Consider the following 60,948-nt stretch of genomic DNA (forward strand, 5'->3'; position numbering starts at 1 on the left):
AGCTCTACAAGATTATTTCCTCTACTAGATGGTGAACTACTTGAGGGCAAGAACTGCACATGTATCAGGAGCAATTGCAAATATATCAGGGTCTCTGCCTTGTACCTAAAGTTTAAATTCAGTTTAGCCAAGTTTTAGACAGAGACCCTGACCTAGAGTTTCCAACACAAAATAGTTTAGAAAACATCATTGCTTTTGACAAAAGTACATAAATTATCATGAAAAGGCATGTAATTCAGGACGACAATAAAATATTCAACAGTCAGAAAAAATAAACAATAATTTGGAACTTCCTTTATTACCCACTTCGGTCTTCAAATGTGTGCATGTGCTTCTAACTGCGACGATCAATTTAAAAAACATTCTGCACCTACTGTATGCAAGATACTGCTATTCACACTGTGGGATATTAAAAAAAGTTTACAATACGGAAGAGATTAAAACAAGTATACAAATGATTTTAGTACAAGGTAGAATGCGATGGCCACTAAAGAAAAAATTAAGAACAGGTGAGAAGTGCTTTATTTTTATGCTTATAAATGTGGACTTTATTCTTAAGGATAAGAGATTCGGGACATGGTAACTGGATTGACACAACTGAATATGCTTTTCAAGTATATTATATCTAACTTTTCTTATTTTGGGCAACTTCTCTCCAAACTGACTAGCAATAAAATCTGACTGCTAGATTCTGTACAAATGGTTAATCCCAACCTGAATGAATGCCTCAAACCCTCCCCCACGTGTCACTGTAGATAACTGCCTCATAAAGGAGGAAAAAAAAAAAACAGCCTGTAAGACGGGTCACCTGTACAGTCCATTTGTTAAAGGAGTAGGCGTTTCCAGTTCTACTTTAAAACAAGGCCCTATTTCATTACGCGTCTGCCGTCTGTTCTACAGCTTACACTTTTGAAGAGCTCGAACGCTACACCCCTTCGTCAAGAACTGCGGCAGCAGCTGGTGGCTGCCAACGCGGGCCACAGGGTTTGGGCTCCCGAAACTTCAGGGAAGCTGGAGGCATGGGGGGTCGAGTTGAAATGAAGAGCACACAGAAACCAGGTGTCCCCAAGACACCAAAAAAGAGGGAACCAGTCCCAGAGCAAACAGGTTGGCTAGAACAGTATCCACGCCAGGGGGCCGGGCAGAGGGGAGTGGTCACGTCCAGACTGGAAAACTTTCTGCAAAGCAACGGGTTGGGTCCACCTCGCTGTCCAGGTGCGGAGCAGCGCAGACCCCAAACCCCACGACCTGGTCAGACCCCGTCTCCTTACCGTCCTGCAGAAGCTCCCGGACTGTCGCTGCAGCCGCTCCAGAGCCTCGAGCTCCGAGGCCAGCCACAGCGACGCCGCCGTCGCCACCTTCCATGTTGGCAGGTGCCGGATTGATGTCGTCAGCAGCCGAACGGCTCCGCCCAGGTGGTGACGCAGAATCCCGGCGCCGCCCGCCCAGCCAGCCCATGGCTCCAGGCCCGCCGGGCGAACTGACTGTTAGCCCGCGCCTGGGCTAAGCTTGGCTAGGAGCCGCGTAGTACTCGAGCAGTGGGCGCACAGGGGTCGAGTGCTCTGCGCCCAGCGCACCAAGGGAGCCAAGGCCGTCGGGCTGGCGCTTTCCGCTGTCTCTCGCAGCAGCTCAGGGCCGCGCCCCCTGGGCTGGCGTCGTGCCCTGGCCAAGGAGAAGGTGGGCACCGGAACGTGGCCGCAGCGCTTATCTGTGAAGCAAGTATTAAACCTCAGAACAGGGGCCGCGCCGCGTAAGGCAGGAGAGCAGAGCGGAGGTTTCAGGGAGCTTCGTTTGCCCTCCACGCTCATAAGAGTCACGCGTTAGTTGCTACACAGCTTTATCTGTTCCACGCCTTGATTGGCTCTCCTGGGGTAATAAAAGCCCGCAGGAAATGCTTGGGAAGAAAAGTTGCTGGGGATGAACAGTGAAGAGAATTAGGGAGAGTCGATGAAGAAGGAAGACTGAACCATAAAAGGACCAATAAAACTCACTGTCTCTACCTTCTTTTCTTCCCATGAGACCTTTGACCTTTTGCCTTTTCTACTTCTTCCTCAGTTTCAGTCACGTGCCAGACTTTTTCTCAATTACAAACTGATAGATGGTCCATATCTCAACTAACGGTATTGACGCTGTAAGAGCATCAGGTTGGTTCCCATTGTATCTTCTTTACGAATACGTTCGCATTTTTGACCTAGATTTCTTTCTTCTAAGATAAATACTGATAAATTAACCGGGTCAATCAACCACAAGTATGCAAGACAGTCTTATGCTTCTTCGCAAAAAGAAGCTGTAGGATGACTTTTTCATTTTGTACAGTAGGTATGTATCCAGGAAACCAATTTTGTCCAGTTCCAGAGCTACGTGGTTTTCTACATTCTGTTTCAAAAAGGTGCTATTACTTATCCTGTGCTTATCGCTGTTCTAAGCATTTTGTAAATCTAAATGCATTTCATACTCATAACACCTCAGGTAAGCAAGTCATGCCACACTGCATTATGCTCTCTTTGTCTCAGAGGATTTTCTCTAGTATGTAAGATCTTAGTCATGATGGGAATAGGAGTGATTCATTCATTACTTGCGAATTAGGAATTGTTTTTCCTTCCTTGGCTTTATTCCCCCCAGTGGAAGATTTTAAAAGAGTGAGTAATATTCATTCATATAGTGAAAGTTTTGACCCCCCTACTCTGCATGCTGTCATGAGTTTACAAACATAAGACTCAATCCATATCCTAAAAGGAGCCAATAGGTAAGGTAGGAACCCATTTAAACAAACAATTGTACCAGGTGCTTTGGAATCTTTGGATTTACTTATTCCAGTAATTCCAAGCTTAGCTGCACATTGAAATCACCTGAAGAGCTTTAATAAAAACACTGATGCCTGCATCCTGAGCCCAGGCATTTGGATTTAATTGGTCTAGGGTATGGCTTGGGCATCCTAATTCTTAAAAGCTCCTCAGGTCATTGTAGTGTACAACTAAGGTAGAAAGCTACTGATTGTTTTGTTTTGTTGAGTTGGGGTCTACCTCTGTCACCCAGGCTGGAGTGCAGTGGCAGGATCATGGCTCACTGGACCCTCAACCTCCTGGGCTCAGGGGATCCTCCTGCCCAAGCTTCTGGAGTAGCTGGGACCACAGTCGCTTGCTGCCACGCCCAGCTAATTTTTATAATTTTTTTAGAGATGGGGGTCTCACTATATTGCCTAAGCTGGTCTCGAACTCCTGGCCTTAAGCCTCCCACCTTGGCCTCCCAAAATGCTGAGTTTACAGGTGTGAGCCCAGCCCCCTGAAAGCTGCTGATTTATTCTTTCAGCAAATAAATATTGAGGCCTTCTGTATGCCATTTACTATGACTGCAGGAGTGGATAAAAATGAAATAATTATTGCTAAAATCACTAATGACCTTGTTGCCATTGCACACTTTATTTTTGCCTTACTTTTCTCTGATGTTTAATATACCTATCCCCTCCTTCCTTCATAATGGTCTCTCTCGGTTTCTGAGTATCACTCTTTAGGTTTATTCCTCCCAGCTCCAAAGTTCATCTTCAGTCTCTTTTGCTCTCCCCTTTTCCTCTGTTACTTAAATATTGGTGCTTCCAGCGGTTTCTTGCAAGATCCTGACATCCTTAAGTACCTTGGCTATTTTTAATTTCAACTCCATGCCTAAAGGTTAAAGACTCTAAAGTTTGAGCAATTAGACCATTCTAAAGTTGGCCCATATCTGATTCTTTTTTGTTGTTGCTTTTTTCTGCTTCATTTTTCCTTCATACATACCTGTTTCTAAGTTACTAAGGCCAAAGACTGGAGTATGAAAAGTAGCCAACACTGTGAAATGGTAGGATTTTAAGTATAGCAAATGTAAAACATTTACAAACTCCATAATTTCATCACTCGTACCTGTACCTCTTGGGGTATAAAAGTGATTTACAATGCAATTGTAGAATTATAATTGAAATTTTCACTAGATAATATCGCATTAAAATTTTTTAAAATAATTAACGTTTGTTTATCTTCTGATTCACAGACAGAACAGGATTCAAGAATTACAATAAAAGCAACAGGATATCTTTCAAAACACTGACTACTTAACAGTTGCTCTATTAATGCCATTTAACTTTCCTGAATAAAACAAGGTATTTCCAAATGCCAGTCGAGTATCATATATAAAATAATTCAAACCAAATTTGTTGGCTTACCAATCCCAACAAAGTAACATGTAAAAAATTTTTAAATAACATGAAAACTTACAACATGGTAAACTAGGGAAAAAAATCTCGTTTTCTACATCTTGTTTTTCCACAACTATCTTGGGTAGTTTTCCACATCTATTTATCTTACAAATAGAGGCAGCATTCTATAGTATCATATTGGATACCGTGAAAATAAGCTATTAATAAAAAAATTTCTGAACCTACAAGCCTGATAAAAAATATATGTTGTTAGCAGTTAAAACTGTTAGAATGGAATTAATATAGTGAAAGCATATTTTCTCTATACAAGCTTATTGTCTTTTTCAGATTTGAAACATATCTGTATTAATGAAGAGTGACTGCATGCAAACCACAATATGTCAGGAAAGAAAAAAAGATCCCATAGAAATGTTTCATTCTGGACAGCTGGTAAAAGTCTGTGCCCCAATGGTTCGATATTCAAAGTAAGTGTTGCTAAATGGTTAATGAACTAAGATGAAATTTCCCTTTTATGCTCTGACTTTTTAAAAGTACTGTAAGACTACCCACCATATGGGAACTTCAAACTCCTAGCTTTGGAATCATGATTTAGAATTGAGACATGATGCTACTACTTGCCTAGTATATATGTGATCTTGAGTAAACAATTAACTTCTCTGAGCTGCACTTTTTATATCTATAAAAATGGTGGTGGTTGTAACTCCTACCTATAAGTATATAATGGGTATTAAATAGATATAAGTATTGATGTATAGATTTTTATGTGAACTTAAGTCTTGGGACAAATAGGAGTGCAATTATGGATCCTGAGGTAGTTGTGTGTTCAGTTTTCAAAGAAATATTTCTTCATATCTTTTGCTCATCTTCTAATTGGGTTGTTTGCTCCTTTACTATTGAGTTTTTTTTAAAAAAAGTTTGTTATAAAATATACGTAAAATGAAATTTACCTCTCAATCATTTTTAAGAATACAGTTCAGTAGTCTTAACTACATTCACATTGTTGTGCATCTGATCTCTAAAACTCTTTTCATCTTAGAAGATGGAAATTCTATCACGTTAAACTATGACTCCCCATTCCACTGTTCCCCACAGCAGCCCCTGGCAACCATTATTCTACTTTCTCCCTCTATGAATTTCACTACTCTAGGTACCTCATATAAGTCTTATACGTATTTGTTCAGAACTGGATTTATTTTGCTAATATTTTATGCAGCATAACATCCTCAAGGTTCGTTCATGTTGTAGCATATATCAGACTGTTGTTCCTTTTTAAGGCTGAATAATATTCCATTTTATGTATATTTTGTTTATCCATTCATCTGTTGATATCCATTCATATATTGATAGAACACAAGATAACTTCCACCTTTTGGCTATTGCAAATAATACTATCATGAACTATGGGTGTACAAATACCCATATACAAATACCCATGGTACATAACAGGTCTCTGAGACCCTGCTTTCAATTCTTTTTGACTATGTACCCAGACATAGAATTGCCGGATCATATGGTGATTCTATGTTTAATTTTTTGAGCAACTACTATACTGCTTTCCATAGCAGCTGCACCATGTTACCTTACCACCACCAATGAACAAGAGTTTTAATTTCTCCACAACCTCATCAACACTTGTTATGTTCTGGGAGGTTTTTTTTTATTATTATAATCATCCTAATGGGTATGAAGTGATATCTCATTGCGGTTTTAATTTGCATTTCCCTAATGATTAATGATGCTGAACATCTTTTTGTGTGTTTATTGGCCATTTGTATGTTGTCTTTGTAGAAGTATCTATTCAAGTGCTTTTGTCCATTTGTTTGTTTTCTTGTTTTCTACTGAGTGCTGAGAGTTATTTATATATTCTAGATATATATTCTGCTTTGTCAGATATGTGATTTGCACATATTTTCTCCCTGTATATGGCTTGTCTTTGCATGCTCCTGACAGGATCTTTTGCAGAACAAAAGTTTCATTTTAATGAAGTCTAACATCAATTTTTCCTTTTGTAAATTGTGCTTTTGATGTCAAGTATAAGAAACCTTTATGTAGCTCCAGATCCTGAATATTTTCTCCTAAGTTTTTTTCCCTAAAAGTTTTATAGTTTTATGTTTTGCATTGAAGTCCATGATCAATTTTGCATTAACTTTTATGTAAGTGTGAGGCTTAGGTTAGGTTGCCTGTGGATGTCCAATTACTCCAGCACCATTTTTGAAAGGCTATTGGCCAGGCACGGTGGCTCACGCCATCAAATCCTAATCCCAGCACTTTGGGAGGCCGAGGTGGGCAGATCATTTGAGGTCAGGAGTTCGAGACCAGCCTGGCCAACATGGTGAAACCCCGTCTCTACTAAAAATACAAAAATTAGTCAGCGTGGTGGCTCATGCCAATAGTCGCAGCTGCTGGAAGGCTGAGGCAGGAAAATTGCTTGAACCTGGGAGGCGAAGGTTGCAGTGAGCCGAGATCGCGCCACTGCACTCCAGCCTGGGCAACAAGAGTAAAACTCCATCTCAAAAAAAAAATAAAAAAAGAAAGGCTATCTCTCCTCTAATTCTTTGCTTCTGTGTGAGAAATCAGCATTTTCTATTTTGTTCCATTGATCTTGTATCTTTTTCCCCACCAATACCACACGGTTTTACTATATAGCTCTATAATATGTCTTGAAATCAGGTAGACTGGTTCTTCCCAATTTATTTACTTTTTCAAAATTGTTTTAGCTATTCTAGTTCCCTTGCTTTACAAATAAATTTTAGAATGACCTTGTCTGTCTCTGCAAAAAACCTTGCTGGAATTTTCATAAGAACAGTGTGAAACCTATACCTCAACTTGGGAAGAACTGACTTGCTTACTAGGTTGAGTCTCCCAATCCATGAACACAGTATATCTTTCCATTGATTAAGATTTTCTTTGATTTCTATCATCAGTATTGTGTAGTTTTCAGCATACAAGTTCTGTACATGTTTTGTAAGACACCCAGGTTTGTTTTGAACATGTTTGTAAATAGAACTTTTAATTTTTGGTGTTCACATGTTTATTGCTAGCACATAGAAATAGATTTTTGTATGTTGATCTTATGTCCTGAAAACTTGCTAAACTCACTTGTTGGTTCTAGTTTTTTTGTAAATTCCTTTAGAGTCTATATAAACAACCATGTCATCTGCAAATAAGGACAGTTGGATTTCTTCCTTTTGATCATATACCTTTTGTTTCTTTATCATGCCTTATTGCCTGACTAGAAGTTTCAGCGCTGTGTTGAATAAGGGTGATAAGAGCAGACTTCCTTACCTTGTTCCTGCCTAAGGCAAAAGTGTGGATACACTTTATCAAACTGAGGAAGGTTCCCTCTACTTCTGGTTTTCTGAGAGTTAGCTTTTTTTTTTAACTATGAGTGTATTTTGTCAAATGCCTTTTCTGCATCTGTATGATCATGTGATTTTTATTATTTAGCCTGTTAATATGATGGATTACATTAATTGATTTTGACTATTGCACCTTCTGTTTTAACTGGCTTTTTCTGACAACACACCGGCAGGGAATGATGTAGGGGAGTGGTGCCACCTCATTGCTATCTGATAGAAGTCCAGGTTCTCCACTTGGCCTCCTTCGACATCTGGTGGGTGAGGAGCTCCTCATTACTGCTGGGCAGGGATGAGAGTTCCAGTTCCTCATGGTGAGGGTAGCCTCATATATGGTGAGGGTAGCCTCATATATGCTGGGCAATAATGAAACTCCTGGCTCTCCACTATGCCTCCTCTGATACCACACCAAGCAGGGAGGGAGAAGAGTGCTTCATTACTGCTGGCAGGCATGGAAATCCAGGCTCCCCTTGTGGCCTCCACTGATACCACTGGGCTGGGAGTGACCTCACTGGCCACCAGAGATGAAAGTTTCAGATCCTTACCTGGCCTTCTCGGACACCATATCAGTAGAATGTTGGAGCACCTTGTTACAGCCTTTGGAGGGTGGAAGTCTAGGATTCCCACTTGGCCTTTGCTAATGGAGATAAAGCCATAGCTTTTTCTACAGTATTTGCCTGGAGTAGAACTGTCTAAAAGTTTTCTGTCTTACTAGGTCAGACAGAACGTTTTCCTGGTCCTTTGGTTAGAGAAGGCTTTTGTTGGGGCTGGTTTTGTCTGCATCCATTGTTGTTTCCAGATGGCCAGCTTCTTCAAGTCTAGGATATTTGAGACAAAAATAAAACCCAGAGAACTCACCACCCTGTCATTCCTCAGGTCCTGAGGTCACTAGCCTGTCTGGACATCTTTTCTTCACCTTTCAAAATTTCCTTGTGTTTGTTTTATATATAATATCCAGGGTTTTTAGTAATACTTAGCAGGAATAATAGGGAAGAATAAATCTCCTCCATCTCCCCATAGGTAGAACTTTCTCTGATAAATATTTAACAATGCACTAAAATATGTTTGTGGTGTTTCTAAATGCATAATTAAGGTTTTATATGCCCACAGGTTGGCTTTTAGGACACTAGTAAGAAAATATAGTTGTGATCTGTGTTACACACCAATGATAATTGCCGCTGATTTTGTCAAATCTATAAAAGCCAGAGACAGCGAATTTACCACAAATCAAGGTATGTGAAACCGAGTGTACTGACTTTGTAAAACTTTGTAAATTTGTTTACAAACTCAACTATTGTCTAATCAGAAACAACACAATTTAGAGATTTTATGTGAAAAAGCTTTAGTTCTTTAGTGTTTTTAATAAGTATTTTTTACATGTTATTACTGAATGCCTTGTAAACTATCAGTGTATATACCAAAGTGTAAGATCACTTTGAAACCCTCTCCTCTCACTAGGGCTACTAGAGTAGATTCCTGTCACACTGCCTCTAGTCTTGTACCATTCCAAACTATCCTCCAAGGAGACCAAAGTGACCTATTGAACATGTAAATTTTTCTCTCATTGTTCTCAAAGTGTGATCCCCAGACCAGCAGCATCAGTATTATCTGGAAACTTGTTAGAAATGGAGATTTACAGGTGTACTAAATCAGAAATTCTGGATATGTGGTCTAGCAATCTGTGTTTTAAAAGCTCTCCAGGTAATTCTGAGCTTGTTAAAGGTTGAGAACTGGCTTAAAGACTAAAATTTCAGCACCTAAAGATAATACACAGTTTTTCATAATCTGACCTCTGAATACATCTTCTGCAGCCTTATCTTCCTTCAGTTTCTCCCCACAGCCCACTGACTTTATCCTTCAAAATTCCTAAGTTATTTTAAGTCCTTGAACATACCCTGTCTTCTCACACCAGACCCCTCTCTCTCTCTTACAAACTGTAGTTTATGTTTCTTCATTCAGCTCTCAATATTTGTAGCCATGAATCTTTTTTTTTTTTTTGATCATCCTCTACTCGTGTCCTCCCTGCTAAGCACAGGCTCTTATGTTGCACTTAATTCTACTGCATTATGATTTCCTCTTTGTATGCCTGTTTCTCCCATTAGGTTCGGCCTCCTTGAGGGCTGTAGCTTTAGAAATAGCTTGATTTGTATCCTCAGCATCTAGTACAGTGTTGGAAATATATTAGACCAATAAATGGTTGTTAAATTGAAATTCTGTAACTCTCTTGAGTTACAAAAGGGAAGGCACCTTACATCTCCATAAAGAATAAAGCAAATTCTCCTAAACCATCATAATCCTGTAAATCAGTGGATTGCCATAGGAATCTTGAATCAGTGCAACTAGGATGATGCCCAGAAATCTGCATTTTTATAAACACCCAGTGAATCTCATACAAGTATTCCTCAAAACAAATGTTGAAATACATCTAAACAGAGTTTATAACACTGACCCAAGGATAAGAAAAATATGTTCTTTAAAACCTAGGAAGCTTTAATACATTCGGCTATATTAAAATTTAAACCTTTGGGCCAGAGGCAGTGGCTCATGCCTGTAATCTTAGTGCTTTGGGAGGCCAAGGTGGGTGGATCGCCTGAGGTCAGGAGTTCGAGACCAGCCTGACCATCATGGTGAAACCATATCTCTACTAAAAATACAAAAATTGGCTGGCCATGATGGCAGTCACCTGTAATCCTAGCTACTTGGGAGACTGAGCCAGAGAATCACTTGCACCCGGGACACAGAGTTTGCAGTGAGCTGAGATTGTGCCACTGCACTCCAGCCTGGGTGACAGAGACTCTGTCTCAAAAAAAAAAAAAAAATTAAACCTTTATATGTAAGAGCACAAATATACTCAAAGACAAAAAACTGAGGAGAATATTTATAACACATGATAGATAGCAATACTAATTTCTTTGTTTTATAAAAAAATTACAAATAAAAGGAACAACTAATGGAAAAATTATATACGGAAAAATACAAAGAATATGAAGAGAGCTCACAAATTAGAATATTCAAATGTTGGATATACACTGTATGATAAGTTATGAGGAAACAAGAACTTTTATCCATATTGGTATATGTCTATATTGGTAAACTCTTGGAAGATAATTTTGTAATGTCTATCACAATGTTGTATGTTAAATGCCTATTAACAATTCTCCTAAGAATTTACCCTATGAATATACTCAGAGCATGTGAAACAGTCTAAAAATACACTATATGGTCCATCCATACAGCAGAATATCCCACTATAAAGAAGAAAATAGGTCTGAGTACATCTCCCAGATACATGAGGAAAGAAAGGAACGGTAGGCATAGTGGTATATATAGAATGTTCACACGTTTAAATTTTACAGGTATACAAAAAAATTGTTCTGGAATGCAATAAACTAATTCTCACCTTTGGGAAGAGGGTCTATTTTGTCAAAAGTATTAGAATTGTTTTCATTTATCAAATTTTGTACTGTTTGAATTTTTTACCGAGTGTAAATTGCTTTTAATTTTAAATATTTTAAATTTTTTAATGTTATATTATTTGGACAGATGCTTCTTAGGCTAAAAATCGTTATTGCTATTTTATCCTGTACAAACATTAAAGTTTGGTGTGTGTGTGCGTGGGGTTTTTTCCTGTGAATTTTAATGTTGAGCTATTCATTTTGTCAGGTGATTGCCCATTGATTGTTCAGTTTGCTGCTAACGATGCAAGACTTTTATCTGATGCTGCTCGTATAGTCTGTCCTTATGCGAATGGAATAGACATTAACTGTGGTTGCCCTCAGAGGTAAAGCTCAAAGAAGTTGGAAGAATTTTCCAAAAGAGTAGAAAAAAAACTATGTGAACATGGTAAAATATCTTTCTAGTTTTCCAAAAATTGAAAAGAAAATAGAGTTACAGTCCCAGGGCTCAAAACAAGAAGGAAGAAAATATAGGGAAATGTAATTTAGAAACATAAATTCAAAGGTCTTTTCTGATGACTGAAACGATGTGTAGACCTTTGACAGGTGTTTTGTCTCCCCTCACCAATAGAATTTTTATGTGGCTGTGCCTTGAATCTCATCCATAAGTAGTTATATGAGAATCTAATGTTTACAGCAATCCCTAAAATGTGTTTTTACTGTCATGTCAGATATACTTGCTCTGAAAACAGATTGTTTGACTTAGGAAATCACCACATATTTTCTCCTAATTAATTCTCCTTATAAAAATACCTTATTATAATCACCTTTTCTTTCTATACCACAGTTACTTGGTTGGGTTTAAGTAACTGGGTGTTGATAGGGTGTACTTAATTTGACAATAATACTGCTTTTTTTTTTTTTTTGAGACAGAGTTTCCCGGGTTGGGGTGCAGTGGTGCAGTCTCGGCTCACCACAACTACCGCCTCCCAGGTTCAAGTGATTCTCCTGCCTCAGCCTCCTGAGTAGCTGGGATTACAGGCATGCACCACTACGCCCGGCTAATTTTATATTTTTAGTAGAGACGGGGTGTCTCTATGTTGGTCAGGCTGGTTGCAAACTCCCAACCTCAGGTGATCTGCCTGCCTCGGCCTCCCAAAGTGCTGGGATTACAGGCCTGAGCCACTGCGCCCAGCCTGACGATAATAGTTCTACTTTACTGGCACTGTAGTAGGTTATCAGTAATTCAAAATGTGTCCAAAGAATAAAAGCAAAGTTGTTAAGTATAGTGTAATCCAAATCAGATTAGACATACTTGTATACTCATTAGGAGGGTTAAATAAGCTGTTTAGTGGTATTGGAATGCTGTAAGCCAAAAATATCTTTCCACTATTGAGACTAATAAAACCTCTTGTTATACACAATAAACGTCAAATTTGGAATTTTTAAAATCTGAAGTCATTGCAATTACTTCAAATATTTAAACCTGTTCTGGTTGAATGACTTTTAACTTAATATTCTCACTTGCCAATGAAAACCATTTCTCCTGAGTACTTTTTGATCTGGGAACATGTTTTCCTAATCTTATATTGATCCACTTAGAAATGTTGAATCTATGAATTTTTAAAATCTGCTTCTATTCCAGATCACTAGAGAAATGGATGCACTTACATTTCGGTGCTTTCAGAATTTTGTCTTCTCTTCCAGTTATTTATAATTCACTTGTTCATGTGTTTGCTTTACAAAGGTGGGCAATGGCAGAAGGTTATGGGGCTTGCTTAATAAACAAGCCAGAGCTTGTTCGAGACATGGTGAAACAAGTAAGAAATCAAGTGGAAACCCCTGGATTTTCAGTTTCTATTAAAATAAGGTAAAGACAATATTTCAATTTATTGATAGGATAATCCATTACTTAGGAAATGAAAGATTATTGCTTTTGTCTGATGCCGTTGGGAGTGTCTATCCTAAATAAGTTGGTAGCTGGTGTATGCCTCCCAGGTTCAAGAAATTCTCATGCCTCAGCCTCTCAAGTATTTGGGATTACAGGTGTATGTCACCACACCTTGCTAATTTTTGTATTTTTTAGTAGAAACGAGGTTTCGCCATGTTGGCCAGGCCAGTCTTGAGCTCCTGGCCTCAAGTGATCCGCCTGCCTCAGCCTCTCAAAGTTCTGGGATTACAGGAGTGAGCCACCATGCCCAGCCTGAAAACATATTTCAAGATAAAGTATTATGTTCTCCCACTTGGGGATGGGGGCATGCACAGCAAATATTAAGGTTTAAATTCATCTGTGACAGTACTTTCATGGCTGTTTCATTTATCAAAGCCAAAACATAGAAGCACTAGGTCTAAGATAAAAACTTGTTTTTTGTCCTTTGTTGTCAATAGTGAAATAGCTAAATTTGAGGTCTTGTGTAGGAACTGATCCCTGAAGAAAACCTTGCTGATAATGACATAGAGTAATAGTATGATATAGCAAAGCTAACTAATTTAGTAGATGAAATATCATTTTAGTCAGTTAATGTTAGCATTAAGATTTGTGGGCTGTGAACAGACAAATGTAATTTTGAAATTGTAGGATCCATGATGACCTTAAAAGAACTGTAGATCTTTGTCGAAAGGCTGAAGCAACAGGAGTTTCCTGGATTACAGTCCATGGAAGAACTGCTGAAGAAAGACATCAGCCAGTGCACTATGATTCCATTAAAATAATTAAGGAAAATATGTCTATACCTGTAATTGCTAATGGAGACATCAGAAGCTTAAAGGAAGCAGAAAATGTGTGGCGGATTACTGGGACAGATGGTAAGAAATAAGTACTTGGGTTCTTTTAATTGGGGGGGAAGAAATGAGAGTGGGGAAGTAATGTTAATTTGATTTTCATTTGTTTTGTTTAACATTAAGCCATATTTTCCCACTGTACTGTTTTAAGCTAAGCGATTTATTAAAATGATGTTAAGTTTTCTACCTAGAAAAACATGGATTATCTTAACTGGGATAAATTAATTCAGTTACTTTTCTGACACCATCATATCTAGTGACCAGTGAAGAATTTTCCAGATAGCCTACTAGTAAAATAAAGCACCTAGAAATAAGAGTAAGTGAACTCGAGAATGATAAGAGCTAAAGGAACCCCAGAACTGCTATGCAGTTTCATTATTCCCTTAAATTATTGGCATGCCAAGCCCTATGATTGCTAGATGGGAGAATATAGATAAACTGAACTTTAAGCAGCCCAATTCATGACAATCCAGATTTACCCTAAAGAAAAACTAAAGACTAATTGTTTAATGTAGAAATCTTTAAAAAATAAAGATTTCTATAAGTACATTTAAACTTTCCTGGTTTACAAAAGGTACCAAAATTAATTCTTTTGTAATCGAATTAAACATACTAATGTAATAAAGGCATTACAAAACCTTGTGATAATACTTTTTTAAAAAATATTCTGTTTGCTTCATTGAGCTTGAACTAATAACAGGGGTTTTTAATGTATGGACAAATATGGTGTGCTTTAATTTGTAGGTGTGATGGTTGCAAGAGGACTCTTAGCAAACCCGGCCATGTTTGCTGGATATGAGGAAACCCCACTGAAATGCATCTGGGACTGGGTTGACATTGCCCTTGAACTCGGGACTCCTTACATGTGTTTCCATCAACATTTAATGTACATGATGGAAAAGATAACTTCAAGGCAGGAAAAAAGGGTATTTAATGCTCTGTCAAGCACATCAGCAATCATAGATTACCTTACAGACCATTATGGCATTTGACTAGACTTCCCAAATAATTTTAATATATACTTTTAGACCCACAGTGAAACCACAGAAGGTCATATTTTGTACCTTAAACCAGTAGCTCTCAAATTTTAGTATAAAAACAATCCCTGGGAGCATTTTTTTAAAATCAGTGGTAGACACCACGCTCGGAGATTCTGATTCGGTAGATCTGGGGTAGACCCAGAAATATACAGTTTAAGAAAACTCCTGGTGGTTCAAACATCCTGATCATCCTAGGCAAACATTGACAAATACTGCTCTAAATCCTGTTATATAGATATTGGGGGGGATGGGTAGAGTGGGAATTTTTTCCTAATCATGTTTTTAACATTTTAAAATAAAATTTAATACTAAGAAAGTATGGCTCGTAGTATCTATAAGTTAACAAGAAGTATGCAGGTGCAAAAAAGTGGTGGAACAAATACCAACATCCATCCAAAATGAAAAAGAACAGGAAATTCTGAATAGAATTGCACTCAGAACTTACATTAAAAATTCCAATTGGTTAATGACATTAAATTTGGTACATTTCAAAACTTCTAGATCCTCCAAAGATTGCAAGCTTAATAAATATACCTGCTACCTAAAAAAATAAAATTAACTGCAATCTACCATATCTTAAGTATAGGAAATTTGGTGGCCAACCTGAGATGATTATATATTTGAAATATTTCCTAGAGAATAGTAACCAGGTTTTGTTTTTAATTTTAAAACCTAATTTTCATACTCTGTGTTTAATGATATTACGTTTATGCCTCTCAGCCGTTGATTGTAACTTTAAAGTCCCATGGTTTGGGAGTGTTATTAATAGATTTTGTTATTGGTGGGCATGCACTGCAAGAATTAAGTATCTCAGACTGAAATAAAACCGTTCATAATTAAAGTATTATTTTGTTTTGCCAACATGAAAACTGTTATAAGGAAACAATTATGTAAAACTGTTTAATTCACGTTTGGGAATATTGAATGAATCCATTTTAACATAAGCACTGTGGTGCCATCTTTCTTCTCAGTACATTCTGTTTTCACTTTTCAGTTAATGCATTTTTTTTTTAAAGATAACTGGCTTTTTCATTTTCTATGAATACTGTACAAAATAGGGAGGTATGGTCAGAACTCTGAATTGAATTACCCTAGTGTTGTGAGCACAGCATCATCACTAGAGTAATGTGCTCGGTGTTTGGAAGGAACCATTGTGGATGGGCAAGAAGTTCTAACACTTTTGATTAAAAGTAACTTCCTGGCTGGGCGCGGTGGCTCACGCCTGTGATCCCAGCACTTTGGCAGGCGAGGCGAGCAGATCACGAGGTCAGGAGATCGAGACCATCCTGGATAACACGGTGAAACCCCGTCTCTACTAAAAATACAAAAAATTAGCTGGGCGTGGTGGTGGGCGCCTATAGTCCCAGCTACTCGGGAGGCTGAGGCAGGAGAATGGTGTGAACCTGGGAGGTGGGGCTTACAGTGAGCTGTGACTGCGCCACTGCACTCCAGCCTGGGCGACAGAGCAAGACTCCCTCCCGTCTCAAAAAAAAAAAAAAAAGTAACTTCCTGGCTAGGCGCGGTGGCTAACACACCTGTAATCCCAACAGTTTGGGAGGCCAAGGCAGGCAGATCACTTGAGTCCAGGAGTTCGAGACCAGCCTGGCCAACATGGTGAAACCCTGTCTCTACTACAAATACAACAATTAGCTAGGTATGGTGGCAGGTGCCTGTAATCCCAGCCACTCTGGAGACTGGGGCCAGAGAATCGCTTGAACCTGGGAGGCAGAGGCTACAGTGAGCCGAGATCCCACCACCACAATCCAGCCTGGGCGACATTGGGAGACTCCATCTCAAAAAAAAAAAAAATCTTTATGGTTAATTTATGTTCAAAGTCTATTTTTCTGTTTTTTCTGTTACATGTGCTCCAGAATATTTGTGATAAATTAAGAAAAAGCACCAACTTAAATGTGTTTTTGAATGTTTTATAGTCTATAATTATCCATTTTCAACATTTGTTTACTATTCCCCGAATAATTGTCACCAGGATAGTACTTTTATTAAATTCCTGATACGTTGTCAATATTGAAAAAAACTCAACAACTTAAATGTACACGCACAGTTTGAAAAGCTGGAAAATAGTAATTGAAAGACTATCCCCATACCCACCTTTCGTACCAGTCCCCAAACATCACGGTAAATAAAGTTTACTGTCTCTTCCCAGCCCATGGACGGGAACGGGAACGCCTACGGAATATGTTGTGACATACAATTGATCCTAGCTTCTCCAGAACAAAATGCTGCACGACCACCTCATCCTGGCCCTTTATTAAATATAGCTTAATTCTGGACACAAACGGTTCCCACCAGGAAGAGAGAGGAGGTGACCGGAAAGGAGTGCGTCTTAAGCGCGTTCGCTGAATTTGCACCACCCAATCTAGCCCCGCCGCCCGGCGCCGCTCCTTAGACCTGGACCCGGGCACCCTCCCGCCGGGGTCGCACTTAGCAGTGGAAAGTCTACCCTCCTGAAGAAGTTGCGCTCCGACCCCCAAGCATCAGGTCAAAAGTCTAACTCATTCTCTGACCCGCCGCCAATTAGAAAACAATTGTTGCCAATAAACGTGGTCGCGCCGCCTGTGATCTCAGCTGGGAAGGACCCGCGGGCGGGGTGGGGCCCTGGCTCCCCTCCCCCGCCCGGCCGCGGCGTCTGACGTCCCGCGCGTCGGCGGCCGCAGAGCAGCGCGGGGAGCCAGGCGGGCTGTCGGCGGGTAAGGGCGGCCGCGACCCGGGGACCCGTGGGGCGCTGGGTCGCGGAGGGAGAGCGCCGCTGCCTGGTCTGGAGAACCCCGCGGAGCTGGCCTGGCCCGGCCCGGCCCGGCCCGGCCCGGTCCGCGGCGCGGTGGTCGAGGGCCCGCGACGCCTTCTGGGAGCGGGAGGGCCGGGAAGCCGGGCGTTGGTGGAGGGAGGTGTTGGGCTTCTGTCGCCGCGAAGCTGGCGGAAAAGGCAGTGGCCAGTAGGCCGCCTCGCCAGTTCCCACGACTCACAGGGAGGTGGCGACACCCGCTTCCCAAGGCACCCTTTCCCCCTTCCTGACCGGGGTCCGTGCCGGCCTCCCCAGGTGGGGGAAGGTGGGACACGGTCCATCCCCTGGACAAAAACGCTGCGCCTTGGGGCCTTGAACCCGGTTTTGTTTGAAAGGAAGCAAGATAAAATAAGTGTTTCTCCATTTAGGTGTGAGGAAAAAAAAATGACACTCCAATGGGCGGCAGTGGCAACCTTTCTTTATGCCGAAATAGGACTCATTTTAATCTTCTGCCTACCTTTTATTCCTCCTCAGAGGTAGGAAACCTTCAAATCGTTAACTGTGATAAATATTGGATCGCTCCTAATGTAAAATGGAAAAAGGTTTCTGAACATTAAAAAGTTTTGAAAGTCTTTGAAAATAAACTCACCTAACGAATTAGGTAGTATATAATGACAATATTAAAATAACATTTTATATAAAACTCTGTTACGTGTACAAGTGAAATAACTTTTTCTTGCCTTCTAAAAGAAAAGGCGCCTATACTTTTGATTCTATTGATTACAGATATAATAAAGCAACGATTATACTTTTAACACCTGTCCTGCCTCGTCTCAGGTTTTACCTTTGTTTTATTGCCCTGAATTGGAGCCGTGAACTAAATAAATGTAAGTGGATAAATCATGTTTACAGTACAGCATGAGTGCAAAAGTGTTTCATTGAGGCACTGGAACAGCAATTTAGAAACCAAAGCCAGTAAATTATTTTTAGTTTACGCCTTTGTAACCGTTAGTTTCATTAATGTTTAATGACAATTTTACTACTTTTGATTTCACATAAAATTAATGAATGTATATTAAAAGTGCTGAATGTGAAAAGTATCACAACCATGTATTAGCATTAGTTCTTTAGTGACGGAACTTCTAAGGTCTTGAAGAACCAATTACAGTGTTTCAAGCCAAGCAGTGGCTCATTTTACCCTTGCAGTATTCTACTTTTTAGTCGTTTAGTTTTAGATCCAGAAATTTGATAGTATGAATGGGGAAATACACATGTAATAAAAATGTTGCAAGACATTTGTTCATACTCCTGGCATAAAAGAAAATATTTCATAAATGAGATCCTAGAGATAACCCACTGAAGTGTAGTACAATCCCAGGACTGGGAGAAACTTCTTAAAGTTTTACCTTAGCTCAGGGTCCAGATAGTCTTTCACAACTCCTAACTTTCTCCTTACCTGCCTGGATTTCTACTCTCTTCTGTCCTTCTCTATCAGCTAAGCTAAGCTCAGTAAGTTGTTTCTTACTAAAGAAAAAAAAATTGAATCATACTGTAGGGTCTTTGATCTTATTTGATCCATTCCACCCATGTTCTATATATCACGTACTGAGACCCAGGAGAGCAAGTAGCCTAAGGTTACCTAGCTGGTAAGTGACAGATTCTAGAAAAAAATCTGGCTCTTAGTCCAGTGTTCTTTCTACTCCATCATGCTGCCTCTCATCCTGTAGGTTTTGTTTCAAACCCAGTAACACCCTGTTTTGCTTTTCGGTAACATTTGCAATGATAGAATCCTATATACTCAAGAGAAAGATCTTGTATATAAACATCTAATTTATAGATAAGGCTTAAGGGTTTGCAAAGAAGAAAAAATTGTCAGTTGATCTTTTCTCCATCAGAGTAATCTATAACTTACGGATCAATATTTTTCTTCCTGCCAAATAAAAATTTTACCCATCCTGATCAAGTAGCTGTTAGATAGATGTGTGTATATTTGCATATGATATATAAATGTATTCTCATATACAAATATAAAGAAAATACGGTATGTATGCACGCAGATCATTTACAATATGTCCTATGTGTGTATCCACATCTTTTTATCTTTTATATTTGTATCACCATAATCTTTAAAGAAAATATTTCATCGTTTAGTCGCTATTATTTTCTTACATAACCCAATGGTTAAAGGCACATGCTCAGAAATCAGGTCACCTGTAACTGCATGTTACTAACCTTGGGCATGCTCTTGATCCCCTCTGATCTGTTTCCCCATCTGTAAAATGGAGATAGTACTAGTGTCTACCTCTTAATGGTAGTTGTTGTAATTAAATGAGATAAAACATGTAAAAGTACTTAGAACCATAATATAGTGAGAACATAATATGTATTAGCTATGATAAGGTGCTCAACTGCTAGTTGTTCCCTGTGAGAGGTCTCTTACGTTCCCTTTTACACCACACCAAACCTTGAAGAAATAAGTAAATTTACATTTGGCCCTAGATCAAGGTATTACCACTTATGTTCTCTTAAAAATATAAAATTTTATATTGCATGATTTAAATATTGGCTATATAAAATGCTTGGACTTGGAAGCAGAGACAAAAGGAACCGATTCATCTGTGTGAATCTCCATCACCCCACCAATTTCAAGTAGTTACTTAAAGTTGTCCTAATCTTAAATCTTAAATGTGTCCTAATCTTAAAGTGAAACTGTTTTTTTCAAGTTGTAAGTGCTTGAAGCTATTTAAGTGCTTACTACATTTTTCTGCCTCCTTTCGACTAAAGTGTTACTCATTTAAATTGCCCTTGTACAAAGTTTGTTACCTTTCCTATTGCGTGATGGATTATTTTGTCACTGCCATTTATAACCCATGCTTTCTTACCACTGTCTTTGTTTACCGCTGTTCAATCCATCTAGACTATTTCCCCATCTCATTTCCTCTATGTTCACATCTTTATCTGTAGTAATTACATGGTTTTATATATATATAATATGTGTGTGAAAATTATCAAACTACATATTTAAGATTTTTTCAATTTATGTATATAATACCTGGGTAGTTTTTATAATTCCCTCATGGTTAAAGTAGAGAAACTTTTCCTTGGAGTATATGTTAAAAGTGTACTATATAAAAATCAGTGTGCAGAGTTAGACCCCACTCCTGAAATGTTGCCAATTGTTAGAACAATATATCTTTATTTCTAAGTCATTGCTCTGACCATGAAAAAGATACAGAGTAGTAGCTTCTATCAACAATATAATATTTTACTACTGCAAGAATTCCTTTTTAAGGTTTTGCTCATGTGTGGTTTACTTTTAGAATATTTAAGCCACCAGACAGAGGATAATCAAATATCAGGTTATTATTAAATTTGAAAGAGTTGTTTTTTAATTCATGAGATATTCTGTCATGTCAGATTAATAAATTTTAAAATTAAATTTCTGTAATTTTCACTTGCTACACAATTACTAAAATGTTACTTCAGTATTTAAAAATACTTCAAAACTTTTTTTAGTTTTTTTATACCTAATATAATTGTATTGCTTTACAGATGGCAGAAGATTTTTTCATTTAATGTCTGGGGTAAAATTGCAACTTTTTGGAACAAGGCTTTCCTTACCATTATCATCCTATTGATTGTTCTATTTCTAGGTAAGTACTAGATCCCTTCTTTGAATAAATATAACTATATTGTTTTTTAAATGAATTTCTTACTTTTTAATTAATAGAGTTGATGTTACAATTGGTGTACAGTTGACTTTATATAGTATATTGATAGTACATAGAGTGGATACTGATATATTGATACACAGTTGATAGATACTACCATTCTATATGTTCAAGCTTAACTTTCAACAGGGCACAATGATTCTTAACCCCTTCTGGGTTATTTTAAGATTTAAATGCTGTATATTAATGCATACCTTGCTGTTCAGTTACCAGACTTTATTTTTCATGGTGTTGTCTCTCCTTTGTTACTGTGATGTCCTAGGCACCCAGGAGCTTAGCTGTTAGAAAGGCAAATAAAACAATAGAATCATTAGGCTCTCCAAAGGAGTCTTAGATGCAGGGTGTGGATTTGGACTGATTAAAAAATAAACATGGCCGGGTGCAGTGGCTCATGCCTGTAATCCTAGCACTTTGGGAGGCCAAGGCGAGAGGATTGCCTGAGTCCAGGGGTTTGAGACTAGCCTGGGCAACATAGCAAAACCTTATCTTTACAAAAAAATGTAAAAGTTAGCCAGGTGTGGTGATGTGCACCCGTAGTCCCAGCTACTCGGGAGGCTGAGAGACTGGAGGATTGCCTGAGCCCAGAAGTTCAAGGTTGCAGTGAGCTATTGCACTCCAGCCTGAGCAAGAGAGTAAGACCCTTCCTTAAAAAAAAAAAAAAAGAATAAAAAGAAAAACCTGCAACATAGATTTGGGGACTACTGCAAAAATTTGAATATGGAGTGATTGTATAATATTAGGGAATTTTTGTTAACTTTAGCTGTGATAACAGCATTGTTACATAGCAGGGTCAGCAACCTATATAGCCTGTGGGCCAAATGCCTATTTTTGTAAATAAAGTTTTATTGGGAAATGACCATGCCCACTTGTTTACATAATGTCTGTACTAATTTTTCAGCATGTTTTTAAATTTTCACGGTAACAATATTTTAAAAATTAAAAGTAGACCTTTAGGTTCTCGTCAAACCAGAAGTTCCATGAGTCTTAATAATCACCATGTTTTTCCAGTTGTTACTGAGCTCAGAGAAATTGTCTAAGATTACCCAGCTACTTCTTGAAATGCCCCTTCTTGCACAGAGTATGTTTTCCCTCAGAATTCCCTCAGAGTTGTTGTGTTGTTGGTTAAATAGGATTTAGAGAGGTGAACTTGGGACCCTAACCGCTATCTTTGACACTGTTCTGTGAGAAAATGTCTTCCATGTTCCAAACCACCAATCTCTCAATAGAATCCTCTTTTTAAAACTAAGAACATCTGGTATGAGAAGGGATGGTATTGTCAAAAACAGAAAGGTATGAATGATTTGTGCCTCTTTTCAAAATGTAAATATTTGTCTCATGGTACATTATTAATGTTATGGGTTGAATCTAGCCATATAACTAGTTACGAGAAATCAGTAAAGAACAATAAGGAAAACTGGTTCCAGTTCTGCCACCAGCTAACTAAATGACCTTTGAAATGGCTTTTATTTCTCTGGGTTTGATTTATTCATCTTGTGAAATGAAGGGAGAGATGGAGATAATCTCTGCAGCTCCTAATTTTATGATTTTCTAACTCTAAAATTATCACAAAAATTTCTACTGAAAACTGTCACTTATCATATAAGGGAGGGGAGTTGTAGTATAAGTTCTTTTGGTTACATTAGAAGCAAACTTGGCCAGGCACAGTGGCTCACCTCTGTAATCCCAGCACATCGGAAGACCAAGGCAGGTGGATCAACCTAAGGTCAGGAATTCCAGACCAGCTTGGCCAACGTGGTGAAACCCTGTCTCTACCAAAAATACAAAAATTAGCTGGGCATGGGGGCACGTGGCTGTAATCCTAGCTACTCAGGAAACTGAGGCAGGAGAATTGTTTGAACCTGAGAGGCAGAGGTTGCAGTGAGCCGAGATCGCGCCATTGCACTCCAGCCTGTGTGACGAGTGAAACTCCGTCTCAAAAAAAAAGAAACCAGCTTGAACTCACTTGACCAAAAAAGGAAAAATTTGTAATAAAATATGGGGTTGTTGCAGAGTAGCCCAAGAAAGGAAGGAAGCCACATTCCAGGGAGGGATCAGTACTTGGAACTGAAATGTCCTTTTCTTGGCCATACATTTTCCCTATATATACTTCATTCTTTTTTATTATGGACTCTGATATTCTGTCTATCTCCAAGGAAGTAAATGGGTACCACACAGCTGCCAGGTGTTACCATTCCAGACATATGCAAGGATTAATTCATCATCTCTGAATCCCAATTCCATATTAAAGGAAAAAAAATTGGACCAGCTAGCACCAGGTATCTACTCCTCATCTCCTATAACCAGGAAGGTCACAAGGGAGAATCATGACTGCTGGTGGAAGCCTGCATCTTTGGGTAAACAGGGTAATTAATTCCCAGAGAACAAGGACAGCATGGATAGTTAATGCAACCAGATAGGTGCTTATCTTCTAGGTCTCCATCCAAAATGGAGTAATGACACCTACTTTCGTGTTTTAAGATTTAAACGCAGTAACATGTAAAGTGCAGAGTCTGATGTTCCAGTCCACAACGATGTAAATAATGCAAAACCAGTGGATTACTCATGCTTAATTTATATTTTACTTTGAAATTTATTTCCTTTTTCTTGGTTATCTCTCTAAATAAGGTAACTTTTTTATACATTTTCTTTTTATATGTATTTATTCTTTTTTTTTTTTTCGTGATGAGGTCTCACTCTGTCACCAAGGCTGAAATGCAGTGGCGCGATCTCGGCTCACTGCAACCTCCACTTTCTGGGCTCAAGTAATTCTCCAGCTGCAACCTCCCAAGTAGCTGGGACTACAGGCGAGAGCCACCAACCCCTGGCTAATTTTTTTTTTTTTTTTTTTTTTTATAGAGACAGGGTTTTGTCATGTTGCCCAGGCTGGTCCCAAACTCCTGAGCTCAAAGCGATCTGCCCACCTCGGCCTCCCAGAGTGCTGGGATTATAGGCATGAGCCACTGCACCCAGCCAAAATAAGGTAGCTATTAAGAAGTATTTATATTCTTAGAGCCATCACTATCTGAATGTGTGCATACAAGTGTGTGTGCATGTGTGTGTATTTTAGGTGCTGGTAAGAGACAGAATGGAAGTGGGAATTTCAAGAGTATGTTTAGTGTTAGCAGAAATGCATCCCAGGAATTTGAAAGTTTCCGTAACTGATCTAAAACTGGATCATCTTCAGCTGGTTTATAGAAAATTGACTATATGTCACATCCTTCCCTTATTGTTGACTCCATTCCATTTTTCAGACATAGTTGCCTTTTTAGTATACAGATGATGTATTCTACAGGTAGGTTTACATGACCATTTACATTAATAAGCCTTTTTAATATTATTGGTTAATCTTCAGCTTTTCTGCATAATGGATTCAGGGTATTATTCCCATTTAATTACCAAGGAAGATGAATCACAAAGAAGCATAACGATCCTTCATAGTACTCACTATTTGCCTATTCAAAATAAGTCATAAATATATATTATCTTTGTTGGTTTTTTGGTAGTGGTTGGCATGGTCTTACTATATTATTGAGGCAATCTGAGAAATGACAAAGGGGAAATAGCCATTAAGATACAGGAAATTTTCTAAAGATCATTTAAGAGACTACTTTATATAACTATGCAAATAAATTGGAAAACCTAGATAAAATGTATAATTTTGTAGAAAAATATAATTTGCCAAATGAACACCAATAGATATAGAAAATTTAAGCAGACTAATTTATATAGAAAAGTTATAGAAAGTTATCAAAAAGGACCCCATTTCAAAAAAAAAGCAAAAAAACAGATAGTTTTATAAGAAACCCTACTGCTTTCAGAAAACAGATATTACTACTGCTTTTTAAACTATTCTAGAATTTAAAGAAAGAAAACTTCAAATTGTACAGAGCTAGAAAAAAGCAAGCTCTAGAATTGAAAATAAGTCCAAACAAATGGACTGAATAGTACATCAGATTGCAATATACAACACAGAGAAAAATAATTACTCTTGAACATAGTACTCTTAACTTTTTACCTCCCTGGTAGGGTACATTTTAAGAACCAAGAGGATTACAATGAAATCTGAAACTTTATAATAGTTTTATTGTTGGTAATTTAAAAGCTGTTTTATGTATAGTGCAGCATCAAGCAAATGAGTATGTTCATGGTATTAGAAACTAAGACTTTCAGGAATAGATATGGCATACAAATATAAAGTCAAAAATTAAGAATTTTTTAAGTTTTAGAGTGATTTATTTGGGTTTTATTTTGGAGTATGGAAATGTGGAACTAGATAGAGGTGGTAGTTGCACAGCATTGTGAATATACTAAGCACGACTGAATTGTTCAGTTTAAAATGTTTACTTTTATTGTTATATGAATTTCGCCTCAATAAATTAAAACAATTTTGTTAAAGACATAGGAGTCTGGCTTTGGTCATAGCAAAACGGGTTGTATTAGACTTATTTCTCCTGTGTTAAAAATTATGAACCCTCGATAAAATACGAAAAAAGGTATTTGAAGGCCTTGTAGAGCAACCAAAAGCAGGCAGAAACTAGAGGGACGTCAACCCTTAAAAGAAGGGAATCATACTGGGTGTGATCACATTTATGTAGCCTTTCTTCCAACCGCTTTCCAGTCATGTAGCATAGACAACTATATAGAACTCAAAGCAAAAAGACAGTCTTACTGACTTAAGGGGTCAGAGGTCAGATAGATTAGAAAATAAGAAGGATATCTAAGAAAGAGAACCCAAAAAGGGAACCCCAAAATCCACATGTAAACTCCCCTTAAATTCTTGGTTGACTCTTCAACCATGGATGTGTAGGAAAGATTCCGAGGAGATCAATGAAAAGGAACCGCCAGCAGAAAGCAGCAAGGCTGAGAAGAAATTTTGGCTGCTGGCCACCAAGGAGAGACAGAGTTTGGAGTATGAGCCTCATCATGTTAGAGGGGCTTGGTAAAGACCTTGAACCTTTCCACTAAAATCACAGAAGGGCTACTCCTTAGGAATAAAGACTATATCCCAGGAATTAGAAATTTACTATAACTAAGGCCTAAAGCAAAACAGACTTACCCTAAAAAAGTATAAAAATCAAGCCTCTCCAAACAGCTGTAAACTGTACATCAGCAGTCCCCACCCTTTTTGGCGCCAGGGACCAGCTTCATGGAAGACAGGTTTTCCATATGCAGGAGCAGAGGATGGTTTCAGGATGATTCAAACACATTAAATTTATTAGGCACTTCATTTCTATTATTATTACATTGTAATATATAATGAAATAATTATGCAACTCACCATAATGTAGACTCATTGGGAGCCCTGAGCTTTTTTCCTGCAACTGGACATTCTCATCTGGGGATGATGGGAGATGGTGGCAGATCATCAGGCATTAGATTCTCATAAGAAGCATGCAACCTAGATCCCTTGCATGCACAGTTCACAATAGGGCTTGCCCTCCTATGAGAATCTAATGCCACCACTGATCTGATAGCTTGGGCAGTAATGTGAGCGATAAGGATTGGCTGTAAATACAGATGAAGCTTTGCTCACTGGCCTGCCAATCACCTCCTGCTGTGCAGCCCAGTTCCTGACAGGCCATGGAGCAGTACAGCTGCATGGCACCAGGGGTTGGGGACCCCTGCTGTACATAATCTTTGCAAGGGCACATGAATATACTAAACCCTCTTCACCAAGATACACTATATTCTGGGCCATAAAACAAGTCTCAATAAATACAAAGGATTGAAGTCCTACCAAGGATTGGAATCATATAGAGTATAGGGGTTTCGTTTTTGTTGTTTTATAGAGACAGATTTTCGCTTTGTTGCCCAGGCTGGTCTCAAACTCCTGGCCTCAAGTGATCCTCCCCGTTCCCAAAATGCTGGGATTGCAGATGAGAGCTACTGTGCCCGGTCCCTACAGAGTATGAAAATAGAAATCAGCAACAGAAATATGGAAAACCTATATATGTTTGAAAATTAAACAAGACTTGTTAGTAATCCTTGGGTCAAAGAACTCACAAAGGAAATTAGAAAATATTTTAACTGAACAATAATGAAAATACAATATATCAAAGTTTTAAGATGCCATTAAAGCACTGCTTAAAGGAAAAATTATAGGTTTGAATGTTTATTTTTAAAAAAGATTTAAAATCAGTTATTTTAGTTTCCACCTTAATAATATCTACCCATTATATTGAATATTGACAGTGAAAAAAAAAATCACTCAGTTTTTTTTTTTTTAAAGATTTAGAAGAAGTTTTCTCATTCTGATGAAGATCTACAAAAAACCTCAAGCTAGCATCATACTTAAATATCAAAGGCTTCCCCCATAAGATTGGAAACAAGGCAAGGATATTTACACTCTGTTTATTCATTTGAGTAATAGATGTCCTAGCCAGGGTAATAATAAGTCATGAAAGCAATGAAAGGCATAAAGACTGCAAAGAAAGAAGTAAAATATCCTTATTTGCAGATGACACGATTATTTATATAGAAAATCGTGGCCTGGCACAGTGGCTCACTCCTGTAATCCCACCACTTTGGGAGGCTGAGGTGGGCAGATTGCTCAAGCTCAGGAGTTCCAGACCAGCCTGGGCAACATGGCTAAACCCCGTCTCTACCAGAAAGTACAAAAATTAGCCAGGCATGATGACTCACGCTTGTAGTCCCAGCTACTCAGAAGGCTGAGGTGGGAGAGTTGCTTGAGCCCAAGAGTTCGAGGCTGCAGTGAGACGTGATCACATCACTGCCCTCCAGCCTGGGTGACAAAGCGAGACCCTGTCTCAGAAAAAAAAAAAAAAGGAAATAGTCCTGAAGTATCTACAAGAAAGCTATTGTGTCAAAGAAATTAATATAGTGGGGTCACAAAATACAGGTGGGTCAGTATACAAAAATTCAGTATATCAGTAATTGTATTTCTATACTATAAGCAGTAAATAATAGGCAAATGACATTTTTAAAAATTCCTTTTCTAAGTACACCAAGAAGCCTAAAAACCTTAGAAATAAACTTTATAAAAGAGGCACAACAGCTCTATACAGAAAACTACAAAAACATTGCTGAAAGAAATTAAAGAAGATCAAAATAAATGGGGATTTTTCATCAGTTGGAAGACTCAATATTATTAAAATGTTTGTTCTTCCAAAATTCTACGGACATAACACAGTCCCAGTCAGAAACCCAACAGGCATTTTTGTAGCAGTTGATCAGTTGCTTCTAAAATTTATGCAGACATGCAAAGAACTCATATAACAGTCAAAAAATCTTTACAAAGAACAAAATTGGGGGACTCACACTACCAGATTTCAACAGTAAAGGGGAAAATAGAAACAGGTTAGTGGGCTTTATCTAATCAGTTGAAAGCCTTAATAGAACAAAGATTGACCTCCTCTGAGCAAAAAGGAATTTTGCCTGCAGATTGCCTTTGGACTCAAGATGTATTTCTTCCCTGGATCTCCAGACTGCCAGTCTACCCTGCAGATTTTAAACTTAACAAGCCACTATGAGCATATGAGCCAGTTCCTTAAAATAAATCTCAAGCTCTCGCTCTCTCTTTCTCTCTCTTTCTCTGTCTGCCCCCTGTACCACTCTTCCCCATACACACACACACACACACACACACCCCATTGGTTCTTTTTCCCTGGAGAACTCTCACTAATACACCATCTTAACTAAGTAATCAAATTTAGCATCAAAAAGTATGAGACAAACTAACATTACACAGCATAAATTATGAGGGATTCTTGCCAAAAGTATTAAACCTTATCCAATCAAGTATTTGTTTTATTTTATTTTTACTTTCTGAGGCCTGGCAGAACCAATCAAGTCTGACTTCTAGTTTTCTAAAAATACAGGAGTTAGAGAAAGAAATTGGACTACCCTCAGACAAATTCAGAATGTGAGAACTTTCTTTGTGCTTATTTATTTTTTAATATTTAAAAAAAGAGACAGGGTCTCGCCATGTTGCCCATGCTGGTCTTAATCTCCTGGCCTCATGCTATCCTCCTGCCTCTGCCTCCCAAAGTGCTAGGATTACAGGTGTTAGCCACCACACCCAGCCAGAATGTGAGAACTTTCTAGAAAGCAGTTGGCCTGGCACCTTTTTAAAAAAGTATTGTATGTCAAGAGACTACAGAAGCATAACTGTATGTAATGAGCATCCATTATAAAATTCTCAGTTTGAAAAAAATTCTGTGAAAGACATTTGGGAGACAAATAAAGCAAATAACCCAATTTAAAAATGGGTAAAGGATCTGAATAGATATTTTTCCAAAGATGATATACAAATGATCAACAAGCACATGAAAAGATGTTCAACAGCATTAGCTATCAGAGAATGCAAATCCAAACCACAAAGAAATGCCACTTTACACCCACTAGGATGACTATAATCAAAAATATAATAACAAATGTTGCCGAGGATATGGAGAAATTGGAACCAACATACACTGCTTGTGGGAATGTAAAGTAGTACAGCTGCTTTGGAATACAGTTTGGCAGTTCCTCAAAAATTAAACATAGAGTTACCATATGACCCAGCAGTTCATCTCTTAGATATGTACCAAGAGAAATGAAAATACATGTCGATATAAAACTTGCACATGAATGTTCATAGCAGCATTATTCATAATAGCCAGAAGGTGGAAACAGCTCAATGCCATCAACCAATGAATAGATAAACCAAATGTTACCACATTCATACAATGGAATATTATTCAGCCATAAAAGTAATGAAGTACTGACACATACTACAGTGCAGATGAACCTTGAAAGCATTATGCTAAGTGAAGGAAGCCAGACACAAAACAGCAGATAGTATATGATTCAATTTATAAGAAATGTCTAGAACAGGTAGTTCTGTAGAGACAGAAAGCAGATTGCTGGTCACCAGGAGCTGAGGGATGTGTGTAGATTTTCTTTGTGGGGTGACCAAAATGTTCTGAAATTAGATACTGGTAATGGTTATACAACTTTGTGAATATACTAAAAACTACTGAATTATACATTTTAAAGAGGTAAATTTTTATGGTATGTGAATTATATCTCAATAAAGCTGCTAAAAATAAAATAGTAGCCCAAATGGCCCCAATTTTCTAACTGGAGTCTCCTTGTATGGCAATAACTCCTACTCAAGACTTCTGTTGGTCACATGAAAGGGGAGCATTCAAACTTGTTCATATACTTCCATTGGCTTTTAAGACCTCATAAGGCAGATGCCTTCCCTAGTACATACAAGAATCCAGGAACTAAGAATGCACTCAGTGTAGACCCTTATAAGCTGATACCTATTTTCCACTGGAAAGAAGTGGTTCCCCTGCATCTGAGACTTCCCAGAACTGAAAGCATCAAAGGAGCAGCTGTCTGAACATTTCCAGTAGCAGCTGCTATTCACTAGTCGGAGGAGTGTATGCCACCACAGATCAAATCCCACTTTAACAAACTTATGCCTGTGAAAATTTCAGTATAACCAAATATTTTGAAAATCTCAGTCATTTAAAGTAATAATATGTAATAAAATGCTAGTATAGTAAGAGAAATGGGATAGTCTCTTGGAATTGATTGTAATGGGATATGACATCTGTCATTGTCAATAGGCTGAATTTTAGTCATCTTAGAGACAGAAAATGTAAAGGATAATAGTTTGCAGTGTAGTTAGAGATGAGAAACAATAAAATGATGGTAAGTACTAGATGAATAATTTAAAAAATGCTACAGTAATTCAAAATTTGCTACTAGTGTCCATTTATAGAGCACCTACTTTAAGCATGAAAACTTCCTGGGTACTGTAGACAGAATGACATAAAGGTCGCGTCTGACCAAAGTCCATTATTTAAAAGTTTGGTCAGTTTTTCTAAAACTGCTTTCCATTTTTAACAAGTTTATATTCGTAAAAGCCAAAAGTACTGTTTTCTTTTCTTCTGTAATAGATGCTGTGAGAGAAGTAAGGAAATATTCCTCAGTTCATACCATTGAGAAGAGCTCCACCAGCAGACCTGATGCCTATGAACACACACAGATGAAACTTTTTAGGTCTCAAAGAAATCTTTACATTTCTGGATTTTCACTGTTTTTTTGGCTGTAAGTAAAAAATCATAATAATAATAGAAGCACAGTTTAAAAACATGATTTATGCTTCTCTTTCTCATTTTGTCCACCTTTACTGCAGATTTTTTTTTTTAAGAGAGACAGCCTTTTGCTCTGTTGCCCAGGCTACAGTGCAGTGGTGCCTTCATAGCTCACTGTAACTTCAAATTCCTGGGTTCAAGTGATCCTGCCTCTTCAACCTCTCATTTCTAGGACTACAGGCGCACACCACCATGTAGGGCTAATTTTTAAATTTTTTGTAGAGATGGAGTCTCACTGTGTTGCCCAGACTGGTCTCAAACTCTTGTCCTCAAGTGATCCTCCCACCTCAGCCTCCCAGAGTACTGAGATTACAGGCACAAGTCACTGTACCCAGCCTACTGTAGTTTTTTTTTTTTTTTTTTTAAGATGGAGTCTCGCTTTGTCTCCCAGACTGGAGTGCAGTGGCGTGATCTCGGCTCACTGCAAGCTCCGCCTCCTGGGTTCACTCCATTCTCCTACCTCAGCCTCCTGAGTAGCTGGGAGTACAGGCGCCCACCACCGTGCCATGCTAATTTTTTTGTATTTTCAGTAGAGACGGGGTTTCACTGTGTTAGCTAGGATGGTCTCGATCTCCTGACCTCGTGATCCTCCCGCCTCGGCCTCCCAAAGTGCTGGGATTACAGATGTGAGCCACTGCGCCCGGCCTGTAGATTTTTTTATAACATCTTTGTAAAAGAATTCAGATGATATACCCAAATAACAAACAGTCATTAACAGCTTGTAGGTTTGCCCAGTCCATAAGGCCCTGAATGATTAGGCTCCTGCCTCTCTGTGGAGCCTTGTCTCATTCGTGTCTCTGACATGTACAATACATTCCACCCTTACAGACCTTCACCATTTATTCATTCATTCCATCTTGCAACAGATATTGATTGAGTTCTGTAGTGTACCTCTTTCTCATTTTAGGGTCTTCACACAAGCTATTCCTTTTGCCAGAACACTCTTTCTTTCCTCATTTCCTGGCTGACTCTTACTCATCCGTTAGCCTCTTTCTCAAAGCCGTCTGTGGCCATCACTACCCACAAAGTAGGTAGGGCTTCTCTTACAGGTGCTCAAAGAATGTATATATACTTCATTTTCTAGTGTCATTCATGGTTGTAATTAAATACTGTTTTAACTTGTGCTTCCACAACTAGGGGCTAAACCCTTGAGGGCATGGACTTTGCTGTTTTCCAATGCATCTGCAGTGCCTAGCAGAGTGTCTTAACACTTAGCAGTTCCTGAGTAAAGGAATGTCTGCTGAATGAATAATTGAAGATAGTAGTCACTACTTCTTCTAATAATGGCAGTTACCCATAAACAGATGTGAATGAGCTGTTCTTCAGCTTGTTTGACCTTACACAATGTTCCTTAAATAGCAGAATTTGAACTGGGCCAAAAAAAATAATTCTCTTACTGGCCCTGCCACACTGTCTGAAATTTTCCTGTTTCTATTCCTCCAAGCTAAAGCCTTCTACAGGAAAACAAGTAAGTACCACTGAACCTGTATTCTAAATGCTGGTCTTCTAACAAAGATTCCAAAGGAATGAGACACGGGCCTGTTTTTACTAAGAGACTTGAATTAAGAAAAGAATAATGGGTTCTGCCTAAACATTATCTGCCACCACCACACCTATACCTAATGGGGAGTAATTTGGCAATGACTGTTTTAAAATAAGTTTCTTGTGATTGGCCAGTAATATGTTATTCTGATTTTTTTTTTCTTAGAGTGTTGAGACGTCTGGTTACGCTTATTACTCAACTGGCAAAAGAACTGTCAAACAAAGATGTACTTAAAACTCAAGCAGAAAATACCAACAAGGCTGCCAAAAAATTTATGGAAGAAAACGAAAAACTGAAACGGGTATTTAATTTTCTTTGTAAAAATTAAACGTTGTTGGTGTTCCCAAGGAGTAATATATTTGTTTTCAGCATCAAAAAGAGCATTTTTATATTTTATAAGCAGAAAATGACCATAATGAACAATATTTTATATAATGATTATTTCAAGAATAGTTTTAGTGTTCTTTAGAAATGCTTGTTCCCACTAATATTTTCACTGTTATTTAGATTTGCTTTTTCTCCATAGTGGATTTACACCATTGGACCTATTTGCTGTGATTTAAGGAGAAAATAGTATTCTGGGAATATGAATTTTAATTCCTTCATTACCGTTAAGTTTACTTTATAATCTAAAGCAAGTCTTTATAACTCCGTTTCTATTTCTTTTTCAGTTAAAGTATTTTTAAGCCTAGATTTTAGTTTTCTTTTAAATGATTTGTTTATAGAAAGCAGAGAAACGTCACTGATGCTAGATTGATAATTGCATATAATATTTTAAATCTTTAATGTTATTCCTTTATTTTCTATCCTTTGATCTCATTTCACAGTGGTAAAAATAAAAACACAGTCATTAAAGCTTTGATTGATACATAATAACTAAACTCGAAAGCACACAGCCTTGTATTTATAGAACAACTGATCGTGTACATATCTTAATTTAAAATTATACACATCATTTTGGAGTAATGATTTGTAACCATCAGAACACCGCTTTTTTTCCTCTTCAGTTGTTTTCCTCTTATTCTTTAGCTCTAAGAAATGGAAAGTGTTATTTTTCTCATACATACCATAGTTAATACACTTAAATTAGTCTTGCCGTTTTAAAAAAAAAGCACCTTCCTCAAAATAACTTTTGCAACTTTTGTCTTGGAATTGTTTTCAGAACCAGTTACCCATGCAAGGAAACTTATGTCGTGATTACCAATTCCTTGACCCTGCATGATTTATTCTTTCTGTTTGTTTGTTTCCTCTCCTTTGGTTCCATACTGTTCTGATTTGCTGCTCCTGCATAGCTGTGACCCAATCAGAGGAGGCACAGATATGCTGGGCTAAAGCCAGTACACAGTGAGGAGAAAGTCTTTGAGCAGCACATAAAAGCAGCTGTCAGTGCCCAGAGTATAACTAATTGACCAATAAAGTGACCAATAAAGGCCATAAGTGAGAATATAAAAGATGACATCTGTTTCAAGGTACTTCATGTAGGTTTTGAAAAATAAGCTAAGGAAAGATAAGCTTGTGAAAACACCCCCTTTGTTTTGTCCTTCCTTCCTTTCCTCTCCTTCCCTCCCTTCCTCCCCAGACTGATCTCAAACTTTTGGCCTCAAGCGGTCTTCCCACCTTGGCCTCCAAAACTGCTGGGATTATAGGCAAGTCACTGCGCCCAGCCATACCTCTTTATTCTCTATCAGAGACACATTATCCAGTGAAAACTGCATCACCCTGAGATCCAAGAGACTTAGGTGCTAGTTTCAACACGTGACCTAGCACAAATCACCTATGTTAATGGGCCTCAAAGTTCCTTAGCTATAAATAATAGTTAACATTGTGCCAGGTATTGCTTCAAATGCTTCACACCAAGGTTTTTAACTGTTAATTTTCACAAAAGCCCCATGAGTTTGGTATTGTTATTACCTGCATTTTATAGATGAGGAAACGGAGGCATAGAAAGATTAAGTGACTTGTACAAGATCATTCAACTAATATGTGACAGAACTAAAATTTGAACCTAAGCAGCCTGACTCTAGAATCCACATTCATAACCACATTATTTTGTGCCCTCCTATGTTATCCGATAGAACAATTTCCACGTGGTACCCATGACCCCTTGCTGTTCTGATATTCAGTTAAAAAAAGGAAATAATTATGAAAGACCAATTAACTTTTAATTTTACTTTGCCCTGATTTTTTTTTCCAGCCACGTAACTTACCAAGGTGGGATAATTCGGATGAGACAGTGAACAGTTGCGTTGTTGTAGCTGGTAATCATTAAATTTCAGATTTCAGTGTTCTTGGTCTTTCTCCAGTGTCAAGTTACACATCATAAATTTAGGCAAGTTTACAGGTGCAGTAGTGAAAGCTTATTTGCAAGACTGACACAAATCCAACTTTTCCAAGTCAATGGCATGAAAATTCAAGCAGTCAGCAAAAACATTCCTGCAACTCAATGATTCTCTTCTAATTTGGGTAATCACTGGAGATTTTATGAACTGAATTCAGTGAAGTAATAGCTGGAGTTGTTTTCAACTTGAAGTAGGCACCACATTAAAAGAGATTTGGAGAAATTTTTTTCTTGTGCTGCTCTTTACAAAAAAGAAAAACTTTTTTTTTGATTTGAGAAGATATGAGGCTTCTTTAGTTTCAGAATGTATTTCAATCCTCCTGTCCCCAAAAAACAGTCCTTGGGATTATATAATATATGCATTAGAGCTTTAATTCCTCCTCCGAGCTGCCTAATCTCTATATAGCACAGTAGTACTGTATTTGGTCTTGTGCTACAGTTTTTATGCTCGTTTCATCCTTTCTACTAGAGTGAAGTTACTCGAAAGTAGAGACCATGTTTCTCTTATATTTTTATCTCTTACAGCACCTTGCATTGTAAAATATTTACATGTAGTCATTGCTCAGTAGAACTTTGTGTTTTGATGAATATATTGGCTTACATTAGAAGATGAATCACCCTGCAGTAGAAATTCCTCTCTTATGTCAGTCTGTTTAAAATTCTCCTGTGTTGCTTTTTTACCTGACTATAGAACCTGTCAGTATCAAGTTGTTGCCACTGGCCAGGTGCAGTGGCTGATGCCTGTCATCTCAGCACTTTGGTGAGATGAGGCTGAGGTGAGAGGATTGCTTGAGGCCAGGAATTGAAGACCAGCCTGGGCAATACAGTATATATATATGTGTGTGTGTGTGTGTATATATATATATGTATATATATATACACACACATATATATACACACACACACACACACAAACATACACATATATATGCACATGTATATATATATACACACACACACATATATATATATTTATAGATATACTTTTTTGTAACATTAGCCTGCCATGGTGGCACACGCCTATAGTCTCAGCTACTCAGGAGGCTGAGATGGGAGGATCACTTCAGCCCAGGAGGTCAAGGCTGAAGTGGCTATGGGTTGCACCACTGTACTCCAGCCTGGGTGACAGAGTGAGACCCTGTTTCTTAAAAAAAAAAAAAAGTTGCTGCCTCTTTATTTAGTCTATTGAGCCACAACAGTATACATATTATGTTTTTCAAACATTTACTTTGTCTTTCTTGGTAATTTAAATTCTTTATCATTTCTTTAAGTCAGCTTCTTAGTTCTGATGATAATTATAGTTTCTGTTCACAATACGGATTATGAAATTTTTATTCCATGATAATTTTATTTTGATCAGTTGTTTTACTATATGGGTCTTAATTTTTCTTGCCTAGAAAAGATAAGCTACAAACACTAACATTTTTAAAGCCAGAATCAATTTTAAAATATAAAGAACATTATAAAGGATTAATGGAATAACAGTAATTTGGAAACTATTCAATGAAAATTAGAACTTTTCAGCTCTAGAAATGGCCCTGTCATTTCCCACTTACCCATCTCCACTCTGACATATTCTTCTCTTACAAATTTGTCTGTATAAAAATAGGCTGAGTAGATAGCTCTACAATCAGAACATAATGGTTTTCTAATTAATATCATCCTCAGAACTGGTTTGTTCCCTTAGATTTATATTTCTTATTGAGGAAGAAAGACTGACGTTATTTACCTAAATACTTTTGAGAACATTATTTTAATCATAGCAACTAGAAATTCTTATGTTCATTTTAGAGATTTCAGCCATAATAAGAAATCTTTTTTGTATGTTTCCCAAATATTAAGTTTCTAAGCAAAAGCACATTGTAGAAAACTATAAAATTCTGAGAAGGACAAAGAATAAATTATAAACCGGTAATTTTAAATAGGTTACTCAGCTTATTTTCTGTAAGAATGTCTGGCTATTGCAATCTAAGCTTATTTCTTCCTGTATCTCCTTTTTGCAATAGATTTTGAAAAGCCATGGTAAAGATGAAGAATGTGTTTTGGAAGCAGAGAATAAAAAACTAGTAGAAGACCAGGAGAAACTGAAAACTGAATTAAGGAAGACTTCAGATGGTAACTTTGTGTACATGTGAAAAAGTAAAAAGACTAGCATGACATTATATGCTGTACACTTCACTGTTTTTCCTAAAACAAAACTAATGCCTAAGTGTTCTTCTAAGATACCGAGAATGACCTATTTATAAATTCTTGTTCAAATATGAAGATAAAACATTGTGTCAGCCAAGAGAAACATGCTCTGTTATACAGAAAAACATGTAGGTGTTTCAGATCTGTGTTGTAAATACAGAAGTTCTTGCCTTAGCAAAAGAGCTATGTTCCTAAAAAGTTGTTTATAAATGTGTTTTTATAAAATGAATCACATTTTTCCATCATCGTATATTCCTCCTCTCAGAGAAGCAATTGCAGGGGAACAGTTTTCTTACAAGAAAATATATTGTTTATTTCAAGCACTAATATATTCTACCTGTTAGACATAAGGAAAGCGTTCCTTGAAAGAGATGGGTAGGCACAGAGTAGGCAACAATATCTGGGATGTCAGCTAAGAATTTGAGTGCCTCCTTCCAACATAACATTGCATTGTAGGCTTGAAGTGGAGCATCCCAACTCCATTTTCCTGAAGGCAGCAATTTCTTCTACATTAAAAAAAAGTTTTGCTAGTGTTTTTTTCTTAGTCAAAGAACAAATTATTTTTGTTGCATCTGCACAGCACAGAAAAGTAGATACCCCAAATTCAGTGTCATCCAAGAAAACTCTGAGTGTAAGTTTGTGGCTTGATGATTTGCAACATTTCTGCATACAACAGATAGTTTTTTATGTTGGCCAGACACTGAGAAACCTCACTGTCAGTTGGTGTTAAGGTACGTTGTTTGGATAGGGTTTACTTCAATCAGGATGTATTTGAATTTGAGATGGAAAACATAAAAATAAAAGCTAATTCTGTGAAAAGAACAAAAATCCACCGGAGAATATTTATGTAATACAAAATTCTTTAGTCACTTTCCTACTTATTATTTCAAGTGAAAAAAGAAGACAGTTCAGAAGCAATAAGTTAAAAAATAAATTACCCTTATAGACAAAGTGGTATATTATGTAGTTGGCATAGTATAGCCCAAAATTCAAGAATCTTCTAGTTGGTATTGTTGCCTTTTCTGTAATTCCAAAAGATTTCGAACATGATCAAGAAATGTTATTGTTTATATGAAAATGAATTTAATAGTTATCTACTGTTTACAACAGACATTTCAGAAGACAAACTAGTGTTCTTTTTTAACCCTGCATAAAGTATTGCTACTAATTCTTTCGAAGAATGAAACCGTCTATTTCCAAAGCACAAAAATATTCTTTCAAAATCCTGCTTTCTTTTTTCTGTATCCACCAAGGATCTCTTTTCTTATGTTGTAAGCAGGGTGGCGCAAAAATAAAAGATAGACAAGAGTGTATGTGTGCTACACTTCTCTTAACCCTGCTCAATTTAGTTTCTCCTTTCACCTTTCAAAAATTCCAGCTCTGAGATATTTTGAGCTTTAACTCTTTAAATGTGGCATAAAACTTAACTTAGTATTACATGAGCATTTCTTTAAAAGACAAAATCAGATTTTATAGAAAATGAACTCTGACAATGTAAGCATTGTGTTTACAATCTGATAACAACTGATACCAGCTTCTGTGTTTGAAGTGTAGACTGCAGAGCTACTTTCAAAGTGAATTAGTGTTCAGGTAAAGGCAGATTTTACCTGTTTGAGTGTGTCCTGTTTGGTTCCGGCAAGATGTATAATATTTTATGAACACATTTTATTTACCCTAAGTTTTTTTTAAAAATAACATTTGTAATGACCTTGAGAAGATCAAAGTTCCATTTCTAAAGAAGGTGTTTCCTTGGTCATGTTCTGTTGACCTAAACCAGTTAAATTCAGTAAGGTAAGAACTAAGAAAATATATCAATTAATAGTGCATGATTTGGATGAATTCAGTGGTACAATGCTTTTGTGCACAGTACCACTCAAAAATATTCATTGATTTCTAAATATTGAAGGTGTTAAGGTGACAAGGCTTAAGAAAGATTTAGAAAGAGATCTTACATTTGAAAATTGAGTAAAAAAAAAGCAATGTTTTTTTTTTTAGAGGAAAATAGGGTGTTTTCCATATGAATTTTCTTATCCTTTGTGTTACTTAAATCCAAGTGAAACATTTTCTCCCAAGCGTATTAGTGGAAACAAAACGTAAATACAAATGTTTATTTAAGCTAGTTAGCCCCAAATTTAAAAAGTGGCATTCTGAAGGCAGCTACTAAGAACCCTCTATCAGTAGTGGCAAACACCTTCAGTTTTTAACCTCCAACTTCTGTTTTGACCAGAGTTTGTAAACTATTACTGTTGCTTCTGTGCAGTAATATCACCCTAGCACAGACATTGTATTTAGTGGAGAAACCTTCTGATGTCCAAGGAGATTGGCTTTTTTCTAGGAAAACTACTTATTTTCATAAATGAATACCTTCCTTTACTCTTTTTTTTTTTTTTTTTTGAGATGGAGTCTCAGTCTGTCACCCAGGCTGGAGTGCAGTGGTGGGATCTGGCTCACTGCAAGCTCGGCCTCCCGGGTTCACACCATTCTCCTGCCTCAGCCTCCCAAGTAGCTAGGACTACAGGCGCCTGCCACCACACCTGGCTAATTTTTTTGTTATTTTTAGTAGAGATGGGATTTCACCATGTTAGCCAGGATGGTCTCAATCTCCTGACCTCATGATCTGCCCGTGTCGGCCTCCCAAAGTGCTGGGATTACAGGCGTGAGCCACCGCGCCCGGTCTCCTTTATTCTTATAACTAGAAATATGTAGCATTCAGTCATTGTATGCATCCAAGCAATGATAGAAGTAAATATCGCTTAAAAAGTGATTGAGCTGCATGTGGAAATGTCTGTTCTTCATTCTTTTAGGAGCAGGAATGCATATAGATATAACGAAATCCCATATTTTAAAATGAATTCTTAGGGCTGCCAATCTTGTAGTAAAGGTTGAATTAGCAGTATATGTCTCCTACGTGAAGGAAAAGAGAAAACAGTAATTGGGGGAAATTTCTTGACCATGCCTTTCTTCTCTTTGTTCCTGCTTTCTGTTGTTCCTTGTTTAGTCAGCAATTTTTTTCTTTTTTTTTTTTTGAGACAGAGTCTCACTGTCGCCCAGGTGGGAGTGCAGTGGCACAGTCATGGCTTACTGCAACCTCAAACTCCTGGACTCATGAGATCCTCCCGCCTCAGCCTCCTGAGTAGCTGGGACTACACACACGTGCACCACCATGCCTGCCTAGTTTTTTAAATTTTTTGTAGAGACAGGGTCTCGCTTTGCTACTTAGTCTGGTCTTGAACTTCTGGCTTCAAGCCCTTCCTCCTCAGCCTCCAAAAACGCTGGGATTACAGGCATGAACTGCTGTGCCTGAGCCTCAGCAATTTTTAAAAGAACTTTTCAGGTAATTCAGTCATTGTAAAGTCATTTAATGTGTAGCATAATTAACACTTTCCTTAAAAAGTATGCCTCTTGAGGATAAAGCAAACTTTAAATAAATTTCTTAAAGCATATACTAACAATCAGAAACTGAGTGTAAAGACCTATTATGGGTACCTAAGTATTAGCAGCATGCAATAGAGATACTAGATTTGGACCAGGAAACAGAACCCTTAGTCCCCTACTTAAAATAATGATAATTCAACTCTCTTCCTGGATAAATGCTTTCATATCACCTTGACTTACCTTGAACAAGACTAAAATTACCTTTTACAGACCAACTTTAATACCCTTGAAGATGTTAAGTTTTTTTTACTTTTTATTGCCAGTTAACATAGGGACCAGATAGTGAAAAATAGCTGAAGTGCTTTTCCAGAGAAATTGGAGATCAAGACAAGGTAGAAAATTACAGGGGAATTGCTGTTCTGTATACCCAAAACCCTAAATTCCTGCCTCTTCAGTGTTAAGAATAAGACGTAAGCTTTGTATACAAGTTTAAAGCCATAGGATTTCCAGTTTCTTACAAATGAACCATATATTCATCTAAAAATAAATTCTGAAAGTTTACCCTCAGCATGTTTTACAGTTGTAAATTTTTGTGGACATGAACTCAGTTATCTTTTACCTACAGTTATATCAAAGCCACTAGCTTATTTAAAAATTATTAATGCTTAAAAACAGTTTGCTGTTTTTGGTAATTTTTTGTTTTTGTTTTTGTTTTTTTTTTTTTTTTGCTTTGTTGCCTTTTAATGCACTTTCGTTATTTAAATAAGTAAAAAACATATTTGTTTTCATGTCTGGAAGTTTCTGCTTCTTTGACACCTTTGTCCCTTCTTGTATCAACTGAAAAAAAAACTGTATTAAGAAAGTATAGTTTATTTGATGGTTGTGCCAATAGGCAATATATAATTAATAGTATTCTAATTATTTAAAGCAAATAAAACTCATGACCAATCGTTTTAGTTAGGTAAATAAAGGATTTATTAGTATTTATTAGTTCATCTCTGTATGATCTTCACATATTGATGTTATTGTCAAAACAGAAAAAAGGGTTTGCTTGCTATCGGAGTTCTTTTCTTGGACTAATATATAATGGTGATATTGCATCCTGTTTGGTTCCCTGTTACATTCCCATTTAGTTGTGATGTTTCCCTTTCCTGTGAGCTTCTTATCTGTTATCAAGGCCTATACTCATAAACTATGTGTCTTTCAGTAACCAGGAGGAATAGCTATAGGGAAGATATTAAGACAGAAATTCAAAGATACCTTATATATTATTCATAGTACTAGCAAACATAACAATGTCTACCCTTAGAAAAGCTTTTATAATCTCTACAGAGGGACGTTAAAGTAAGAGAAAACAGTTTCTTCTCAGAAGAGCTTGTAGTCCAGATGGTGAACCAAACATATGTACATAAAGGGATTCATTTCCTCCCCAGTGTGAAACATGGGCTAGTCTACCAAAAACATGAGTGGAGAGTGCTAAATGCATACTGAATCAAGGAATGTTCCAGGTGATAAAGATGTAATCAAGCACAATTCTCTAAATGTGTTGATGGACATAGAATGGCAGAAAAATGAGTGAAATGATACTACGGTTCTGAGTGAGAAGAGCAAAGCAAAAAGCAGAGTGGTCTGTTAGAAGTCGATGTGTCACACTAGGTGCAGTGAATGATAATGCTGTATGGTTGAGGGGTCCATTGATGTAGCCCCTAAAAGATCGAAGGAGATAATTACTTTGAATGCCTTGGTGTTCTTTTCTACTGTCTTATTCCATACCTAGATATGCATGTTTACTACAATCCTTCATGGTAAATACTTTTCTAAGTATTCAGCTTATGGCAGGTTCATGTTTATGGCCAAGTGAGGTACAAAATTAACTGGACAACTCTAGTTTTAAAACACTTTCAATTAGGAAAAAACACTAAACTATTAATAGTCGTTTTCCTTAGCATGTACAACAAATGACTTTTTCCTAGATTTTAAATTATTTTCTACAATGAATTTCTTTTGCTTAATGAAAAAGATAGCTTTTTATTGTAAAAATAATTTAAAGATAAAAATAAAAAACCTCTTCCAAATATCCAGGTAATCTAGGGCGGTAGTTTTTTGGCTTGAATTATCTAATTAATTGGCCGTATTCCAACTTTACTTTGTTGGTAGACCCTAAATATTAGAAGCTGTTCATATAGCTTTTGCTAAGTTATATGAATTACATTGCAAAATCTGAGGATACACTGGGTAATCTTGGTGAAGTCATTGACTCTTTTTAGGCATAGTTTTCTCTTTTGTAAAATGAGGGTCTGAACTAGTTAAACTTTAATGTCTATCATATAGCTCCAAATGATGTAATTAAGCAAAACTGAACTTAATTTCAAGAACTATTTTCATTGTTGGCTTTTTGACCCTTCAAATTATATTTATTTTTCATCAGAAAAATCTTTTCACAGTAACTTCCGTTTCTCCAAACTTAGTAAGTTCAGCAGGTGATTAATTAAGCCATATTCTTCACTTTTGAAGAATGTTTCATGCAATCTTAGGATCTTTAGGACAGAATCTGGCAGGTTTTATGCATCTGTTAGCTCACAACACAAGTGTGCTATGTGAAATGAGGCCACAAGTCTTAAATGTAGGGGGCATTGGGAGAAGAGAGGATATGCCAGTAAACAGAACCAATTCTCATTAGTGTTAGAGCGTGGCTGTTTGTTTAGAACATTTATTAGAACCATTGATATGGAACAATAAAACTTTGCAGAAGAAATGATTTGAGTAAAGAAATTAGCATGTTCTTTTCATTATAATTATGTTAGGGAAATAAAAAATGGGACTAGATCTCTAGAGGTCTTCCCAGCTCTGAGAGCCTTTGTTGTAAAGGGAGTATTTATCTGGAGCACCTTTTACTTTTTTTTATTTTATCAAAGTTTTACATATACATATTTTTAAAGCAAAATAGTAACACAAGGCTTATAATGAAAAAGAGCAGTCTCCTGAGGCCCTGTCCCCAGAAGCAACTACATTCAACTCCTTTAGAAATGTCCTCTGAGGCCGGACGCAGTGGCTCACGCCTGTAATCCCAGCACTTTGGGAGGCCGAGGCAGGTGGATCATTTGAGCTCGGGAGTTTGAGACCAGCCTGGCCAAATATGGTGAAACGCTGTCTCTACTAAAAATATAAAAATTAACTGGATGGTAGTGGCACGTGCCTGTAATCCCCACTACCCAGGAGGCTGAGGCAGAAGAATCGCTTGAGCCTGGGAGGCACAGGTTGCAGTGATCCAAGATAGTGCCACTGCACTCCAGTCTGGGCAGCAGAGTAAGACCCTGTCTCAAAAAAAAATGTTCTCTGATATGTGCCTCCAGGTTTCTAAATGCAATGTTTAGGTAGTTTTTTCTTGATCTTTCAGTATGGGATATTATCTTTGACTTTGTTATAGGGAAGACGAGGACTTAGATCTCTTATCTCACTCAGTTTCCCTCCTGGCTCCTCATACCTCCCATCCCCCTCCATCCTTTCAATTTAAATATATCATAACTTTTACTATATCATATTACAACTATATATTCATCATCATTATGAGGATTTCCTTCGCCTCTTTCGTGTATTGATATCCTCTTTCCTTGATTCCATGTTTTCTTTTTTTTTTCTTTTTTTTTTTTTTCTGAGACAGATTATCCCTTTGTAGTGCAGGCTGGAGTGCAGTGGCGTGATCTTGGCTCACTGCAGCCTCCGCGCCCCGGCTCCCGGTTCCAGCAATTCTCCTGCTTTAGCCTCCCGAGCAGCTGGGATTACAGGCACACACCACCATGCCCAGTTAATTTTTGTATTTTTAGTAGAGACGGGGTTTCACCATGTTGGCCAGGCTGGTCTTGAAATCCTGACCTCGTGATCCGCCTGCCTCGGCCTCCCAAAGTGCTGGAATTACAGGTGTGAGCCACTGTGCCCGGCCTGGATTCCATGTTTTCTACTTTTGTATAGGTTTTGAAAGTCACAGAGGTAATGTGGCAGCTTTCATCACATTGTATCAAGAGTACATATTATTAACATAACTTACCAGTTTTGATGTTGACCTTGATCACCTGGCTAAAATAGTGCTTGTCTAGTTTCTGAACTGTAAAGTTCCTCTTTTCCCTCCTTTTTCCATACTGTAATCTTTGTGAATCACTGTTCACAGTCCACACTTCAGAAATGGGGATCAGTGTGCAAATGAGTGGATTAAAAAAAAGAAAAAAAAGAAGAAAGGGAATTTACACTCAACCTCCTTGAAAGTGGAGTATCTGTGTAAATTGTTTGGAATTCTTCTACATAGATTTGTCTGTTCTCTACCATTTGTTTGTCAGTATGGACTCATAGGTATTTATTTTATAATTTGGGTTATAATTTAATACTACTTTAGTTTATTGTTCAGGTTGTCCAGCTTTCACCATTGGGAGCTCTTTCATTTGGCTCCTGTGTCCCTTTGACACATTTCCATTTTAGATATTTGTTTGTTTGTTTGTTTCATTTTTGGAGCACTTCCTTACTTTCTGGTATTACAAGATACTCCAGGCTTATCTTGCACATTTCCTGCCCCATTCTTAGAATCAATGTTTAGGGTTTTTTTTAATTGGGCTGGATTCTGTGGTACTATTTATTTATATTTTATTTTTGATTCTGGAGTAGTATGAGATAATTCGTAACATGAGTATATTTTCATCAAAATATTTCAAGAATGGTCTGTTTGCTTTGTTTTGGCTATCCTGAGTATTTTGGTTTTTGATTGAAGATGTTTTTATCTTGTTTCAACCAAGATTCCTATCAGGTGACTAAAGTAACACTTTGTATTGTTCACCTGACATTTATCATTTCCAAGTGAACTGTTTACACACAAGTGAATTTTTCAAATGCTTAAAGCTTACACTTTTCATTTATTCATTCTTTCATTCCTTCAAGGAGCATATTTTAAGCACTTACCAATAATAGGCAATATGCTAGGTACTCAGACAGACAGATAAGACACAGCTCTGTTTCTTGAGTAGTCCATAGTCTAGTAAGGGCATAGTTGCCCTTCAATTCAATACATGCTGTGGTGAAACTTGAGTTGTAGTAGAAGCCAACACTGGAGATCGACACTTTCTTGACATTTTAAAGGATGACATTAATTAGCCAGATGACGTAGGAGGAGATGGACAAGATGTTATAACAAAAATGAGCAGCATGTAACCAAAGGAGTATGGCACTTTTGAGGTACTACAAGGAGCTCAAGGCAACTGGAGTTGGAACCAGTGAAGAGAGTTGAGCAGTAGGCTTAGAAGCCATCCTGAAGGGCCTCATATGCCATGTTTGTATGTTAACATTTTCAGGGCACTCTTAGAGGGTTTTTAGGCACGAGAGCAATCTCTTTGACAGCATTATAGACAATGGATTAAAGTAGCCGGGCAACTACGTGAGAAATCCACTTAATAATCTAATCTGGAAACGAGGACAGTGGTCACAGAGCTGGAGTGGAAGGTATGGATTGGAGAGCTATAAAGGAACTTTATAGCTATCAACAAACTTTATCAACAGATAGGTTTGAGGTTAAAAGAGATTAGGTGTTGATTGAAGTGATGAATAAAACATAAACCTTTACTTACACAGACTTGACAATATAGGCATGTACAAAAGAATGATAATATAATTAAACCACAATTTATGTCCTTACTGAACAGAAGTTTGTGTGTCTACTTTCCAAGTATCTTGGAAGCGTTACTGTAGATTAACAATCCAATAAGTGATCATTGGCAAAGGAGTAGTACATGTGAGGATTAAATACTGAATAGCTCCAGGGTATCACACTCTTGAATTCTCAAAAAGAGAACCAAATAAATTGGAAAGAAACCAACACTAGACATATGGAAATTTTTCAAATAAAATATGTTTTCCTCTGGCTCAATCCTTACAGCTATTGTACAACAGCCCAACTTTAGCTGTCATGCCAATGCCTCTAAAAACTTCCGTTTCCTGGCAGAGCTTTACTGGCAGTATTTGTTATCTCTGGTCGAAATCACAGTGATACAATACATTTACACGGTACATTAGTCTCACCAGCTCCTCCCACTTTTGCAAATAGTTCCATAAGTGAATGTTTGACACTTGGAAAGACAACAAATATTTTTGCTATGTGTCACTGTAACATTAGTTGAAGTTACTTTCTGTATTAATAAATGATGCATGTGCCTTTAAAAATATCTAATGGACCATAACCTAGGACATAACAGTCTCTTATTGAATCTAGCCAGTATTCTTAGGAAATATCTCAGTATTTCCATAAAGCCACTGGCAAGTGATAGCATCCCATTTTTGCAGTTAAGAAAATTGCAATAGCAACTTAGATCTATCATCTAAAGCTTCCTTGTCCAATAATATTTTTCTTATATATGCTGTTTCCAAAATAATATGGCTCAAAATAAAATAAGCATATTCACATGTCAGATAACAAGTTTATATAATCCCTTGGTTACACATGCAGTTGCAAAAGGAGGTGGAAGGCATCCAAAACACAATAATTTTTATAAAATGAGATAAAGGACTAGGAAACAGTCCAAGATGTGTCTAGACAATAATAGCCTCCCCTAGAGTGATAGTATTCATTAGATTTATTAATATCCACTGAAATACAAAATGAAATAAGAAACACAGTTTAAACCTTGGCTTAATAAGTGGCAGAAAAACAGTATTTGTCTGCATTTGTTCCATTAATAGCTTTATACCAGTAGTAACCAGAAGAAACTCCTAGATAGGCTGTACAAGTGGTTTTCTAGCATGTTTTAAAAAGGAACTACTGGGTTGATATCTAAGGTATATTAAATTTATTAAATAACTTATTAATGTCAGAAATTCAAGTATAAATCATTTTTAACATTAAGACCAACTCCTGTTCATTACAAGTGCCTAACCAACTGTCTTAATAGAAAGTACTCTAGACTCAGTAGCTTATAAACAACAGAAATTTATTTCTCATAGTTCTGGTGGCTAAGAAGTCTGAGATCAAGGCCCCAATAAATTAGGCCTCTGATGAGGGCCTGTTTCGTGATTCATAGATGGTACCATCTTGCTATATTCTCACATAATGGAAAGGGAAAGGCAGCTCTCTGGGGCCTCTTTTTATTAGTGGACGAATCCCATTAATGAGGGCCCCACCCTTATGACCTAATCACTCCCCAGCCACGCCTCCCAATACGATCACATTGGTAATTAGGTTTCAACATATGAATTTTGTGGAGAGACAAGCATTCGGACCATAACAACAACATTCTTAAAACTACCATTGTAGGCCAGGGGCAGTGGCTCACAACTGTAATCCCAGCACTTTGGGAGCCTGAAGTGAGAGAATTGCTTGAGGCCAGGAGTTCAAGACCTGCCTGGGCAACATAGTGAGACCTCATCTCTACAAAAAATTTAAAAATTGGCTGGAGTGGTAGAGCAAGATGTTGTCTCAAAAAAAAAATAAACAGCATTGCAGGCTAGTCAGCCACTATTAGGTTGTGTAATCTACTGTGTATTTTATATACCAGAAATCCAGGATCTTAAACTTTTTTGCTGAGTTCTGAAGATACCACCACCATGCATCATATTTTCAAGTAGCCTCTAGGAAATGCCTTGTAGAACCCAAATTGAAAACTAACATATAACTCTTTATGTTGTGAAGGTGGTCCTAATGAAATCTAACCATCCCCAAAAGTGTCTTCCATACCTGACTCGTACCTTTAGCAAGTGACATCACATTAAATTTGTCAAAATCAGTCTTTAATACCTTATTTAGAATTATGCAGCTATAGAAGGAACATGGAGGAAATTACAGAACTGTGCTGCCCAATATGGCTAGCCACTAGCTACATGTGGCTGTTTAAATTTAATTAAACTTAAATTGAAAATATAAGTCCTTACTTAAACTAGCCACACTTAAAGTTCACAATAGCCACATTTAAGTAGTGGCTACTGTATTGACAACACAGATGTAGAACTATGTAGAACATTTGACAATACTGTCTGGAAAGTACTGATACAAAAAGCACTTTAGTTGATAATGGCTTATATATTTATATAAAAATGCCTATATGATGACTTCTCAAGAGAAAAGATTGTTTGTAACTGGAACCTATGATTTTATTTCATTGTGCCAGAAAAGTAGCTTTTAAATTTATAAATTCTACTTGTTTCCCTTAAACTCCTACCCTAAAAGACTTCCAAATGTAGAACTTCTGAAGGCTACATGTGATATAGAGCTACTTCAGGATTCCCAGAGTTTGGAAAAATGACTTCTGAAAGCACTATATGAGATAAAAGTTTCAAGTATGACAACTTTAATTTTTCTAACCCATTTTGTACTGCTCTTCTACATATTTTGCTCATTAGCACCTTCTTCACAATGTATTATTATATATATATATATTCATTTTACTTCTATCTAAGGCCATGAATCTGCTGACATATGACTTGTAGCTCCTTGGTAGGCAAAGGTCAATATATAGTAATTCTTGTGTGCCATTATCTTGAGGAGCAGGATGTTTGCATAGACTAAATTGTCTTCCTATATATTGCTGCTTTAGTTACAAAGGTTACAATTGTAAGTATAAAATGGAAAAACCAGTGAGGGACAGAGAAACTCTGGATGTAATGGGCCTCTGGATGCTCTAAGAAGCATTTAATATCACTTATATTCATATGCAAGTAGATGCATGACCTGAATTTATTCATGAGGAAACATCAGACAAAAACAAAGTGAAGAACATTCTATCTAAAAAGTGGACTGTATTCTTTAAAATGTCAGTGTCATGAAAGATGGGGAGAAGAGGGCTGTGGTAATGATGGGGAATCATTCCAGATTAAAAGAAATTAAAGAGATATGATAACTAAATGCAATGTGTGATCTAGCACTGTATCCTGGACTAGCAGTGGAGAAAATGCTAAAAGGACATGATTAAGACAGTTCCAAAAATTGGCATATGGATGATAAATTAGATTTAAAGTATTGTATTCATATTGTTTCCTAAATTTGGTGACTATATTATGGTTATGTTAGCTAATATCTTGTTTCTGGGAAGTACATTCACAGAAATGTATTAAAGAGTAGAGGGGCATGATGCCTGCACCTTATTCTCAAATGAGTCAAGAAAATAATAGTGTGTGTGAAGAGAGAGAATATGATAACAAATGTGGCACAATGTTAACAGTGGATTTGAGTAAAGACTATACAGGAGTTGTCTATTTAAGTCTTGTAACTTTTCTATAAATTTGAAATTATTTTGAAATAAAAATAAAACTATTTGATTTTTTCTAGCCCTTTCTAAGGCACAAAATGATGTGATGGAAATGAAGATGCAGTCAGAGAGACTTTCGAAAGAATATGATCAACTCCTGAAAGAACACTCTGAACTTCAGGTGGGTGTGACATGCACTTTATGCGCCTAAATGTTTTGAAATAGTAATTACCTAAGTAAATTATTTGGGTTATTTGTCCTTAACTAGTCAAGATGATATACTTAATCCTGGCTTTGTTAAACGATTTAAAGAAGCCAGATTTTTACCTAGAGGGTGAAGATTAGGACATTGCAGGAAAATACAAGATAATTTTAAGGAATTGCTGACGTGCATACTTACAGCATTCCAGTTTTGGTGAATTTTTAAGCAAAAGAATTAAGCCACAAAAATGGCAGCATTGGAAAACAGACTGGTTCTAGAAAAGATGAGTTTTGCTGTTTGGGATATTTGCCATATTCATGCCAAAATGAGGCCAGAATTTCAAGTTCCACATCACACTACTCTTGTCTCAGTGTTTTAGACATATTAGGACAAGACTTTAGCATTCAAATTTATTATTTACCTCCAAATGTTGATTTGAAAGATGGAAATGGGAAAAAAATGTTTCATTGTTAAAGCCACAAAGTCAGATCTGGGCTATCTAGGTTTTCTTTCTCTTTCTCTCTAATTCGATAAAAGAAGCGTTCATCCCTGTTAGGCCTGTCTTTCCTCCCTCCCTTCTGCTGCCAGCCAGTAACCTGAATTGATTTCCCAGACACGCTTTGATCAATTGGGGAAGAGACCATTCCAGAGACAGCCCTGGCCTTCCCTCCCAGTTTCTCCCAAGACAGACTGGTTGGGCTTGTCTTCAAAATTTGGCAGCCTTTGTGGCTTTCAGTCAGGGCTTTTTACAAATGATAGCTTTTTATTTCACTGTACACATTTCCCTGCATCTTAATGGTCATGGTATCTCCAAGGCTCAGCACTGTTCCTGGCACAAGGCAAGCAGACACTATACTCATAGACTTTGTAGTCAGACCTACCTGGAATACCTACCTATACCTGGCTGCATGCTAGGTTTTTTATCTTAGGCAGGTTATAGCATCCCTTTGGGGCTCACTTCTTTCATCTATAAAATTGAAACAATAATGATGCCTGGCTCACTGGATTGTTAAGAGAACTAAATAAAATGTGTAGGTTTTTTAGCCCTATGCCTAGCTGACAGTAAACACTCAAGAAATGATAGCTATTATCATCATCATCTGTATTACTTCCTCTGTAGGAATTTTGCTGAAAGAATGACTTATTCTCAACCAACCACTTTGGCCTCGGTTTAGAGCCAGTGATTAAGTAATCCAAAGCACATGTTTATAATCTGATAGTCCCAGTTGGTTTGCATGTTTGGTTTAACTAGCCTACTTTGACAATAGCAAAAGACAGGGTAGCCAGAGAAGGGTGAGTACCCTGTATGCTCCAATCCCAGGACACTGAGGGCTCAATTCACATGGCCTGGAGCAGATAGGCAGATTGTCAGCAAGACCACCCCTTCCCCATCTCGAAAATAGAGACCCTAAAATGCCGACCTCATCGGGGCATGATGATTATTCTGTGGTATCTTTCAAGGTCCACCTTGGAAAGTGAAGAAGTCACTTCAGAGACCTCTTGCCTAGAAATACAACATTTTCTCCCTATTTGTGAGATTAGGGTTTACTCAACCAGGTTGAGTATCGACATTAGTGGACTCCGCCATGATGTCAGACATGCTTAGATCTTTGAATGGAGAAAGGAAAACCAGAAGTATGCCTTCAATTTCTTATGGCCAGTGTCCATTGTTGAATGTGTCCATTGTTGAATGTTTCCATTGTTGAATGTCTCCATTGTGGTAACAGCCATTGGTTCTCTTAATTCTGAAGAATATATATAACAGTGAGATTTCCTCAACCCATTTCTTCCCCACAAAAAAGCCACAGTCAGCCTGGAGCTGCTGCGTTCTTGGTAAAGGAAGTAGCAAGCTTTTAAGAGTGATTCCTGGATGAGTGTGGTGGCTCACACCTTTCTTTAATCCCAGCACTTTGGAAGGCTGAGGCGGGCGGATCACGAGGTCAGGAGATCAAGACCATCCTGGCTAACACGGTGAAACCCTGTCTCTACTAAAAATACAAAAAATTAGCCAGGCACGGTGGCAAGTGCCTGTAATCCCATCTACTCGGGAGGCTGAGGCAGGAGAATCACTTGAACCTGGGAGGCAGAGGTTGCAGTGAGCCAAGATCATGCTTTTGCACTCCAGCCTGGGTGAGAGAGCGAGACTCCCATCTCAAAAAAAAAAAAAAAAAAAAAAAAAACAAAAAAAGTGATAGTGATTCCTTCCGAAGAAAATAGTTGTTATACCTGTTTCTGTGGAAAAGACCCCATCCCAGATTATGTCAGACACCATGCCGAGAGTAGGGCCTTGTTTGATAGCACTTTAGGACTTGATCTAATTTCTGCTTGTATCCAGTTTTTGAAATATTTAATAGATGACATTTGTTGAGAGTATGCTCTGGACTAAGCACTTGGCCAAGGGCTTCATATATGTTGTTTTGTTTACTCTCCATGACAGCTCAATAATTGAAACTATTTTAATATCCCTATTTTGTGAATGAGGAAACTGAGACGCAGAGATGTTATATAATTTATCCAAAGTAACTAGAAAGTGATAGCATTCAAAGTCAGAGAATCTTTCTCCAGAACCTCCGTCATTAACCACTATGTTCTTTGGCCTTTGCTGGTCATTGGATTGTGTTCTTGGATCCATTCTCCTCTCACCACTGCTTTACTCTGTATCTCTGGGAGGTCCATTTCCAAGGCTCTCTTGCTGTCTGACTCAGTCTGGGCAGGTTTAGCCAGTGGCAGGCACTAGAAGACTGAAGGCAGGAGGAAGGGGAAAGCCAGGGATTTCTTCTACTCTTTCTGCTGTAGAGGCCTTCTCCTTTATGGCTCCAGTTCCTTCCCTCCAGGTCCCACTGGGCAGCTTCTACATACTGGCCTTCGCACCTGGGCTCCATAACCCTCATCCCTCCAGCCCAAGAAGTGGTGGTGGCTTTTCTGCTATTGATAATCCCAGAGGTGCCTTACCACCCTGTTTGCTGTGTGTGTACTTTTTCATCACCTATAAAACCAATTTCCCATAATATCTCTGTTTGAAGGAAAACAAAATCTCAGCTCCATAGTTTACCACTTCTGTAACCCACAGGTGACTCATTTGACATCTGTGCTCCTCAGGTACTTTACTACTTAAATAAAGGTTGTAATACCTTATGAAAATTAAACCAGATCCTGTATAAGAAAGCACTTTATATATTTATGATCAAGAATGCTATTTATTATGTCCTGATTGGTTACATTTTTTTTCCTTCAGCTACCCACCCCCCCACCATTGTCCAATATGAGACCGTGTATAAGATTCTCAGATTTAGATATCATTAAGAGCCCCATTTTGTTTGTTTGGTTTTTGAGACAGTGTCTCACTGTCACCAAGACGAGTTCAGTGGCACAATCTCAGCTCGCTGCAACCTCCACCTCCCCAATTCAATCAATTCTTGTGCCGCAGCCTTCTGAGTCACTGGGACTACAAGCGCATGCCACCATGCGCAGCTAAGTTGGGTATTTTTAGTAGAGACAGGGTTTCACCATGTTGGCCAGGCTGGTCTCGAACTCCTGACCTCAAGCGATCCGCCCACCTGGGCCTTCCAAAGTGCTGGGATTATAGGCTCGAGCCACGATGCCCAGCCGAGAACCCTTTTCTTTAACTCTTGTGCTTTTATGTTTGTCTGAGCCCTGCTTGAGAAGCAAAAGATAGTTATAGACCCTCTGTGGTAAAAAGCTCTATCAAATTGTCCTCATGAATTTACTTCCGTTGTCAAACTAATCTTAGATATTGAATTATATTCTAAGGTTCTTTGGAACTAGCTTTCTGAATTTTACATAGTTGACATACTTTCATTGGAACAATCATAAAACAAAAGATCATTAAAATATTAAGGAAGCAAAGGTTAAAGAGGGAAACGCTGATTTCTTTACTGTAAATAGATCCCAATTTGCATCTTTTAAATCCTTTTGGATTTCCCCATCTGGTCTCCTCCCTGTTATAGACACTAAATAAATATTAGGAAACAGTCCCTTCAAAACATGTAGTCCTTTCCTTATTTGCCCTGCCTCTCTTCTAAAAAAAAAGAAAAACAGAACTAACTAGAGATTATTGGCTGCACAAACCCATCAGCACCTGCCAGTTTTTAAATTTCATTTTGGAAAATCAGCCATCACTTAAGGGACTTGTCCATAATAGCTTCATTAAAGCTTTGTTTTTTATCAAAAGGGGCCACATATGTAAACATGTGAAAGTAATTTACCTCCTCTACTCTTGTCTTCTTATTTGATTGCAAAAGTTAACGTTATTAAAGTTGCCATGGAAGCATTAATGTTCAGCCTGAACAAGAGCTTGATGAACTTCTTTATACAAGCGATAACACTCTGCAACCCCATTTCATGAGATGTTTTTCTTGATGTAGACATTTAGTTTCTTAGCACAAGTGATCTCTTAAGATTAATTTCTATTCCATTTTCCTTCAGTTTTAAATGATGTAATATAGTCATCTTTATAACATGATCAGCCAAGTATAATTTGAGAAGTGTTCTGTTGGCAAATATCTGAAGGACAAAACCAAAGCCACCCTAGCTGAGGTTTTTGTCCCTTCTTTCGTTTGCCAAAAACCTTAATTGGGTTAACAGTAGGGGAATTTTAGAAATCATGTTTTCCTAATATAACCTGTGAAACAAAAGCAAAATAGATTAAGGCAAGGGGAAAAATGAACTTTCCAAGAGTGTTCTTTTTCCTAAGTAAAAACCACAAATTTTATAGTTTTTAAAATTTTAGACTTTCTCAGTTCTTTTTTTCACATTTAATTATTCTCATAAGTATACATAGAAGAGAGAATGTTTTTTAAAAGTCCTTGTCATGTCTATGAATCTGTTTCTCTTTGCTGTACTACATAAATCATATTTTTTTCCTTACAGGATCATTTAGAAAGAGGCAACAAGAAAAGACTGTGAACTTTATAAAAGACGCTTGCAATATACTGTGTCAAAATGATAATTTTGTTATGTTAGCCTCTAGAAAATTTAAGTTCAGAAAAATGCACTATGATCAGTTTGTAATTTTTTTTAATGCCACACATAGGTTGTATTGTAATGGCATTATCAAAATATTTGATGATGTTTGAGATATATTGCAAAGTCTGTATTCCAGCTCTTAAGAAAAATATAAGCATGTTAAATACCATATTGACATATTGATAATGTCACTGGTATATGGTGGCTGTTTACCAACAAAAGGAAAAAATTCATTAACCAGTTACTTCCAAAATTAGAAGTTTTAAGTTGCATGAAACCATTAATAGCCTTGAAAGCTTTGGTAAGTTATCAGTAATAATAACCTATTTAATCAGATGATGATGTGTTTGAAAACAGTGTTCAATATCAGCAAATTTGTACACAGGAATGCAAATAAGGATAACTGATAAGAGTTATCCACTGTATTTATAAGGAAGAGTCGGAAAAAACAATGACCTTAGTTTTTTTTAAGCCTGATGATACTATGGTTTACTCTAATAAGATACCCATATTGATAATTATATTTTTGTTACTGTGCCCCTGCACATTTTGGTCTGTTTTTTGTTGATATTTTTATTAATAACACATAATTAGTAACCACTCTACTGTTTCAAGTTAATCTAGTAATAGAGCTTACATATATTTGCATAACTGCTGTACCACTGAACTGAATTTATTTTACAACAGTGTAGAATTCTTGAAAAGTTAACTTAGAACGTATCCAAAAAACAGTATTTCTTTCCCTTGGTTGTGAGAGTAATTATATAAATATTACCTCAAAAATACATACACTGGTATCACACAGTCTTTCTACAATGTTTCTATATTCTGAAAGCTAAATATTAAGTACTATTTTTCCATTCAAATATTCATTTAGAATTTCCTTTAGAAGATGGCAGTGATTATAATATTAATATGATTTCAGTTGTTCCAGTGTTTAGACATGAAATCATCTTCCTTGTCTCATGAAAACCTAAATATTAAAAAAAGGAAAATACTGGAGTTTTTCTCTTGTCTTTGTTTCGTCATCTGTTTATTATAATTTTAGCACCAACTTCACACCTAGCTAATTTTTTCATCATAAAGTGGATGAAATGAGCAAGTACATAAAAATTTTATTTCAGATAAAAGTCAGGAGTTACTGCTAAAAAACAGACATGTAGGAGACATTCAACAGGAGTAAGAAATGGGAGTTAGACCATATGGGCTGACAACACCATAAATAACAAGAAAAGGGAGTGCTGAAATAGGAGAGAACAGAGCAAATGTTAGCTCAAAGTATAGACTTAGAAATATCAAAGTAAGAGCTATCTGGGTAAATATATAGATATTGAGTGCTTGGAATCCTAGCCTACTATGTGAAAATTAAGTCTAATGTCAGAATAACTTACAGAAAAATAGAAAATGCATGGCTTTAAAATGGGCAGAGTTAAAATCTAATCCCAGCCTTATCGCTTATTTAGCCAGGCTAGCCTAGGCCTCTATTTCCTTGTCTCCAAAATGGGAATAATAAAATTTAGATCAGGATTACTATATAAACTAAGATAATACAGTGATTCTTAAAGTTGTTCAGACTGTATAGCAAGGAAAAAGTCTGGGTGCACTTTGAAGAGCTTGAAGATTTGAAAGATTCCCAAAAAAGCATTTTAAACTTCACATTTAAGGCACCTTGGACCTCAACCCTCTTAAGTTTACAGGTCTGAAACTTTAGACCTCAAAAGTTTGAGCAGTTTTTCCAAGGCAACATTGATAGTTTCAGGGCCAGGATGTAAGTCTAGAATGTAGGTATCCTGATCCCCCAGATATCGCTCTTCTGTTTATACACAGACCAGCTGTAATTTGCTAAACATAAAATATTGCAGTGTATTAGTCAGCTGTGGCTCCAGTCTGTGCGCTTTACCACCGTGCCCAGCTGTTTCACATGCTATGTTTGTTAGTTTTTCCTAGTACTCTCCTTAATAATGGTGATGTTTAGCAAATTGTATTATATAAGTAAATATTCATTTCATGGATTGAGTTATGTTGCATATTAAATTACTTTCCTTCCCATTGTCAATAATGACTTCTTTATGTCTTAGCCTGTATTATAAATTCAAACACAGGAATGTTATTCTTGCCTTTTTCCATCAGAATTACATAAAGTTTTATTAGACCTTTCCCCTACTTGCAAATCTGCCTGGAGGTTCTGGTCTTTAGGAAGCAGCACTTAGCAAGTTCTGGATAAGCACTCCAGAATTTGGGATGAGTTATCCTTGTTGTTTGTCCAGCTCTATCTTGGACCCAGTGCTGCTGATTAGATTCATGCCTTGTTCTTTAGGGCATAAGTTCCTCTCTTGGCTATTTATCCTAGTATGCTGAGAACTAGGATTCCCTTTCAGTGACAGGGTCCTGCCCTGGAACCCCAATCAAGAGCCTTAAGTTTACTTTCTGAGATATTAGCCTGATGCCAGCAGCCTGCCTGGATCTCTAAATATTACCCATTCTGGGAGTTGTTAGTGGTCTCTGCTTTCCTGCAGTGTCATTCCTGCTTCCTCATTGGACCTGCTAGCCGCAGCTACTTGGATGTACCTGAACCTGTTGCCTTGCCCTACCTCTGTGGGCTGGTTCAGTTCTGCATTCCCATTCCAGTGTCCACTGCCTTCTCGCTATCCCTCCCATCTGTGCGCCACAACCAGCTTATGCACAGCCCTACTAATATGACAGACTATTGTGCATTTGAGTGCCCACTATACAATGTGTGAATATAACCATGCTTTTAAGCATTGACTTTAATGTCTGGGATGATCTGTCTAGAGTCCATGGAACCCTCCTGTGTTTTTTCATCCCTTTCTTAGTAATCTTGGAAATCCACTTATGAAATTTTTTCTTTTTCTGACATTTCTTTACTGAACAGCATTTTTAAAATTACTTTCACAGTGTTTCTTTCCACTTTGATCTCTACACAAACACGACTTTATTACTTGCACCAGAAATGATTTCAAACACTTTAGGAACTGTGGTAGGCTTAATTATGACCTCCCAAAACATATACCTATACCAATCCCTGGAACCTGGAAATGTTCTCTTCTATAGCAAAAGATGTGATTAAGTTAAAGTTTTGAGATGGAGAGATTATCCTGGGTAATCTGGGTGTGCCCTAAATGCAGCTACGTCTCTGCTTGTATAGAAGCAAAGGGAGATATTACCACACAGCAGAGGAGAAAGCACAGTGACCACAGAGGCAGAGACTGGAGTGATGGAGCCGCAGCAAAGGAATGCTGACAGCCACAAGAAGCTGGAGGAGGCACAGAACAGATTCTTCCCCAGAGCCTCTTCCAGCAGGAGCATGGCCCTGCAGATACCAATAAAACTGATATTGGACTTCCTGGCCTCCAGAACTATGGGAATAAATTTATTGTTTCAAGCCATCAAGTTTGTGATTATTTGTTACTGCTGCCATAGTAAATTCATACAGGAACATACAGGACAGATCTGTAATGGCCTGAACTGAATTTCAAGGGGTGTGGAAAACAATTACTCTTTAACACCACTCCGTCTTCCCCATTAGCCATTTGGGTAAGTCAAAGATAGCCTTAGCCATCTCCTATCTTAGTTACTTTTCTCCTTCAATTGTATTTTGCCATTGCCATTGCCATTGCCTCTGCCTAACTGCAAGCCATCATCATCTCTCATATGGACTATGGCAACCTCCTCATCTCCCTGTATCTTCTCTAATGCTTCTCTCATACACATGCTCTCAGCAGCCACCTGGTTTAAAACAAAAACAAAACAAAAAAACACTAATCATGTCATTCCCTGCTTGTCTTCCAATTCTTTCCAACTGTTATTCCCTGCTTGTCTTCCAATTCTTTCCAACTGCAGTTAAGATCAAACCAAGACCTCACTAGGCTCCCATCTACTCTCCAGCCTCAACTCAGTCCACCTGCTCTGCCAATCACACCTGTTTCTTTTTGTTGTTCTTTCCCTAGGATATAGATCCTGACATACCTGCATTCTGATTCTTCTTGGAACAAGCCAAATTCTTTCCCCTGTCAGTACATTTGCATGTGTAGTAAATGTTGCATCCCAGGCCTGTCTGCCTTCTTACCCTATTTTATTTTCATCATAGCACTTATTACCATCTGAAATGATCTCATTTATGGTTTGTCTCCTCAGTGATTAACACAGTTCCTGCACACAGTAAATCAGTGGTTCTCAACAGGAAGTGGAGAGGTCATCCTGAGGGGAACATTTAGCAATACCTAGAGACATTTCTGGTTGTCATAACCAGGGGAATGCTCCTAGTGGATAGAAGCCAGGGAGGCTGTTAAACCCATGCCACAATGCACAGGGCTGGAACAAAGAATGATCTCACTCAGAATGTCAGTGTTGCCAAGGTGGAGACGTCCTGCAGTAGATGCTTGTGGCAGAGGGCACTGGTTGTCCCCCAGTATCCATTCTTTCATTCACCTGTGTTAATAACATGCTCCAGTTTTGTATTTTTTTATAAACAGCTGTCAATCATAAAGATAACATTTTCCATCTCCTTGTATGTAAGTGGAAATAGGTAGGACTGTCATGTGGGGCCAGTTTCTTTTTTTTCTTCCTCTGTCCTGCTGCTTGAAACATACATGCTGCTATCTTAGATCATGAGGTTGAGGCCATGCAAAGTGGAGCAACAGGAAGGAGCTGTGTCCCTGACGCCATAGGCACCACCCCTGTCCTGAATTGCCATGAATGACACCAGATAACTGCAATGCATTGTCTCAACATCCTAGACATAATAAAAAGCCATAAATATGTTTGTTCTATGCAGCACAAAACCTTTGTATCTTTGCGTTTTATGTTGGGATCTTAATTTAAAATTACATCCTCTACTGTCTCTGCATGCTCAACTTTTTATATTTGACTTAACCATTATTAGTTAATCAGCATCATGCATCGCACCCCCACAATAGCTGTGCATTTCACATTATAAAAGTTTACAAATCTCTTCTCCCTCTTTGTCTTTAGTATGGTGTACACCACAACAAGAACAAACACCTCAAGAACATTCAGGCACATTATATATACAAAGATAGCACATAAGAGCTTGATGTGTAAACAAGGTGTGTAAACAAGTTAGGAAAAAGTTTCCAACTTTTTCTTGGCGATCACCTCTTCTCTTAAATTTGAGCAAAGAATGTGTTTGAAGTGTTGGCTTTGCCCCCTAAACTAGTTGTCTTCCTGGTTAGCCAGGCTTCTCTGAAGTCTGTTTCCTTCAGAAATCATTGTTCTCCCTGAAGCACCACCCATGGTAAAGAATTTGGGTCTCCCCCAAGGGCTGTCAATTTCCCGGAGCACAAAAGACTCTTAGAGCACCACTTCTCAGCCAAGGGCTTCTCGGAATAACCCTCCATAGAGGTTTACTTGCTGAAACTTTCTTTTTTTAAGTTTGTTGATTTTTTTTTTCTCTTGAAACAAAATTGATACATAGTAAATGTAGAAATGAAAGAAAAAATAGCTGTTTGTCTAATTTTCATATATGTATATATACACACAAATATTTACAAAAATAAGATCACACCTATTTTTATGCATACTGTTTTATGACCTGCTTTCGTTCCCCCTACATCAATAAATATGCTTCTCCAACAGAATTCTACAACCAACTTCTCATAGGTCATATACACATCACCTGGGGGGTTCGGTTTGTTTAAAGCACAGGGACTCATATGCCCTGTTTACCACTACCACCCGTGAGAATTCCTGCCCCAGGCAACAGTGTTAGTAATGAGACTGC

The 60,948-nt window shown here is 37.6% G+C and overlaps 3 protein-coding genes and 1 non-coding gene across 8 annotated transcripts in view; 3 read left to right on the top strand and 1 right to left on the bottom strand.

Annotated features, from left to right (window-relative positions):
• The window catches only part of COG5 (component of oligomeric golgi complex 5), a 370,238-nt gene extending 368,256 nt beyond the window's left edge, over nt 1-1,982 (bottom strand). The window contains exon 1 of the mRNA XM_003268142.3: nt 1,272-1,982. Within this exon, the coding sequence (XP_003268190.2) occupies nt 1,272-1,458 (187 nt within the window). The 5' untranslated portion in view covers nt 1,459-1,982. The remainder of the gene's footprint in view (nt 1-1,271) is intronic.
• On the top strand, nt 1,594-15,074 carry DUS4L (dihydrouridine synthase 4 like). 4 transcript variants are annotated; one of them, XM_030825940.1, is made up of 8 exons: nt 1,603-1,677; nt 4,021-4,129; nt 4,514-4,650; nt 8,653-8,774; nt 11,206-11,323; nt 12,685-12,807; nt 13,516-13,742; nt 14,463-15,074. In XM_030825940.1, the coding sequence occupies exons 3-8, from the start codon at nt 4,535-4,537 to the stop codon at nt 14,708-14,710; spliced, it is 954 nt and encodes a 317-aa protein (XP_030681800.1). In that variant the 5' UTR covers nt 1,603-1,677; nt 4,021-4,129; nt 4,514-4,534; the 3' UTR covers nt 14,711-15,074. The 4 variants fall into 4 exon arrangements, with proteins under 4 accessions (XP_030681802.1, XP_030681800.1, XP_030681799.1 ...); XM_030825939.1 differs by lacking the exon at nt 1,603-1,677 and adding an exon at nt 2,231-2,319; XM_030825942.1 differs by lacking the exon at nt 4,021-4,129 and having other exon boundaries at nt 1,594-1,677.
• Nucleotides 15,075-17,371: 2,297 nt separating this feature from the next.
• Nucleotides 17,372-58,982, top strand: BCAP29 (B cell receptor associated protein 29). Of its 2 annotated transcripts, none has more exons than XM_030825938.1 (8): nt 17,372-17,466; nt 17,930-18,037; nt 21,054-21,154; nt 31,144-31,294; nt 33,050-33,185; nt 37,229-37,337; nt 50,080-50,180; nt 58,354-58,982. In XM_030825938.1, the coding sequence occupies exons 2-8, from the start codon at nt 17,946-17,948 to the stop codon at nt 58,675-58,677; spliced, it is 1,014 nt and encodes a 337-aa protein (XP_030681798.1). In that variant the 5' UTR covers nt 17,372-17,466; nt 17,930-17,945; the 3' UTR covers nt 58,678-58,982. The 2 variants fall into 2 exon arrangements, with proteins under 2 accessions (XP_030681798.1, XP_003268191.1); XM_003268143.4 differs by lacking the exon at nt 58,354-58,982 and adding an exon at nt 55,092-57,203.
• Nucleotides 40,182-40,324, top strand: LOC115838166. Its single transcript, XR_004033205.1, has one exon. It is a non-coding gene; the product is annotated as a small nucleolar RNA U109 (small nucleolar RNA).
• Nucleotides 58,983-60,948: the final 1,966 nt, after the last annotated feature.

This window comes from Nomascus leucogenys, chromosome 13, assembly GCF_006542625.1.
Source record: "Nomascus leucogenys isolate Asia chromosome 13, Asia_NLE_v1, whole genome shotgun sequence".
Classification (NCBI taxonomy): Eukaryota; Metazoa; Chordata; class Mammalia; order Primates; family Hylobatidae; genus Nomascus; species Nomascus leucogenys.

Coding starts and splice junctions, on each gene's coding strand:
- DUS4L (XM_030825942.1), top strand. CDS start 4,535: ATGAAGAGTGACTGCATGCAAACCACAATATGTCAGGAAAGAAAAAAA. Junction 11,324..12,684: donor AACTGTGGTTGCCCTCAGAG/GTAAAGCTCAAA, acceptor TGCTTTACAAAG/GTGGGCAATGGCAGAAGGTT. Junction 13,743..14,462: donor GCGGATTACTGGGACAGATG/GTAAGAAATAAG, acceptor TTTAATTTGTAG/GTGTGATGGTTGCAAGAGGA.
- BCAP29 (XM_030825938.1), top strand. CDS start 17,946: ATGACACTCCAATGGGCGGCAGTGGCAACCTTTCTTTATGCCGAAATA. Junction 33,186..37,228: donor AAAACGAAAAACTGAAACGG/GTATTTAATTTT, acceptor TTTTTGCAATAG/ATTTTGAAAAGCCATGGTAA. Junction 37,338..50,079: donor ATTAAGGAAGACTTCAGATG/GTAACTTTGTGT, acceptor GATTTTTTCTAG/CCCTTTCTAAGGCACAAAAT.